Raw genomic sequence first — 64,776 nt, 5'->3', positions numbered from 1 at the left:
TAATACAAAATATATTTGAAAGTTACAGAATTTAATATTTAGGTAAAATTACAATAATTTTCAATGATTTTGTGACATTAATACAAGTTTAACTTTTATTCTTGTGTCCCAAATAATAAATTTATTAAAACTTTATCATCTTATTGTATTCATAGGTATTAAATCATAGAAAGTATGATATATAGATAAGTGCTACGGTATATATAACTAGGAAGATTTGTTGTTATTGTTTTCCAAACTTTTAAAGTTTTCAAGAATTGAAAAATAATTCAAATTTTATAATATGAAAAAATTTTATTACATATAGTAAAACCTCCATAAAATAATACTTGATAAATTAATAACTTCTATTAAATAATAATTTTTATAGTCTCGACTTAGGGTAACAAGCTAATAAATTGAATAAAATAATAAGCTAATAAAATTTTTTGAAAACCTTATATAAACCTTTGGTCCCATTCATATCATAAACTAAAAATTCACTAAAAGTACATATTATATTTTCCCAAAATATTGTTTTTTTCCTTAAAACTTAAATCTAACTGAATCTCATTCAAAATCAACCATGATTGATCAAATGCGTAAAGCATTATCTGAATGAATATACTAGAGAGCATCCCACATACAAGTGGACATCTATCTTTTTGACATCTATTATATAGTATTCCTAAATCCTTTTGACATCTTGATAATAGGAAAATGATATGAATTACTATGTAATCAAAGATATTAATAAAATTAAATTATAATTACAAATTAAGTAGATATGGATTGGTTTATATTCCTTAGATTGAGTTGTAAGTACACTCAATAAATTGATGAATTATAAATTTATTGATTAATTAATACCTCTTTTAATTAATAGAATTTGTAGGTCACAAGGATATTAATTTATAGAGGTTATACTGTAGTTTATAAGGTTATGTCAAAAGTAAAAATATTTTTCATAGTATATTTAAAATGTATAAAACACAGTAGATTTTTAATATTGATATTTTACGAGTACTTACTAACTATAATACTATGTTTCAATCATTAATAAAAAAAATCTTAGCATTATTTCAAATAATAGTTTGATATAAGTATTTTAAGTAAAATAGTAAATTTGTGCCACAAACTAGTAAGTTTTGATCATTAATCATCTTTACTATGTTATCAATAAAATTTACCATTTATTTATAAAAACTTACTATTATTTGAACTAAACTTACTCTCTAAAAAGTAAGTCTAGAATATAAAGCAGTAATTTATTTTCTAAAAAAAGTAAGCTTCATATATATTCCAATTTACTTTTTGAAACACAAACCTACTAATTTATTATGTTAACTTACTATTTTAAATGCAAAACTTATTATCAAACTTTTAAGTATTATTCTATTTAGATAGATAAGTCCAACAGGTCATCAAATGGTCATTAAAAGTGTGATAAGCCATTGTATCAGGTAAAAACCATTACCATAACTATTGCTATTGGAGCACTTTCCTACAAGTCAGTTAGAGAAGCAAGTAGTTGATATATAGTGCTATCTCCTTTATTATTTATTTCATTTTTTGAATCCTCTCAGCTCCATATAAATTAAACATATTAGGAAGCAAAAGTCAATAGTTTAAGTCCATAGACATAAATTTTAGTTACTTATTTAGGCTAATAAGAAGCTTACTACATGGATACACAAAAATTTTAGATGCGTTTTTCAGATAATTAGAAACTTGTTACGCTAGGGATTTCTCGAATGTCATATACATGGAGAATGCAGTCATCTATATGGAACACTAGTTTTATTTTTTTTTAGGGCAAGTTTTGTAATACTAGGAAAATAAGTGCTTGACACATTTATGAAACAGAGTATTCTTTCTTACACATAATTTGTTAAATTTATGAATTATTAAATAAAAAACTGATGTCATTGGAAGAAACAAAAAGAAAAAGTAAAGCAATCAATGGGTTCTTAGAGTTAAATTAGTCCCATTGTTTAATTGTACAAACAAATCAAAAGAAGAAGAAAATCCCTTGCCAACTATGGTCATGGCTTATGGAGAAAAGATACAAGTTAATAAGTGGTACTATATATATTGCACCATGAAACTTCTAGATCAAACAAAATTCTACGAAATTTTATTCCTGGTGGTAAATATAATAGAAAGTTATATGGTATACAAACTTAATATTTTTCTTTTTTCATCAAGGCATCTTCAGTTGTTCTCAATTCAATCTTTGTATTGTTTTCTCATTTTACAGATTCTTTATTTCATCATTTCTTATGTCTATTTTCAAGTTCGTTGTTTATTTTATCATGTTGATACATGAATTATTATTGTCCTCAAAAAGAACGAAAATCTCTTTCTCTTTTCTAAGAATATTTAATATACTATTATATAGAGAGCTTTGATAGTACCATTGTGAACTTTCACTTTATATCACAAAATGAAATACAAACTCAAATAGCTTACAAATTATTGAATCAATCAACTATATATAATAGTTATTGCACTAGGAACATAGTTGAATATAATTGGTGAAATATAGATAATAGTTAGTTCTAACAGGCCAATTTATGATTCTTATTATCTAACGGGAGTAGCTTACAAAGCCTCAATAAGATGGAATACAAAGATACTTAACTTAGATAAACTTATGAATAAGTCTTAAAACCATTGTTTCCATTTTAATCTTCATGTAGAGATAGTTGACATGAAACTATTTATAATTTAAGTACACATTGCTCCTTGATTTTTTGATCTAAATTGCTTACAGACAACTCTGCAAAGCCAAAAAGGATAAAAAAAAAAAATTTTGTAATTTTTATTTATCAATGGTTTAATGCAGCATTTTTTCACTTTTTTGGCTAGTTAATCCTAATAGTCTACTTTCAGATTTAAAAAAGGCTTATATTTGTTTTGAATTTCTCAAAATTAATATTTTAAAAATATACATTTTCTTTCATACTTTGGTAACCTTATGAATGTATTGACACAATTTTCCATTCTTCAGTTGTCATGACTTTCTATATGTAGTTTTTATTTTTTTTTGTTTGTGATGTTAACTAAATATTTATTTAGCCATCTTGAGATACTAAAGAACATTTTTGTCAATGACAGTTCCAATAGCTAGTTTTTTCTACATTAAATGCTTGACCATTGGAGAGCATTTTGGACTAAATTTTGGGATCTTATAAATACCTTAAAATCTGAACTTATTAAGGACTTTTGCTTACATTGATTACAAGTTTCTAAGAGTGATATTGGTTAGAAAATACTCCACTTTGTGCACTTCTATTCTTTGTAAGGTTGTAAAGCAAAGTATATTTCTTAATTGGTTGGGGCATTTAATTGTAGTGTAGTGAAAACTTGAGTGAAGTTGTATAATTTTTTGACTCAACTAAAGTGTGTTTATGATGAGCACAGAGTGAATCTTCATATATACAAGGTTGCTTGCTTCACTAACAATTGAAGAAGCTACTAGTGGATTCAACTCTAAGTCTGAAAAAAATTTGGGAAATTGTTTGGCTTGCAATTCCCTTTATTTTTATTATTCTCTCTTTTACTACTTGATTGTGTAGTTAAATTGCCCTATCTTCCTTTTTATTTTGGTTGCTTAAGTGTATGATCACTTAGATAAATTTGGTTAGTTAAAATTGGGTGAATTTTGCCATAACTTTTTTAGTCTTATACAACCTAACTCACCCCCTCCCTCTTAAGTTGCATTTGGACCTTACACTTGAGATAAAATATACATGTATATATGTGTTTATAGGACAATGCTACAGTGCCTATAGTTATGATAACGATATTAGAGAAACCTACTATTATAGGTTTCTATTACCTTTAGTGACAGATCAAGTTTTTTAGCGACTTTTTAAATATTATATTAAATTAATTAATATTAACTTTAGTAAGTTTTTAATTAAAACTAGTAAATATATGCCTAAAAGATAAGTTTTAGTCAGAAATACAAATTTACGCTTTGAGTAATTTAATTTACTTATTATTTGACAAAATTTACTTTTGTTTAAATTAAACTTACTAATACTAAAAGTAAAAAATTTTCATATTTAAGTAAAAAACCACCAATTTCTGAAACGGTTTTGCCTCTCCAAAGTTGGTTGCCTTCTTTTTATTTTCTCACCTCAGGACATGATGGAATAGAAATTTTTTCCTTGCAAAATTTTTCAGTCCACACTTTCCATCTCTACTTCCTGATCGATCGGGCATATGCAGACCCAACAGAAAGGTTGAGAATTTTATTAAGGCTGGGTGGTGGTATCAAGCAAGAGAGCGGATAAAAAATAACAGCCAAAAGGTTAGACTATCATGTTTCTTGAAAATCGCTTCATTATATTGCTTTAATTTGTTTATCTTTCATTTGATTTGATTGTCAACTTGAAAAATGTATGGGAAATGACTTAGACCCTGTATGTGAAACATAGTAGGGTGTAGGCATTTATGGGAAAAGCAGTTAATTCTGGAATGCATATAAGCTGTTTGCTGAAATGTCAAAAAGAAATTTGTATGATATGATTGATACCTGTACCGGGTTAAAAGCACAAAGCAACAAGCCTTTTAACTTCCAAATCCACCGAATCCATTCAACTGAATGCTTTATTGAATTCAAATCCACCGACCCAAATAGAGTAATTTATTTGTCAAATGCAAAAAGCCTTTTAACTTCTAACTATGTAGTGTTTCATTAGGCATACAAATGTTCGATCTTATGCATAATTTAAGAGGACAAGTTGACTGCACAAATTTGCTCGGTAAAATCTATTTCTTCAAGACTAAACGAAAAATCAGATGATAAAACTATTAAATAAATCATTTAAATCCGTGGTTTATTAATTTTAAACTTTTACATATGAAACAGGGATGCAATTTGAGATAACTTTCAGCAATCTTTGGGTATGGGTTGCGTACGATTGCAATCTTTAGGTATGATCAGCTTGAGTATGGATTGCGTAGGAGTACAAAGTTGCAATATTTCATATGTACTACTAAGAATTTAAGTTAAAATCTCAGAAAGCATACACCAACACAAATGTTGACATGATAGCTTTTTTGACATGATAGCTTCTAGCATCATACTGAAAATGGAAGAAATGACAGTTCATGTAGATGAGCTAGTACAGTTATCTAACAAATCGCCCAAGCATGGTGGTGGTATAAGTGGGAGAACCATTATTGATCGGCTTGACAAATTATCTTCTGATGAAATTCAACTATTATGCATACAAGAAGACACTTTCGGTCTGAATTCCATAAGACTTTCCCACACTTTCGGTCTGAATTCCATAGTAATAAGCTTTCGAGATGCTTCTTTGGTGAAGTTGTAGTTAAGAAAGCCTTAATGGGACGCTTTTAAGCATATATGTGTGTGTGTGTGTGTATATATATATATCCTGGTTTCAGAAAAAATCAGAGCATGTGGCTTTGTATTACTGGTGATCAATATACATTCAAAGGAGGCTTCCTAAGTCTTCAAAAGTCAGAGCGTACTCTTCCAAGCAGATGCCAAACAAACTGATCTACTTAATCGAGCTTGTTTTGGCTACCCGGTAGTCACAGCTGAGAAGGATAAGCAGTGGTTCCAATTAAGTCTGGAGGAAGCTTTTTACCTCTTCTATGTCCTAAAATGCATCAAAATTGTCAACGAAAATAATTGTGAAATTGATAGTGAAGAGTTGTGGATGTACATGATGTCCAAAAAGGAAAATTTTACGAATTTATTCAAATCTTATTCTCATCTTCGGATGAAGAATTGGGTGGTTAGATCAGGATCACAGTATCGTGTGGACTTTGTCGCCTACCGGCATCATCCATCTTTGGTGCAGTCAGAGTATGCTGTGGTTGTTTTGTCTGATAACAATGGTGAAACAAATGGGCGTTTGATGGTTTGATCTGATTATCATTGCACACTTGACCTTGTGGCAGTGTTGCAAAGACATTGTTGCTTGTTAATATTGATAAATATGGAGAGAATGTAACATTGCCTCCATGTTTAGAAAGTTACATTGTTGAAGAAAGGACAATCACTAGGTGGAGTCCACAACAATGCCGTGAGAACCAAACAATTGCAACTGGGGAATCTTGACACCAAGAATTTGCGGCAGCAGTTCTCAACAAGGATTAATGACAAATCAGACCATGGAATATTTTGATGATTTTTAATGCAGGCTTTGATGGTTTTAGAAGGGATTGTCCCTTGTGTACAATTTAGAAAGATTCGAGTCCCTGTGGATTGTTTAAGCTCAAAATGTAATTGATATCAACGTTGCATGTTCCTGTTAAAAAAAAAGTCTTCAGCCTTTCCAGTTTAAAATGGAAATGCAGAATCAAACTTCAATACCCTCTGGTTTTCGAGCTACTCATTTATTAATCCTAAAGGTTATCATTTACTTGGTCCTTGATTCTCCAAAAATAACTGAAAAAAAATGTATATTTTCAGTCTTTCAGTCTCATATGTAGCGTAGGTAATGGCTTATTACTGAACTGCAACTTGGGGACACACTTTCGGTCTGATACATTTTCTCAGGCCTGAATTCCATAGGCCTGAATTCAGCTAGAAATAGCAAAGATAAATTATAATTTTTCCCAACTATGAATACTTTTATTGTTCATCTTCTCTGCAACTGATCTTGTAGAAGAAATCCCCACAAATTCTTAGGGTGTAGGACCAATTCCATTGCAATGTTAAAACGTTCAGTCTCGGATTGAAATTGAAAATTCATGACACCATAATAGAATTAGTGAGTTAACCATGCCAGTGAAGACAACGGTTACAATGACATTTAAAATTAGTCACTACAAAAAACTCGTATTAAATTACAAAACTGTACCATGATTTAACTCATTTGTTCCACTTCAGATGACTTCATGAAATTAATAAGTAACAAAATAAATGATAACTAAACAAATGAAATATGAGCTCAATTGATCGTGTTCAAACTATATATTCTATTAATGGTTAGTATATATGAAATTGTATTTTTCATATGTAGAAAAATAATATGCATTTTATATCTACCAACAAATAAATTACTGATGATTTTGTTTTACTTTGATTAGAAAAACTTGTGGTAGTAATAACGAAATAGTGACAGGGGTGCAACTTTCAAATCAACAACCAACGTGCACTTAATTAAGGTAATTTTTTTAGTTGATCAGACTGATATATGTCATAAAGTAGTATGATTTACTCATTTATAATTTGACAATTTTAGCAGTTTATAGACCATTCACCTATAAAAATTATGATTATTATAAAATGACATTTTATAATAATTTACATACTATTTGCGAATTAAAAATAATTTTGATAAAAATGTGCATATAAGTCCATATTGTAAATGATACAAAATATATTTGAAACTCACGAAACTTAATATATGGGTAAATTTACTATAATTTTCAAAGATTATGCTACATTAGTACAACTTTAACTTTTATACTTGTCACCTAGAAAATAAATTTATTAAAACACATAACATTTATAAATGATACATACATTTATTAAAATGCTTAAAACACAAAACATTTATGAATGATACATACAATCATGTATTATACATTTACGTTACCAACAATTACTAACTATAATATTAAGTTTCAATCATTAAAAAAAATCTTAGCATTATTTTAAATAAACTTCTTAATACTTGTTTCATATAAGTTTCTTTAAGTAAAATAGTAAATTTATGCCACAAACTAGTAAGTTTTGATGATTAACCAAATTTACTATTCTATCAACAAGATTTACTATTAATCTATAAAAACTTACTATTACTTGAACTAAACTTACTCTCTAAAAAGTAAGTTTCGAATATAGAGTAGTAATTTATTTTTTTAAAAAAGTAACTTTTATTTTTATTTCGATTTACTTTTTGAGACATAAATAAGATAACACTTATATGACCATTTTCGATTTATTTTTGATTTACTTTTAGCGACTATTTGATTATTTGATAGACCTATCGCCTAAATAGGATAACATTTAAAAATAAGACAGTAAGTTTCCCATCTGAAATAGTAAGTTAACAGTAATAAATTGGTAACTTTTATACTACAAAAGGTAAATTGGAATAAATATTAAACTTACTTTTTAAATAAATAAATTACTATTTTATATCCCAAACTTACTTTTTAGAGAGTAAGTTTAATTCAAGTAATAGTAAGTTTTTATACATAAATAGTAATTCTTACTGATAACATGGTAAAATTGATTAATAATCAAAACTTATTGATTTATGGGGCACATGTACTATTTTACTTTAAAACATATTTCAAACTAGTATTAGGAAATTTATTTGAAATAACGATAAGATGTTTTATTAATGATTAATTCTTAGTGCCTTAGTTAGTAAGTACTCATAATATACCTGTATAATACATGATTATAGGTATAATTTTAAACAAATTTATTTATATATTTTAAAATACTATGAAAAATAGTTTGACTTTTCACATAATCTTGTAAAATATGTAATAAAATTTTGTTGTGTTATAAGTTTTTAATCATTTTTAATTTTTGAAAAGTTTGAAAATTTGGATAACAATAACAACAAATCTTCCTAGTTATATATAGAATATTACTTGTTTATATATCAAAATTTTTATAATTTAACACCTATGAATATAATAAGATGATAAAGTTTTAATAAATTTACATCTGAGACACAAGAAATAATAAGAGTAAGAGTCTAAACAAAATGAGAAATAATATAATAATAAAAATGACAAAATTAGTATAACAATTAATATAAGAAAATCAGTATGATCTGGATTTTTTTTTCCTTTGGAGATTGTTCATAAGAATAGGATCCAATAATTATAAATGAAAATCACATGCATATATAATCTATTGTATAATTTAAACTAAATTTAGTTCGCATATAAAATGGTCCTAAAATAATTAGTACACTATGACACAATATTATTTTAACAACAATATTTTTTTTTACTAAAAGTCTGAAATATCCATGACATACGTATGAGGGATATTTTACCATATTTGTATCTCACATCTAATCATGAAAGTTAATTTGAGAAAAAATATTTTTGACAATAGAATTATTTTGAATTTAGTCCACAAGTTAAGATTTTTTAAACAATAAAAGTGAAATATTTTGGGAACTTAGTTGTTTATTTTCCCATAATTAAAAATTGCTATATTTTAGCAATTGTTGCCATTGACTTTTCATTTTGTAGACTAATTTTTATCAATGCAAAATTAGTTTTATTAACAATAATTGAAGTTCTATTGATCCAAGGATTGGCATTTTATTGCTATTATTTTATATGTAAATATTTAATCTAAGTAATAAAATAAATAATAGCTACTTAAAAAAAAGGAAAATTGGTGCTCAATTGATTGTGGTGTAAAATATTAGTATACAATTAACTAGAGTTTGAAATGGAATTAAATTTATTTAGTATTTTACTGCTAACAACTTTGAATTTAATGGTTAAAGAAAAAAATAAAAGAAACGTAGAGACTGGGATTGGTTCCTTAGTGTGAAAAAGGAAAGTTCTTCTAAACTAATGCTGCGTAAAATTCTGGATGCACATGAAATTAGAAATGTGATAACTTTGTAATTCATTCTCGTTCATGATGAATATAGAATCGCAATTTTTTTTGTTCAGCATGAAAACATTCTTTTTTTTTTCATATTGATGGCTTTTGCTTTTAAGATTATCTACATGTCAGTGGTTACTATTATTGACAAGGTTAGAGGTCATGGAAAGTGTTACTAATTTTAGGAGAAATTATGTATTGTAAAAATGCTTTAATAATTTTCTATTAAACATAACTACTGCATACAATAGGAAAAGATATTTTATTTTATTTTGCTTTGATTAGAAGAACTTGTACTAGTAATAAAGGAAATTTCAATTCAACAATCAACGTGCACATGATTACAGTAATTTTTTAGTCTTTTAGACTAATATATGCCATAAAGTAGTCAGATTTAGTCATTTGTGAATTCATAATTTTAATAGTTTACATAAAACTCATCTATAGAAAATATGGTGATGTACATATAAGTGCAATTCTATATATAACTCGAAAGATTTGTTGTTACTGTCATCCAATCTTTCTAACCTTTCACAAATTCAAAAATAATTCAAAATTTATAATATGACAAATTATTCTTACATATTTTATAAGGTCATATGCAAAAAAAAAAAAAAAAAGTTTTCATAGTATATTTAAAATGTTTAAAACATATAACATTTATAAATGATACATACAATTGTGTATCATACATTTACATTACGAGTAATTACTAACTATAATACTAAGCTACAATTATTAATAAAAAAATCTTAGCATTATTTCAAATAAATTTCCTAATACTTGTTTCATATAAGTTTCTTTAAGTAAAATAATAAATTTATGCGACAAACTAGTAAGTTTTGATGATTAACCAAATTTACTATTCTATCAGCAATATTTACTATTAATCTATAAAAACTTACTATTACTTGAACTGAATTTACTCTCCAAAAGCTAAGTTTCAGATATAGAGTAGTAATTTACTTCAAAAAAAAAAAGTAAGTTCCATATTTATTCAAATTTACTTTTTGAGACATAAAAGTTACTAATTTATTGAGTTAACTTACTATTTTTTATGTAAAACTTACGAACCAAAATTTGAGGTACTATTTTATTTAGATGACCAGTACAACAGGTAATCAAATGGTCGCTAAAAGTATTTTTACCTGTTATATCAGGTAAAAACAGTTTCGTTACCATAACTATCGTTACTTCAGACTTTTCCGTGTTTATATGTGTGTGTATGTACAAACATGCACATCCATAAGCGCGTGTGTACTGAGGTTAATGATAGGCAATTTATATCTTTTTTGGAAAAATTATTCAAAATGTCCTTCACATTTTATTAAATGAATTTTTTCATCTTTCATTTTAAATGTTAACTTTACGTCCCTTACATATTTAAATTAGTAAAATTTGATTCCAACCTAATTTTTCGATCACTTTTTTTCTTGAAATCACCACGTGGTCAACATATAGTTATTTTTATGTGCAAAAAAGTCAAATTCCACTTTTTTAGTGGTAAAAATGAATATGGATTAGATTAGATCTCATTTTCTTGGAAAAAATAAATATAGTTCGAGTTAGATCCTATTTTTTTGTAACAAAGATGAATATGGATTGGGTCATCTTACTGTATAATAAAGTGTGAGTAGGAGTTTAGTGTTAACAAAAAATGTTAATATTTACCCTTCCAAAAATACCTTTCCAAAATTTACTGTCTATCCACATTTTATTTGAAAAACCTCCCACTCCCATGTAACTACCATTACATAACTATCACTACACTCTACGATTAACTGATTAACTAATCCACTAATGAACATTGCATCACCTCCCAAAAATCTCTCTAACCAATTTTTTATTCCATATCTTTTTTATTATTTGCTTTTTTCTAAAATATGCACACATGTAGTGTATGCCCCACACACTAGTTTATTTAACTATAAATGGGATCTAGCCTTTTTGTCTCTTAAAAATGATAATGGGCAAGTTATGTGATGTATTTAAAGTAAAATATGGTAAAAAATTTAGATTGGAACCAAATTTTACTAACTTAATTTTGAAAGAAATATAATGTTACTATTTTAAAAGTGACGGATGAAAAAATTCGTTTGGCGAAATGTGAAAGATGTTTTGAATGATTTCCCCAGTTTGTTGTCAAATGTTAATGATAGGCAATTGAGTTTGCATTTTACCAGTATTTCGATATTGTTGTGAACTTGGAAGCCGTATCGCATTTTATTTATAAAAATCTAATCATAAAGATATAGATGTTCCTTGTTTCTATTTTGTTGGGGACATTTTTTGACATTAAAGTAATAATTTAGCCTAGAAATATTCATTATATTGGTCAAGGATAAGAGAAGTGGAGTGCTTATAGTTTTTAGTGAAATGCCAAAATCATTGTCCTCAGACTAATTAATTGCATTATATGTCAATTTAACAATGATGATTAAAAATACATTCCAACAAGTTGAATGGAAGTCATGGATACAAAATTGTAAGCCATCCACTAATTGTATGCATCTTTTATAGTATATGAATGTAAAGCGCATTACAGGTTTGGCACCATTATTGATCTTTAATACCAGTGACTTCTTAGACTTATCAGCATCAAAACATACACCAAATTTGACACCTTGACTAAAATTATTACCAATAATTTTATTTTATTTTTGTCTGAGAAGATGAGACACACAAGTTATGTCTACTTTTGGTGTCAACATGCAATTAAAGTTACAATTAGAATCCCAGTAATCCTAAATAAAGAACAAGCCTTACCATTAACCTGATTTTCAGAGTTTACAAATGGGATAGAACCACATCAATCACTCATGACTCAACCTTCAAACCTGATTTTCCTTCCAATACTTTCAGCAATTTATGTCATGGCCAATATATATACATGAGTGATATTATCCCAGACTTACTAAATATACATGGATCATAAACCTGACTGCAGAATCTAAAATGATGATTATAAGCAACAATTCCCATCTTTCACCTACAATATATTGCAGATTATTATCCAAGTTTATGAAACAAATACATCCCGCCTCTTCTTTATGTTGGTTGGTGCATCTGGTTGGCCTTTCTTCATCATGGCCACAAATTCATCATAGTTTATTCGGCCATCCTGCAAATGTTACAAGCAGTTGTTTGAGTGGGAAAAAAATTTGGAAGAAGAAAAAAGAGAATGCTAATGAAATTCTTAGCATTAACAAGTTTTCTCCACAAAATGTTATTGATGAAAATGCATTGAAAATTATTATGAAATTATTCAAATTTTTCTTCAGCATAGAACATAATGAGAACCTGCCAAGTGTTAAAATTCTTTTCTTTCTTTTTTCCTAACTTATTATTTCTCTTTCTTTAAGAGCATCACTCTGGATTAAAATCGTACATGATTTTGGCATCAAGATTTTTTCTAGCAACAGAAATTCAACATAAATATTAGAAAAATGATTAAAATGTTTCCTTGTACTTACATTATCAGCATCAACTTCAGAAATGATTTCCTTTATATCCTTCCCATCACTCATTCCAAAATCCCGGAGAGCTTGCTCTAATTCTTCTATTGTAATGTACCTGATTAGATAGACAATATCACATTTCCACTCAAGGTGAAACAAAGCTCCTGAACAATTGTTATATAAAAGAAAGAATTGATAACAATTATCAATTTTTTTTGAAAAAAATAAATATACAACGAGCTATTATTTATACCAAACATAGAAATCTTGAAATAGATTTTTTTTTCTTAAAGATAATTAAATATCATATCATCATCATTACCCGCTATTGTCCTTATCAAAGTATTGGAAGGCAGTGTAAAGGTGCTCTTCTCTGTCCATTCTATTCAGGTGCATTGTCGCGGTAATGAACTCCTCGTAATCTATGGTCCCATTCCCATCTGCATCAGCCTGTATTTTCAAATAAAAAGCGTTGACAAAAGAATAGGGTATAATATGTACCTAAACAGGCAATTCAACGATAAGGTTACCCTATAATTTCAAAAGAACTATGTAAGTATTTATAAAAATAAGGATAGAAGAATCTAAACAGTTAGTTTAATCATATTAAAATATAACATATGATTAAAAGTGTTTGGAACTTCCAAAATGAATCAGAGTCCGTAATTTTTACTTGTTTCTTTACTTCAAAATGTCATGCATGGGAATTGGATACATAGCAACATATGATGCATTGGAACTTACTGCTTCCATCAATTGTTTAACTTCATATTCTGATAGCTTAGTCCCTTGCTCAGCCAATCCTTGCTTCAGTTCCTCGAGTGTAATTGTACCACTATTATCAGTATCCATGCCCTTGAACATTTGCTTTAGTCCCATGATCTCTTCCTCCGATAGGCAACCTGCAATAACCTATTCATTCCAAGAAAGTAAAGGATCAGGTTAGTTGTTACATTACTTGGCATATCCAATTGAAGCAATTATAAGGACTAAGTCAACTGTGCAGTTAAAGAGATTATGCATATGGTTTTAGATTTTTTTTTATTAAATTCTAAACTTTTATTTGTCAACATTTAAATCCTTGAACTTTGCGAGTTGCGTGTGAGATTAGTCCTGATTTGTGTCAAGAAAGTTGTAGATGCATGTGGAGGAAGAAGATGAATGATGGAAGTTCTAATTGACTTGTCTAATATGAAAACATTAGAACAATATGAATTTTTACACCATGACAATAGTATATTTTATGAAAATGCGTTTGGATAACTTCTTATTTGCAAAAAACTATTTGATTGTATAATAAACACATTTTTCAACAATTCTTTTATCTGCCCATCACTTTTTTTATCTCACATATATTATATCATAAAAAGTGCTATAATTTTCTTTTCAAAAAATTATTTCAAATAATCTCCTATCCAAACACACAGATCTTTACCCGAAGAGCAACTTTTTTGAATTTGTTCATGGCTCGGAACTGCTTGAGCCTGGCCAAAACAGCATTATCAAGAGGCGTATCAGGTGCTTCTCCATCTTCCTTGATCCATGGATGATCTGAAACAAATAGCAAAACATTAGTTTAACATAACTCCATAAAAGAAATACTCTTATCTTGTAGGATTTAAAATGGTACAAAATCCAGATACCATGCTACAGAAAAAAGAGCCTTGGTATAGATCAGAAGCTAATGTGATTAAATTTGTGCCAATAATATATTTTTCATACTTACTTAGGACCTGAACTGCTGTAAGTCTCTGCTTGGGATCAGAAGTCAACATTTTCTTTACAAGATCCTTTGCTCCGGATGAAATTGAAGGCCATGGATCACTTGTAAAATCCACGTGGCCACGTAAAATTGCATTGAATATGCCATTCTCAGACTCTGCAACACAATTTATTATGTCGTTTAGCGTTAGTGTGAAATGCATTAACCACTCCTAAAGTTAATTAATCCCTTCATCCGAAAATTCTAGTGGATTTCTGGAATCTAACATTTTAGTAATAGGTAATCAATATGTTCAAAGGAGGCGGCTTTTGGTGAATTTTTAGCATAATCTTCTACTTCAAATTGTTTTGAGTGCATTGGTATATTTAAGAGCAAATCTTATATATACTGATAGTGTATACATTATCACGGTTGAATGCACGACATATATGTAAAATTTGAATTTCAAATTTAAATTTGAATTATGTGTCATGTATTTAATGATAAAAGTATATATACTGTCAGTGTATGAAAGATTAATCCATATTTAAAAGTACTTTTTCAATAAGAAAGGGTGGTTAGTGTAGCAATAGTCTACGCTGACTTTAAAAATATAACTCTTTATCTAATGACATTCAAAAAGTAAATGTTTAAGATTAACAATGGAAATAAAGGAGGAACCGTAACACATTGGGAAGTTTTCTCTAACACATCTCCGGTTAAACCAAGTGGATGTTTTAAAACTTCGATTATTATCCATTGTTTCATGAAACATGTGTCAATTTCATAAGCAATGTAACAAGAGTTTAATAGGAAAAATCATAACAGAAGATCCTTTATCGGAAAGGAAAAAAAACAAATGAAAAGCCTTATTTTGCTTTTGTTATTAACAAAAGAATGACCATGAAGAGGACTTAAGCGTTCAAGAAATAAGAATTTATAAAGATAATACCAGCCCAGAAAGGAGGGACTCCACAAAGAAGAATGTATAACATAACCCCAACACTCCAGATATCCACTTCAGGTCCATATCTTCTCTTCAAGACTTCCGGTGCAATGTAGTAGGCACTTCCCACGATGTCTTTGAACATATCTCCTGCCGTGGATAATGCAAAAGGATTGATTATAGAATCCAAGAAAAAAAAGGAAACTAACCAAAACAAATATGCAAGAAAGGACCGTATTAGATTAATTAGCTAATGGCCCTATTGATTTCTAAGATTTGGGACTGCAATCGTAGCATCTTATGATTGAGATATGATACTTAATTTTATAGTCTAATAATTCCCTATTTCACAAGTCTAATTAACAAATTTGAAGATTAACTCTGTTTGACAATTTTGAAGAAATTACTTGATATTCTGAGTCTAAACTTCAAGAAATTTATCGTACTCTTAAGCTTATAACTATCTTGAGGTAAAAATGTTTCTCATGTAAGTGATACTTTGTATCTCTGCAACCTTCGTTGTCAGATTTATGATCTCTTGGTTTATTAACATTTTCGAGTCTGTAGACCTAATTCTTTAGGGGCACAAGTGTCTTGGTATAACATCCACTTGTTCTATCTTGCAAATGCACATTGATAAGTTGTTTATACTCAATTAAAACTACATGTATCAAGTCAAAGAATCATATAGAGACTCAATTAAAACTACATGTATCAAGTCAAAGAATCATATAGAGATATCAAATTTGGGGTTCAATTAAATAGTTTTCATCTAATCATCCGTATAATATAATATAGAAGTCCTTTGGATCAACAAGAATTATCACTTGAAAACAAACACAACAAAGAAAAATAGAACTCCACATTTATTCAACTAGGCAAGACACTAGTCCATAGTGTGAATTCTATTGATTTTCTTTTAGTTTGATGTTTTCTCTTATTTTCTGTACGAGACTAGAAAAAAAAAAGGTAACTTGAATCATCAAGATAAGCTGACTAAAAAAAATTAATAAATAAGCTGACTAATTGCCATTAGCAAGGTTGGAGTATGCCTATAACTCGTTACTTAGGTAGAACAAATTTTCTTATTTTCTCAACTATTTTGAATTAATTCCTTTACCCATGATCTTCTTAATGAGGTACAAATATTTGATTACTTAAACATTATTCATAGGCCTCATACATATCCATTTAATTAAACAAAATCTTAGATGATTTAGATTTCTTTCTGCATGGCTCAAGGACTTCTCTTCATCATGAAACAAAGAATTGAAAAAGTCTATCTTGAGCCTCCATCATTCTATACATACCCTATTCACAGTACACCTTTTCTCTTTTCTACATCATTGGAGGGAATTACTAGGGGCTGATTAAAAAAATTTTACATGATAAAAAAAAGTTTTCAACAAAATTCAGCAATTAAAAAAATAAATAAGATAAAAAAACACAATGACCTTCTAACCTTGCTTGTAAAAAACAGAGAGACCAAAATCTGTGGCCTTGAGAGGAGCATTCTCATCCTTGTTCAAGAGAAGGAAGTTCTCAGGCTTGAGATCCCTATGAATGACACCCATAGAATGGCATGTATGCACAATCTGAACAATAGTTCTGAGCAAAGATGCAGCAGCTCGCTCGGTATAATGTCCCTTGGCAATAATCCGATCAAACAGCTCTCCTCCAGCACACAACTCCATCACCAGATGAACTGAATGTTTATCCTCGTATGCTCCCTTAAGTTCCACAATATTAGGCTGGCCTGTCAAGTGATGCATGATCTGGACTTCCCTTCTAACATCCTCGATATCCTCCTTGTTTACAAGCTTCCTCTTGGCAATGGTTTTGCATGCAAATTGCTCACCTGTTTGTTTGTTGGTGCACAAATGTGTAACGCCAAATTGCCCTCTTCCAAGTTCTTTTCCAATGGTATACAATGACCTAACATCCTCCATTGGACGGCCTAAAACCGGCCCTACTGGAGCCTGCTTTGAGGGCTTGGTGGAATGATTAGGAGAGGCTGAAGGAGGGGTAGTCCTAGGGGGTGTGGTAGCACTCTCTCCAGTTTTAGGCTCAGATTCTCCATTTTCGGCATTATTTTCAGGAGCAGCAGCATCGTCTGTGCTGCTCTGGGAGCAACAGTTCCCCATTCAATGATCAGGGGAGCTGTAGATCACCAAATGAGGACGAGGACGAGAAGAAGGGGTAAGAGATAAAAATATCAGATCACGATTAAGTGGGAGGGAGAGTGGGGTGGCGGACACCAAGGCCCGGAGAGAGAGCAAAGGAAAAAAATGGGGTTTTGAGGAACCTTGAAAAGAAAAAAGAAATTAAAAATTTTGATCAAAGAGAGGGATCCATGCACAGCACGTACAAAAATGAAGTTAGAGGTGCATGAAGGAATATGGGAAACACTGCAATGAGCTGGTCATTGCAGATGGAATTGATGGTGAGGAATTGTAGGACAAATTAGAGAACTTTTGTTAATAATGTTTGCCTACATCCTTTGAATGAGTCTCTGGGGTGTAAAGACAGATCGTTGAGGAAAAATTACATTTCATACAAGAATGGTAGAGAGAATTTTAAGCCTAAAAAAGTGGTAGTGATTTTTGGTCCAGATTTAACGACCAGTTGTAGGCATATTGTACGGATGACAGAACTGCTGGTAGTTTCAATTTCAAGTCAAGCTTATTTTGACATGTCAATAGTTGTGAAAGTCGTATCAGTTTACAATAGTGCTACATCAGCTTATCTGAATGAGCCTTTGGGGTTGTAAAGACAGTTTGCTTTGCTACCTTGGATGTAGTGTTGTAGCATCTTTTGTTAGTTTGAAAATCTAAGCATCATTATTTCCCTTTTTTTTTTAACTTTGTTTGTGTTGAAGGTGGCAAATTTCCGTCATTTTCAATTTTCTGATTAAGTAATTTTTTTTTATTGGAGTTAACTGTAATAAAATGGACAAAAATTGTGGTTTTTACGGTTAATTATATTCCAAGAAGATTCTATCTGGGATTATTCAAAAAAAAAAAACCTAAACAATACGAGTTCTTTAAATAAGGGTAAAAACAAAAACAAATCCCTGTTCTAAACATAATATACAAAAAAACCCCTATGGTTTCAAAACATACAATACGACACTTTATACTTTGAATTAAATTGTAAAGGTGACGAAATTTATTAAAATTAACGGAGACAGACGAAATGACAAAAATGCCCGGATATAACTAAACTAAAGGCAACTCAACAAAATCATTTATTTCATTCTCTAGAGAGAGAGAGAGAGAGAGGAATTGGGAACTAAGGCGTAGAATAGGTATATTTGTTAAAAATTAGGTATAAAAAATTTGTTTTTAATTCCAGTAAGTCATTTCTGTTAATTTTAACGGATTTCGTCACCTTTACAATTTAGTTCAAAACATAAAGTGTCGTTTTGTATGTTTTGAAATCACATGGAGCTTTTCTGTATATTAGATTTATCACAAAAGAGTTTTTTTTTTTTTTTTACCTTTTAAATAATTTCTCCATTTAAAAGACAATAAGTGTGTTACTTAGGCCAGCCCAAAATTCTACTGATGAGAAAGAAGTAATAAAGAATATTCAGGGTTTCAGATTGGATAACTAATGCTATGGAGCACCTGAGCTGTCTGTCAAAGGCTTTTCATCCTCTTCTCACCCTTTCAAATTGAAGTGTTCATTTCTTGTTTTTCGATTCAATAAATTGCTTTGGTTTAGTGATTGGGTTTCACTTACGCCTTAGGACACTAATTGAAGAAGTGAACATGTTTCTGTCCTTTAAACTACCATTTTCTTTTTGGTGTCAAAGTCCATCAAACTTTCAATGCGCAAAAATGCCATAACGTTATGATGAAGATTCTAATAATTGTTTCCCATCCTCTCATTTTTATCTACTTTTACCAAACAATATTTTCCAATATCTCCCTTGTTTATATCTCCTCATTAACTCGAACAAGCTGCTCTTTAACAAGATACCATTTTGCTTCAGTCCCCTTGTATCCCTTTCCACAGGAAGGTTTCCTTTCCCTTCCTGTCCTTTCTTTGATCCCAAACAGTTTCTGTAAATAAAATAAAATAAAAGTGCACAACAAGAAACTCTCTCTCTTCTCCTTTGGTCCTAAGTGAGTGCAATGCAATTACTCCACACAACCAAATCCCACAAAAACCTGGCTAATAAGAGCATAGAAATCATCAAGGGAACACCATTTTAACCATTCAGTATCGAACTCATACAACATTAAACCTTGAACAACAGATGTAGGTGCTTGCAAAAATATGCTAAAAATTCAGCCAAAAGTTTGATTCAGAGCAAAAAGTTCAACAGGTTGTTCACTTTTGTTTCCCTATGAACCATTGAAGCCAATAACAAATGTGAAACTAACAAAAAAAAAATAAAAGCAAAATTTCATTCAAGAAAATAAAGAATTCTATTCAATAGGTAGGGACTGACTGATCAGCCTTCAGTGCATATTGATGAATTCCTCCAGACACGTTGAAAACTCTCCTAAACCCCTGAGCATTAAACGTAAAGCAAGTTAAAGCTTCAGGTGGTATGAAACAACAGTTCCTAAAATTGAGACATTGTAGGGAGAAAGGTAGTAAATTACACTTATTTAAGTCCTATAACATTCTTTCATCAAAAACCAAGTAATAATGCATGCCATTCCAAGTATATAGGACAGTGAAGCACACATTAGGATGGACAAGAAATCCCAACTAGGTTCTATTTCTCATGCAAAATGCAAAAGAGCCATCATGAATTAGTAACACAAGAAAATGGTGACCAGGCCAAATATCAACAATCAGTATAATGGAGTCAAATGGCTATTACCACTAATGCTCTTCTGTTGGAAGTATCGGAAATCAAACAAAAACCAACATAACTACCAACAATGAGAAACATTAGAGGATACATGGTAGCATTGTCTCCCTGTACTGCTCAGCCTGCTTAAACAGACATAATGCAGGGTAACATTTGATTGTTTGAACACTTAAATGATGTGACCACTTAGAGATGAAGTTTTCAACATTCCATTCATGAAGTCGAAAGAGCAGCAAAATTGCCAGGCTCTGTTTTGATAGACTTTTCTCAAAAGTTTTCTGAACCAGCCACCTTGTTCAACCATATACCCCCTTAATCTACAATATGCTAGAGTAGTACTTTTCTTAAAAAACTTCTGAGAAAACCATCCACATGGAGCCTTACAAGAAATCTAATGAATCAATTTGTGCATGGAGATGACCTTCAGCGATTTCAATCGCAATGAATGACATGCTATAAATGATCTTGGGAACAAACACAAGAATGCCTTAATTGGTATGATGATAGTATTATAAGGTTGAACGGCCATCTCTCAGGCTATTCAAAAAATTACAGACGAAACTAACGAATTCTTAGAACCATAAGATTTTTAGCAGGTACATAATTCACATCTGACATGCAGTTGAAGAAAATAGACACTCACAGTATCAGAAAGGAGAACAATTTGAAAGATCTTAAGATCCTCAGTAATTATTCAAGAAAAAGAAGCATTAAATTGATTGAGCTACCTTGCTTTTGAATTGACTTTAATATTTCTTTATGCGCATATATATTGCATCACTATATCTCATAATCTGAACATAGAGACATATACTAAAGAGAAGACACATAACAGATTCAGTTGCAGCCTATCAGTTCCTCGTTGAAACAACAGGAAAGAAATATTCCTCAAGTATGCTGACTTTATCACAGCAGAAGATACTCAAGATAAAGTGAAGTATAGATGAAGATGATCACCCCTTGGTGATGGAAATGTTGCTGAGTTTTTTTGAGGCAATTCAAGCCTCACCACTTCAGGACTCAAATTTACACAGTTCCAGTGCAGATCAGTACAGCAGAATTATGATTAGATGAAGGATATCCGCTGAACCTTCATGCAGACCTGTTTTAAGTGAATCAAGCACATCATAATGATAACGAGCTGAATTCAAGGTCTCTGTAACTAGTGACCAGACTAAACAGTTAATAGGGCATTGATGATCGGGAGATTAAAGAAGCCATCATTCCAGTCATTAGTGTCAAAGGTTCTAAGACCAGGTGAATACACAGTGGAATACAAGTTACTGACATTGGCGCATGTTGAAGATATGTGATCTGATATTATGGAAAGATTTGATAATATAAATATTAGGAAAGATTTGATTATAATATCATATATTAATTAGGTATCATATGATTATAGTATCATATATTAATTAGGTAATAGTATGATTATAGTATCATATGATTATAGTATCCACTTGTGTATATATATATTTGTATATTGTGTAGTCCAAAGAAAAATAGAAGAAAAGTATTTTTTCTCTCCATTTTTCTTAGTTTACATGGTATCAGAGCCCGTCTAGGGTTCTGGGAAAAATACCACCTTTGCTTCTTGTCAATTCCAGCCTTAATTGCTGGTTCCTTTCTTATTCTCTCCAGCCTTCATTGCTGTTCCTGTTACTATACATTTTTTTTTCCCCCCCTCCTATTCAATCATGGCGGATGCTACATCCTCAACGCGGCAATTGTCTTCAACTATGGAAGAAGAACAAAGTACACGGAACACAACAGAGCTTCAAAACATCCAGGCAGCATATAGACTAAATGGAAAAAATTATTTGAAGTGGTCTCAATTGGTTCGAACATTCCTGAAAGGAAAAGGAAAGTTGAGTCATCTATTGGAAATAGCACCGGATAGTGAAACGGCGGGGTTTGAAGCATGGGAACAAGAGGATTCAATGATCATGTCTTGGTTATGGAATTCCATGATTCCTGAAATCAGCGATACATGTATGTTTCTTCCTACAGCAAAGGCAATTTGGGATGCCCTTCATCAGACATATTCCAAGGTTAATGATGCAGCTCTTATCTATGACATCAAGACAAAGACAACTGGAGCAAAACAAGGGACAAAAACAGTGACGGAGTATGCCAATTTTCTGCAAAACCAGTGGCAGGAACTGGATTATTACAGGGCACTTGATTTGAACTGTAGCAAATGTGCAGTGTTTATCAAGAAGTTCATAGAAAGGGATCGAGTTTATGATTTTTTGGCTGGCCTAAACTCTGAATTCGATCTTGTACGAATTCAAATTCTGGGCAGGCCAGAGTTTCCTTCTTTAACAGAAGCAATATCCCAAGTACGTGGAGAAGAAAGTCGCAGGGGTATTATGTTAGAGCTACCTTCAATAGAAAATTCAGCCCTTTTAAGTTCCAAATCTCAGCGGTTGGTACTGAACAAGGTTGCTGCGGACAAGACCAATCAAACAAGTGGGCAAAAGAATCGCGAGGAGTTGTGGTGCACATACTGCAAGAAACCACGACACACCATAGATCAATGCTGGAAACTACATGGGAAACCACCCACTCGTGAATGGGGACAAAAAGGTGGCCAGCAAAGGCAGGCTCATATGTCGGTTCAAGATCCAACTCAAGTGATTGGAGGGTTTAGTATGGAGGAAATTGAGAAGCTTAAAAGTATGTTAGAGACAGTTGACAAACCAGCAACTAACAATTCTCAATCAAGGAATCCGGGTATGTGTTCATTGACACTTTCAGGTAAGGCTCTAGTCTCTTTTGCATTTAGTGTTTTAGGCAATGAGCTTAGGAATGTCTGGATTCTTGACTCTGGTGCTACGGACCATATGACTCATATTTCAAATAAATTCAAAACCTATAATCCCTGTCCTAGCAATAGAAAGATTGTTGTTGCAGATGGTACTACAACCACTGTGGCAGGTATCGGAGATGTCCAAGTTACTCCAAATTTGATTCTTAAAAATGTTCTTCATGTTCCTCGATTATCTACAAATTTGGTTTCTGTAAAAAAACTTGCCAAGGATCTAGCTGGCTCTGTTATATTTGATGAATCCTATTGTGACTTTCAGGACCGGGGCTCGGGGAAGAGGATTGGACTAGCTAAGGAGCATGATGGACTCTATTACTTGGATACATCAAGTCAACCAGAATTTAGTAAATCTGCCCTGTCCACATTGTCTTCACCCTCCAATAAAGATGTCATCTGGTTACATCATAGACGTCTAGGTCATGTGTCTTTTTCTGCATTAAAAATAATGTTTCCTTCCTTGTTCAAGGGATTTGATGTTCAGTCTTTTCATTGTGATATTTGCGAGTATGCTAAACACACTCTTGTCCCATTTCCTATCAGTAATAAACGATCGTCTTCTCCTTTCTTTTTAATCCATAGTGATATTTGGGGACCATCAACTATTCCAAACATCTCAGGGTCTAAGTGGTTTGTCACATTTATCGATGACTGCACAAGAGTCTCTTGGATCTATTTACTCAAAAATAAGTCTGATTTGAGTTATATTTTCCCTGTTTTTCATGCAATGATTCAAAATCAATTTGGCACCAAGATAAAACACTTTCGTTCAGATAATGCTCGTGATTATTTCAATCAAACCTTGAGTCAGTTTTTCCAAAAAGAAGGAATCATACATGAATCATCCTGTATTGCCACTCCACAACAAAATGGAGTGGCAGAACGGAAAAACCGACATCTTCTTGAGTGCACTAGAGCCTTACTGTTTGAACAAAGTGTGCCAAAAGCATATTGGGGAGAAGCTGTACTCACATCAGCTTATGTCATAAATAGAATTCCTTCCAAGGTCTTGGGGTTTCAAAGTCCACTAGAGAACCTATCCAAATTTTACCCCGATATTCGATCTTCCTTTAATCTCACTCCTCGAGTTTTTGGATGTACTTCCTTTGTTCATGTCCATAGTCATAACCGTGGGAAGTTAGATCCTCGTGCTCTTAAGTGTGTCTTCGTGGGGTACTCATCTACTCAAAAGGGTTACAAATGTTATCATCCACCTACTAGAAAACTCTATGTCTCGGCAGATGTTACATTTGTTGAAAATAAGCCCTATTTCATCACTCCTTATCTTCAGGGGGAGTTAGATACACTTGAAGATAAGGAGTTAAAATTTCCCTCCTTAGAGTTGACCACATCTGAGTCATCCAAATCTGAATTCCAAAAGTCAATTCTTCAATCTGATGTGGTAGAAGAAAAAAAGGAAGACCGTAAAATCTATGACTGGTTCCGGTTTGACCAAGTGTATACAAGGAAAGGAGATCCCATCGTGGTTACAAGGCAAGAACAATCCTCTAAACCAAGCTCCGGGAATGAGGTAACAATGAGTGAATCAAATCTGAATTCTACACCACCGACCGACCATTCTTCCAGCTCTAAATCACCTTGTCCTGAGCCTCTTAGCCCTGACCAGGACCTACATCTACCTATTGCTGTAAGGAAAAAACCCCGAGAATGCACCAAAAGACCCCTATATCCATTGTCTCACTTTGTGTCTTTTGAGAAGTTTTCCCCGAGCCATCAAAGCTTCCTTTCCACCTTAAATACAGTCTCTATTCCTAGCTCATTGTCTGAAGCATTATCAAAGAAAGAATGGAGACTTGCTATGGAAGTAGAAATGGATGCATTAGAGAAGAATGGGACCTGGGAATTAGTTGATTTACCAAAGAACAAGAAAGTAGTGGGCTGTAAATGGGTGTATGCAGTAAAGTTTAAAGCAGATGGGTCCCTAGAACGCTACAAGGCAAGGTTAGTCGCGAAAGGATACACACAGACATATGGAGTAGATTATCGGGAAACATTTGCTCCAGTAGCAAAGATGAATACAGTGAGAATTCTGCTATCCTTGGCTGTTAATTTTGATTGGGAATTACAGCAATACGATGTGAAGAATGCTTTTCTTCATGGAGAGTTGGAAGAGGAGATTTATATGAGCATTCCACCGGGATTCAGTGGGGTTGACAAGAACAAGGTTTGTCGGTTAAAAAAGGCATTATATGGGCTGAAACAATCCCCACGTGCTTGGTTTGGACGATTTGCCAAGGTAATGATAGCTAATGGTTACAAGCAAAGTCAAGGAGATCATACCCTGTTCATCAAGCATTCAGCCTTGGGGGGAGTTACTGTTTTGATTGTATACGTAGATGACATCATAGTGACAGGAAACGATGAAGTAGAGAAGAAAACTTTGAAGTGGAGCCTAGCCAAGGAATTTGAAATAAAGGATTTAGGAAAATTGAAGTATTTTCTGGGAATTGAAGTGGCTCGATCAAGGCAGGGAATTTTTATTTCTCAACAGAAGTATGTTATGGACCTGCTCAAGGAAACAGGCATGACAGCAAGCAAACCAGTTGGAACTCCCATTGAGCAGAATCACAAATTAAGTGAGGCTCATGGAGATACAGCTGTGGACAGAGAGATGTACCAAAGACTTGTTGGGAAACTCATTTATCTCGCACATACTAGGCCAGATATAGCTTACTCAGTCAGTGTTATTAGTCAGTTTATGCATGATCCTAGAGCAGTTCATCTACAAGCAGTTTATCGAGTGCTTCATTACTTAAAGGCACATCCAGGGAAGGGAATTTTATTCAAAAAGGGTCCTGAAATTGATCTGGCAGTTTACACAGATGCAGACTTTGCAGGGTCTCCAGTTGACAGGCGATCAACTTCAGGATATTGTACATTTCTTGGAGGAAACTTAATATCCTGGAGAAGCAAGAAACAAAGTGTGGTAGCAAGGTCAAGTGCTGAAGCAGAGTTCAGGGCTATGGCAGCAGGGGTATGTGAATTATTGTGGGTTAAAATTATCCTAGAAGACTTGAGGATTCAATGGAGCAAACCGATGAAGCTATATTGTGATAACAAATCTGCTATAAGTATAGCTCACAACCCAGTGCAACATGATCGGACGAAGCACATAGAGATAGACAGGCACTTTATTAAAGAGAAGCTAGAAAGTGGACTGATTTGTACTCCATATGTTCTGACAGGACTTCAACTTGCAGATGTGATGACAAAGGGACTGTGTAGCAACATGTTTCATGAAAGTGTTGCCAAGCTGGGAATGGAAGATCTATATTCACCAGCTTGAGGGGGAGTGTTGAAGATATGTGATCTGATATTATGGAAAGATTTGATAATATAAATATTAGGAAAGATTTGATTATAGTATCATATATTAATTAGGTATCATATGATTATAGTATCATATATTAATTAGGTAATAGTATGATTATAGTATCATATGATTATAGTATCCACTTGTGTATATATATATTTGTATATTGTGTAGTCCAAAGAAAAATAGAAGAAAAGTATTTTTTCTCTCCATTTTTCTTAGTTTACAGCGCAAGATGTCATACCAGCTACCTAGTTTTTTAACTCAAGTTAGGAAGACATCTCCAAACCAACCAATTTCTTTAGTTCCTCAAATTCTTCATCCTGGTTTTATGAAATATTTAAGACCAATAGCTTGTTGCAAACTGTGTGAGTAGACTTCTTTTGTTCAGATCAATCTACTAAATAGTGAATTTGACCCCGTGTCCCCTTAAGAATATGTTTTGTAAAAGGCAGATCCATCATCTGATAGCACAATCCCTTTGTCAGAGCTCAATCGGAGACATAGCTAAATAAGGAAAATCACAAAGTATTAATGTGCTTTGCACGAAGATATTAGGGAAGCTTCTAATGAAGCCTGTTGAACTTTTCCTTATATATGTCTAAACTTGCATTACCTCAAGAGAAATCCAGAGTTTTGTTATATGTGCTACTGCAGCTTTTATTTAATTTATAATGATAGTGTTTCAGAGGGTTTTACTGCTACGAAGCACATGGAGCATGCAAGCAATAATTTATGGAGGTTTAACTGCACCTTTAGGTACAGAAACAAACAAGTATACTACTTTAAAGTCTCTCCCATCAAAAGCTGAATGCTATTCACGTGTGTTTTGTTGATGACTTTGCCACTAACTACAGGGGCTACTACAGTGTATATCAGAAAGCTCTTTTGTGGATCAGACACACACGCTTTCAGGACGCAAAGTAAACTCTGGAATAGGCCTCATTAAAAATTAGTGATACGTTCCAAACACTTTATTGTAACTTTGCTGACAAGTTTTATAGCTTCAAATTCATTGCAAGCAGGAATCTATGAAGTCTTTCCCTACTTGATCAAATTCTGACAGAGAGCATGCAAAAAAATAAAAAAAAAATTCAATGTGCACAAGTATTCGCCCTTTCAGCACTGCAATGCCAAGAAAATAAGTTGCGCTGGAATCTTCTTCCTTTAAGATATGCTTGTCTAGCCTTCCTAGACCAACACAGATCATTTTTGTTACATTCTCTAGTGAGTGTTTGCTTTAAATCTTTTGTCAGTCTCTGGCAAAACAACTACACTTCAGCATACTCATCTCCCCTATAATCTATACAGTTTCTTCTACAGAGTGAGTCAAATTCTTTCGATTCCACTGCAATATAGCCAAGCGGCATTTCTTGATTGCCTTGAAATCTTGGAAGCCATGTCTTAAAAAATAACTATAAAATACACTCCCTCTGTTCCCTCAATTATATCCTGCACACCTTTTAGTCATCCCCAAATATTTGTCAAAATAGCTAAGGAAGTTTATTTAGTTTTTAAATCTACCGACTTGTCCAGCGAAGAGACAGCTGATTTGCTTATAGTGGCCCACTATGTACTATGGAAGATCAGATTAGCTTCACTTTGCTGAGTGTCTAAGATGCAGCCCAAACTTGAAGGTGCAAGGGGCATACCAAAATTAATTGGGTTACAGGTGAAATTTGCGCATTTAAGTCTACAGATCTACGCTGCTGATAAAATAAACTCTCCCAAACGTGACTATCTTAACAGGACAAAGGGAGTATCAGGTTCTTTTCTACACTGCACTTCTGTCTAGCATCAAGACATACTGATCCGAAGCCTGATTTTATTGACCATAGAACAATTTATCTTAACAGTCTCCTTCTGGATCCAAAAGTTTTATCAAGCTCTTTCTAAGAATAGATTTATTTAAAGACTTGAAAGGAGTCTTAGTCTTGTAGCAAGAGTTGGTGGTAACTCATGGGAGGACCAAGGCAACAAAATGAAGAAAAGTTCCAAAACACAAATAAGAAGTTATTGCAACCAAGAACTTTATTCTATCTCCCACCATTTTGCCTTGAAGGAACTCTTACACACAATTTTGTAGGGATTCTTGCCTTTCAAAACTATGGTTTTGAAAATAAGAAAAACAAGAAAGATAAAATGTTATATACTCAAAAAAGAAAAGTAAAAGTTTTCAAAATTCCACACACATGATCATTACCCAAGCAGTGCCTTCTAAGATTGAGAAGAGATGCCATACTGAAGTGACACTCATCGAGGAACTTATTCAGACTGCAAGCTTCTTATGTTTCTCTTTTTTAAATTTAATAGTCTATCAAAGAAAGCTGGGCAGGACTATTAACTGAAGAAAAATGAGGTTGAAGCCAATTCCAAGGAAAAACAAGAATTGGTCCAAACAAATGAACATTAAGCACTAAGATAATAAAAACTCAATCATTATGGGCCAAAATATGGAGATTGAAAGCCTTCTACTTCGCAAGACAAATCAATTCGATGATACATTGATAACACAGGAATATCACAAAGGATAATCCAACCAAAAATCTACACTGTAAGATTCAGAAAAACAGGCCATTTCAACATTTTCAAATTTCAATTATCAAGAAATGGGGTTTGTAACAAAAGGGAAAGCCTAAATATTTTGGAATCACATACAATAATACGATTCTAAAACTTCGAAAGAATTTTTGAAGAACCTAAACTGTCAAATAGGCCTTAGATTAATCCAAAAAATAAAATTTGCTAATCACATTGTCTCCAATATCTTCACATTCCCATTCCCAATTATCGATCTCTTGGAGTTGTTCGCTAATGATCCAAATTTGCTATCATATCTAATTCATCCAAAATGCAAAGTTTACATTACTTTGAATATGGGGGAAAACATATTATCATTTCAAACTCACGATTTCACCTCGAAATATTAGATTCACTAGGTTTAGGAGACCCCAGTTGTGAATATGTCCCTAAATGCTTCAAGCTAATTGACTTTTTTCTGATATCTGCCACACACTATGCAGGTTTAACAAGATGTCCATATAGACAGACTTGATCATAATATAAATCTGAAACATATAACTTAACTGGAAACTAGGAAATCACTTGAGTCAAGCACACGTTAGTTTTAGATGACATTAAAAACTCACTCCACTCATAAATTCACGCGAGTAATGGGAAGACTTTACCTGTGTTTGCAACCACTTGGCAACTTGTAAAGACCTCACGCCATGGTGACACTGCATCATGGACCAAAAGCAACCGTCAGAGCAGATATCACTAAGTGGAGAATCCAAGATGGTAAAAGTTAAAGGTAGAAAACATGAAAAAGAAGTCAAGCTCATTAAACATAATGCAGATAACACTAAGTATATATCAGCATATATGAGTACTGGCTTAAGATAAAGGTAAATCCCTTAAAAAAGAAAAAGAATAGAAATCAATGATTACATTTGACATCATAAAATAAATTCCTGCCAAATATGGTTCAACAAATAAGGTATGTATTAACATAACATATTCTAACCATGGTAGAACAGCAAACAGGCAATGAGAGGATGACAAATAATACCCAAACTGCTGAGAGGTTCTAACAATAAATATTGCACACTAGCAAGCCTTTGGCACCTGCGCAAGAAAATCTTATAATCTGACAAAATGCCCATCCAAGAACAGACTTTTTTATCAATCCGTTGCATGAAAAAGCATAAAAGTCATATGGCTAGACATGCACATGCAAGAAAAATTATGATTAACTGAAGTTGATTACATAAAAACATTTTGGCAGGCAAATGAATGGAACATCGTCAGAGTAGAATAGACTTGCAAAGTAAACACAAGAAGCAGCTTAAATAGGTAACCATTTAAGGATTTAAAAACTTAAATAAAATAGCAACAACTAACAAAGTTTAGGCTATAGCACCTTGCATGTGAAGACCAAAAGTAACAAGACATGGCTTGCTAGTTTCTGCATATCAGAATATACTACTTAAAGTAAAGAGGAGAAAATATGTACACACCATGACATATGTGTCTTTTTGAGGATCAAATCTCGTTGCAATTTCAGGACCCCAGTTTCCAAACTGGCGAAGTGGAAGAACCTGAAAACTGGGTAAAGAAGCTTTGGCCCTGTTTCAGAGAATAAACAGTATGAGGAATGTGTTCGATTCCAAATCCTAAAAAAGAAAGTTCTCTCTATTGGTGTTTTGCTTTGTCATTGTTATGAGTATGTAGGGGCCGGGTTGGTGGGTATTACTGCAGCTGCAGCTGCCACGGGTAACTTCAATCATTCCTCTTATTTATCATTAGTCTTCCAAAAAAAAATTATGATTACCTGCAACTTATTCATGAAAAGCTGGACATATTTGTCAGGAAATCAAGTTCTTATAAATTACTAGAACTTTCTTGCCAAAGTTCCATCAACAATTGAGACATTAGCAATAAGATGTATGAATAAAATGAAAAGGTTCCCCCAACTTCCTGATGCCATAAGTCCTCAAGTTGTCATTGAATATGACTATGTTTTAAACACATAGCATTAGCAATATGAAGCCCATAATGAAAAGCATCATATATAGAATGCATCCTATCTGACATGTGACAAACATTTTCTGTTTGCAAGAATTTACAGGGTTGGTTCTTCAGTTCCCGTAACAATCTTGAATACTCAACATTCTTGTTCAGAAAGCAATATACACAGACGAAAAACAAATATGGCACTCAACAACATATCAACAGTGTATGCCATCCTTTTATTCCACCTTAAGACTACAATACCTTTTAGGTAGAATACTTTGAAATATTCAAGAAGAACAAGATGGATAAAATGTTTCAAGTGCAAGTTAAAACATGCAGTCACATGGGATAAGATCATACACTTCTTCTGGTTCTCGAACATCAATCAGTTGAGCCTCTTCTAAGAAAGAGGGATCTTGCATCTTTTCATGAAGCTCTGTAGGTGCAATTTCTTCAAGTATTGATTCTTCCCTTCAAATGAAAGCATGGACACGGTAAAAGACCAGCATTGTTTGCATCATAATACCAAATTTTGTGAGCTTACCTTTCAGAAAGAACTTGCAATAGATGCCAACCGAATTTAGTTTTACACTTTACAACGTTGTTCAATGGAGCAGAAAATGCAGCCTCCTCAAATTCTGGCACCTAATAAGTTCCAAGATGCAGAAAAATAACTCAAATGGCAGAGATGATAACTGCATTATGAGGACGTGGACATAGGTCTTCAATTGAGTTAAATTTACTATCTTGATTCTGTTAGGAAAAAACTGAGCATAATAAACTGCAGCCACTCCCATTGATGTGTAACATGTACCACTGGCAATCAAAATTCTAATACCACCATATGCCCCTTAACAGGTAACTGTTCCTCAGTAGACATTCTAACACGGGGAACTACTGCATTAGTGAAACAGCCATTAGTACTGAAATAAATTATTAGCTTTATCCAGATAATATCAGATAAGATTCTACCCAGTTGATTCAACTAATTTGTTTATCTGGCAGCCAAAACACAGAAATAAGTACAGATATTCAATACTTCGGATTGTTTTTTCTTTCCTTGTGGAAAAGGAAATAATGCACCAGAATGTGAAATACCTGATAAAGCATTGACATGAGATTCAGATACTACATTCAAGAAGTGAAAGCAAAACAACCAACGGAAGCCAAGGAGCTTTATTTGATGCTAAATAGAAAACCAAATCATGTGCACAAAATCTGCTGTCTTTGCAGCTTGTTGCTGAATGAAAAATGTCTTATCATTACCACCACCACTGTGTACTTCAATGCACTCAAATAATTGTAAAATTTCTAGAAGATTGAAAAGGGAAAAAAAGGATGTAACCGAGTTTAAGTTATTAAAAAAAAATCGAACTAAGGTCCCGAAATTCTCTTTAACAGGCACAGAACAGCATTTTACCAATCCCACCTGAAATGAAAAGGATAGTTGACCAAAGAAAATTGAGCTTCCAGACTGAAAAGCGTACATGATATGTAATTGTTGGTTAATTGCTTCGAGTAACAATTATGCTTAGCAAATCTTTTCTTACACTCAAATTCTTTTTGTTGCTAACTGATGAACTTGAGAGAAATCTTTCAAACTCTAGTACCAGGATCCGCATTGAAACAAGTCAACAAATTAACAGGTCATCAAGAATTTTTTCAGCATCTAGAATTGTTTATCGATCTAGCAATATGAGCTATTGTTAGCATTCTGAACAGATGTCTATTTTGCTTTTTCTATTCTCTTTTCGTCCCCAGTCCATATCTGTAGGACATTTGAAACACTTAAAAAGCTCCTAAAAATTCTTTGCTTCATGGTAACCAGTCAAAACTCAAATCAAAAGTCTAAATCTAGGGACGGACAAGATCATCTTGCTATATTGACCAAAAGGCTGAACAAACAGCCATGTATTCACAACAAAATGCAAGAGCTTCAATGTAACTGTTCAATTTGTCTCTGGAGTAAAAGCATGCCTTATTAATAACCATGAAAATTAAGATCTTCAATGTCAGATTCTAATTTTGAAATCATAGGGCAAGTGTGCACGTGGGGCAGCAAATCTGTTCCTATTCTTCTTTTCTATACTAGTTTTCATTGCATCACAATGCCAAGTGAAATCGTTTGATGAATCTATTGCCCCCAGAAGAGCTTGTAACTAATACCAAATTGTAGTATATGTGCTTGGTCTATGATTAAGTACTAAGGTCCAATAGACAATATAATGTTGCCCGGCCATTCTGCATGATCACTCTAGCATGATATGCCGTGTTCTTTGAACAAACATTTCGAATTTCTGAAGTCTTCATATTGCTTTTCCTTGAAGTTTGACTAGTTATTTCACAGATTGTGAAGCACAAAGAAACTGCATGAGCACTAATTACTAACCAAAATAGCCATTCGATGTATATCTGTCCATTGTAATATGAACAAGTTTTCCATATTCAAAAGAGTTTTGAGTTCTGTTTAGAGTTCCTAAAACAATCCCTGGACAGAACTCATTCATGTAGCACATTGGTAACAAAATGTCACTGCAGGAAACACCTAAACCATAAACGTAGAATAAAGATAGGTATTCCAAGAACCTTTACATTAACTGCTCCAGCACGTGCAAATAAATGTTTATGAGCTGTTTACTATTAACTCTACACTTGGTACAAAAGCTTAAGCTTCCAAATGAAGCCCCCTGTGTATGTCTTTAATCATCACTTTAGCATACACACGGAGCCTCATAGGTTTATTATCTTGACCGCCTTGAGTTAGATCCTGACATTATTGCCTCCCCAAGCTCATGATATCTTATAAGTTATGCTCATTGAGCAAGTAATGCATTTATATCATTCACTGGAAGCAAAATAATGAAGCAAATGAAAATAATATAGACTAATATGGGCATTATATAGCACATATCTGTCTGGAACAGAAATAAGCACAAAGGAATACCATTTGTCCCTTCCTCACCCAACCAAGCATTCCCCCTTCCTCTTTTGATGGACAAATTGAATATTCGACAGCCAAGTCGCTTATATCCTCTCCTGAATACAACGTAGATTTCATTATCGGAACAACTTAATCAGACAAACATAAAAATCTTGCTTTTAGAAATAACTGATATTCAATGGAAGATATTGAATACAAAAGCCAAGATCAAAAGCAACTTGCTGTTGCTTTTCTTGAAAATGCCAGATAAAAGGGCTAATAGATGATGATCGTCAAACAAAAAGTACACAAGAACTAAAAAAAGACCTTGCGTGATTCTTTTCTGTAGCTCCAGCAGAAGCTTAAGATCATCTTCTCTCACAAGCAGATGCTGAACTAATATTTCCCTGCCAGCAGTGGAACCACTCGAGCTCTCAGAGCCACCACTCCCAGCACTAAACGAGGCTGAACACTCCAATTATTAAAATAATAACAACAAGAAGTAATCATGAAGCTGAATGAGAAAAGAAATATGTAATATTAGGGATGTAAAAATCATTGATGTCATGGGTGTCTGTATGAGAAAAAAATAATTAAAATAATGGATTACTATTTAGTTCTTTTCAATTTTAAACCACTAATAGTACATCAAGCATGTGCTTCAAGTGTCCAACATATACTGGTTAGTTCCTTTGTGCTTTCCAGCTAAAATTTGGGCTCAGCCTTCTATTCAGTAACTGAAGCTAAACAACAAACGTAAAGTCAAAATTGAACAGTAAAGTTTTCACTTGGCAGTTGGTTCTTAAGTTCCAATTGTTCAATTCATTATATTTCATGATCTAGTTGGCAGTACTGCATCTAGTTGCACCTGATTTTAGCTGAAAATGCCTCGATGCTTGATTTGTTTTCTTTCAAGGTAATTACAGTTTTAAGTAGAAAATGAAAATAAAAAGGGAAAAAAAAGAACGAACACAGTGATAAGTTGCAAGCTAAGTTTATGGAAGAAGCTACTTATAGTTGCTTTCTGCTGCAAATGAAGCAGTAAAACTTAAAAAGAATGTTATACTATGATCAACTCTAAGAACAAAGGATTCAGAGCTGCAATAATTGCCAGTGCCATTAGTCTTAGTCTGGTGAAATGTACGCAACAACACAAAACATGAGCACACAAATATGACAATGAACGAGTACATTGTAAATATACGACCAACCAACGTCTCTAACCATTGAACCGATTTTAATTTTTTTTCCCAATTTTGTCACATCTAGACGAGGGGTGTACTCAAACTGCTATATTCCAGTTCCAACTCCAGAAAAATGTAAAAAGCTCGAACTTGATTTCAAGCTAATCCCTCGAGACAAGCTCAAACTCAGCTCACATGGTATGATAAGATCAAGTTCAACTCATCTGAGTTGAGCTCAATTCTGTGAGCTTGAGGTCAAGCTCAATCAAGCTTCAGTGATATAAATTAATATCTTACATTCCCCAAATAAGGTACACAACAGACATTTCACATTAACAGACAAAAGAACATTTACCAATCAATTAAGCTCTCACAAGTAGCTTAAACTGTATATTGGACCCATTCACCTTATGGTAAACCACATTCACAAATATCAAGAAAATAACTAATTTATGAACTACTCCAAAAAAAAAATTGCCACTTTCCCCTAAAAAATTTGGAAAAAAGGGGAAACACAAAATAGTAGAGGGAAGATGGAGTTTGATAGAATGACAAACCTGTGAGGCCTCTAGGACAAAACTGATGAATGCCCGCCATAGGAGGTATCCCTTTGAAACTGGAAGAGTAAAAACGACGAGGCAAATCGGGTGTACCTAAAAGGGCTTTCTTGGAGAGCATTGTCTGATGATGCAGCAGAGAAAATTTAACAGGGGAAGAAGTAAAAAATGGTTCCGATAATGGTGATGATGAGAAATTGAGAGAAGGGATGAGAGTTAAGAGAGATGGAGCAGAGGAAACTGGTGGTAGTAGCGAAGAAGATGCTCTTAACATTTCTTGATCCTTGGCAAATTTCTTGCAGAGAATATGGCTTTGATGGTTCTGTTACTAAAATAAAATAAGGTTTTTGCTTTGATTTAGGTTTTATTTGGAGACAACTCAGGAGGTTCTCTGCTATGGGAATTCTTTGATTCTTTCCACTAGTTATGAAGGCACAAATGTGTAGGGATTTTAATTAGAATTTGTAGATGGATAATTATTACTTTTGTTTTAAGTATAAGTGGGATTGCTCAAATTTACAATCCCTTCGTCAAATCATCTGATCCATCCTCTTCCAAAGATGGATAATTATCTGGTAGTTACTAATGTAAAGTTATGTGATAGTTATTAATGCATGATTGGTCCAACACAGTTTGTTAAAATGTATTCAAGTGTTTGAGTTTTACAAAGGTAAATTAATTAAGAAAAGTGTATAAATGTAACGGTTGGTCTAATGGATTGTGCTTATTGGGGACTTTGTTAAGATGTATTCAAGTGTTAGAGTTTTACAAAGCTAAATTAATTAGAAAAAGTGTATAAATATAAGAGGGGGATAATAATTGTTAATGAATGTATACATATTAAGTTAGGTGGAATTTAAATGTATTAGTACACTTGTTAAGAAAATCCATTAACGTGAATCAAGAATTCTTTTAGATAAATAAATTAAAAAAAAGAAGATGGGAGGTACTATATCTTGTGTGATACATTTACAATGGTAGGGTGGCTGTATACATTCTTTTATTTATTTATTTTTATGGAGTGGGTAATTTAAGTATTATTGATTTAATGGGTAACCAATTAGTTTGTTAGTTGTAGTGGGTGACTAATTTAGTGGGCGTTTAACTTTTAATGGGTGGGTTACTAAATAACTAAATAAGATACATTCTAATGGGTATTTTGGAGTCAGTCATTAAGATATTTAAAATTTACCTAATTTAGCATGTGAATGCAGATACTGCCCTGCATTCGGATATCTTCACAAATGAGTTCCATTCTTGCCAAAAAAAATTGGGGAAAATTGTAGAAACCTCCCTTGAGGTTTCTGACACTTACACTCACCTCCCCTGCAGTTTGAGAAAGGGTTAATCACACTTTATCCCCTTTAAGTATTGGTCATTTCTCAAATTACCCCCCAATATTTGTTTTTCCACAGTTTACCCCTTCTGTCAATCCAGCTAAGCAATTGCATCGTTAAAAACTTCAAGATGCTGAAATTGCCATTGGAAGAGCGCCGTTTGTTTTGGCTGACTAAAATGTCCCTCAATGAGTTATAAAAAGGGGTGTCTGATACTTTTTAACCTATTTTTTCTCTTTCATGCTTTCATCCAGTTATAACCTATTTTTTCTCTTTCATTTCAACAGATCTAACAGTTCCTAAAATTTTTTTTGTCAACCAAAAGTATTATAAAAATGTCACAAAGTGCTTCAAATAACGTTGAAAGATCGCCCCAAAAAATGTGTGAATGTGGTAAAGAGGTACCATTGTGCACCTCTTGGACACTTGAAAATCCGGGAAGAAAATTTTACTGTTACTCAAATTACAATGTGAATTTGTCATTAATAATCTGTTATTACTGTCTTTAATTTTGCTCTATACATGAATAAGTTAAAAAGAGTTTTAGACAACTATATTTTCTTTTTATTCAGAAACAGCATGCATGTGGGCACTTTTCATGGGTAGATAGAGGAGAGAGAAAATGATACGTTCCTCGATCAACACGTTTCGAGACACGTAGCACGTTTGCCCAAGGATCTAGCGAGGATGTCCAACGCTTGGAATTGCGGGATCTAGAACCAAACGGACGACACGATTTGATTCAAGATGGTAGACGACACTCCGATGAAGGTGAATACTCCAGGGGAATAGGTCGGTAGAACAATCTAGGACAGGACGCAAGACTGCTCAAAACCCTTGCCAAAGCAAGTAAAGGGGTCGAATCTCTCTCTCAAGAAGAATCGAAAATATGCAAAACTTTATTGATAAAACGTCTACCTAAAACCTTACAAAGCAAGCCTATTTATAGGCTAAAGTGACTGAAACCCTAAAGGGACTAGGAAAGGGAAAAGTCGGCCCATGGTCTTGGGACAAGATGGGCCGGCCCATGCTCTTACTTAAACACTAATCAATTGCTAAATAACTACTAAGGCCTAAGGCCCTATTCGGCCAACTCATTTGGAGGCCCACTTGACTCTTCATGGGCTTGGGTCATGGTGTAGATAACCCGATTAAAATCCTTCAAGCCTTCGAGGTCTCTATGAGAGTCTTGAGTTAAAGCCGCTATCCATCTCGCCATCCGTGCACACATCAGTCCCCTCCTCTTAAGAAGGATTTGTCCTCAAATCTGGATGGAGATGAATGATACTAACAAGAGTTGCCAGTATGACGCCTCAAATCTCCACATATTGGCCCTCTTGGATTGAATAACACTTGTACATGTTATGATTAATATAATTCGGTGCACATGTCTCTTAGTCAGCATCAAGGGCCTCTCGAACAAGGACATTCGCCAAGGTAAGAAGGAACGTGTGTAAGGCTTGTGAACGTTCCAGGTTGCAACACAAAGCTCTCCAATTTGTCTTCGAGTATGGGCATTCATGTGCACTTGATAACGATGTTCGTTGGGACTAAAAAAGCCCTGAATCTGGTTGTGCAAGATGGTACAGTTCGACCCTAGGCATTGCTGAATCGACTCAACTTTCCAAGCTGGAGGTAGGACACTGAACCACCCGTGCTGTACACCCATATAAACATGACCCAGGGAGGTAGGGGTAGCATTCGGATGGTGATTGACACACTTGTGTGCATCACCCAACATAAGCGGTAGTAATGAAGTGACACGCACTCCATACGAATCACATGCGTTCGCGTCACATGCATCTGGAACAAATACGAAATTAGGTTGCAACTCCTTAGTCATAGTTGGGGAATTTTGGCCAACTTTACAACCTACAAACACAAAATAACCTTCAACTTGAAACAATTCAGAAATTGGATGAAGAAATAATGGAACATTATTAACTAAATAGTAAGAAGGTTTAGAGCAAGATTTAAATGTGAGAACTCCCTTTGACACTTCAATATTTCTTCCACCAATTGATTCAACTTGAGAGTCCAGTGCTAGTCCTTCCTCATCAAGATCTACGTAAGAGCAACAAGAGTTAGTGCTAGTAACATGCTCAAAATAAGGCAAATGTGATGAATGAACCATAGGTAAAGGACAAGAAGTAGAATCTGGAATTTCCCTTTTAAGATGAGCTTGAATGAATCCTCCAATGGCGCGGACAGATTTGATTGGACATTGTTCCATGAATTGATACCAAAGAGATTTAGTTCCTAAAAGACAAACTCCATGGAAACTCACAAAGTGTCCAAGTGACTTCGGGATGGAACATGCCATGACCAACTCTACTTGACTTTGTTTAACCTGCACAAACGAGGATATACTAAACAAAACACATGTTATCCGGTTAGCAAACAAAGTGTTCACACGTTCAATGTTTGCAGACATGGTCAACTCTTTTTCTTGACTCTTCACTAAGGCCAAATTGTTCTTGCTTATCCCCACTCCCTTCTTCTCGGACCATTGATCCTTCATTACACTTGAGTTTTGTTTTTCATTGGGGAGCTCTTGTTCACGGCTCGGCAGGTACTCATTCGTACGTGGCTCTTCAATCAACGAGGGACTAGACTGAATTTTTCCTTTGTTACCACCGATTGGCACATGGTTAAGTTGCTCCAAGTGTGAATCCAGCACTTGGCTAAGTCTTTCCATCATGTCATCAATCAATGCTTTAGTCCGACTTCGGAATTTATCCTTTGATTCACGAAGCTTTGACTCAATTCGTGAATTCTCAAACTCCTCGTCTTGATTGTCACGACACTTCTTAGATGAACCTCGTTTGCTTGAAGGTGACCTTGATTTAGATGCTCTACACAAACTGCGGTGCTCCTTCTCATACTCATCACAATCTTGTTTATACCTTTCATATACACACAAAGCACGGTGGCGTTGCATCTCCTCCCGGAGTGAATGATGCCCACGTTGTGAACTGGATGGCATGGAACTAGAGTACTTGAAAGTAGTCTGCTTGGAACCCCTCCTCTTGAGAGGCTCATTCTCCAAGAATTCTTGGTTGTATGAGTAAGAGGCAACTCCCCTAGGCATGATTATGTGACCTGCAAAAATGGTTAGCAAAGAAAAGGAATTTTCCTCCCACACACAAGCTCACGTTTGTAAACTCGACTCTCGTGTATCACTCAGGCTGATGACACTCTAATGGTCTTACCATTACACTTACGTTGCTGGATTGAGTACGTGAGCAATGCCGCACAAGGTCCAAGAATTGTTCACCAAGTTTCGCACAAGAGTAACCAACGAGCAAAGATACTTTGGACACACTTGAGATACTGTTTTATGACCTAAATAATGTAGGTGAGCAGCCCAAGATGATCGACACTAGATAAGGCACAAAACTCAAAAGCTGAAATTTTGGAATCCCTAGAAAGAACTCTACCCGATGACCCAATTTTTTTTTTTTTGGAATTTGTTGGGTTGCTGTTTGCGCCCTTTTTGGTCAGGTTTTTGTGGTGTTTTGGGTGCTGCTTTGGGTGAAGAGTCAGTCCTTAGATTTGGTCAGCTCGGGCCACAAGGTCTGCCCAACTATGTTCAAGTTCACGGGCTTCGTTGGAGAGTAGAAACGTGGTGGCGGTTGGCTGGGTTTGGGAATCTGATTTGCTGTGGCGGTTGGCTGGGTTTTTGGGAAACTGAATTGGTTAGTATATGGACGGTGGTGGTCGGTCAAGACATTTGGGAAATGATTTTGGTGTGGTGACCGAATGTGAGTCAGAATTTGGGAAACTGAATTGTTGACTGACTTGGTTATATGTGGGCGGTGGAGGTCGGTGGACGGAAGGTTTGGGGAATGAGTTGGTGTGGTGGTTGGCTGGGTTGGCAAACTGAATTGGTGATTTATGGCAGTGGAGGTCGGTTGGAGGGAAGCTTGGGTGGTATATTAAGTGGGCTGTGGGGTCTGTTAAGAGCTTTTGGGGGAATGGTTTGGGATGGCCGAATAAGTTTCTTGGTTCCTATTAATCCTACCAGAATTAGGAGTAGTTGGGTCACGGTGGGACTTGGGTTTTCCAAGTAGGAGACTAGAGCCAATATCCTTGCTTTCCTTCCCTTTTTTTTTTTTTTTTTCCTTCCCTCTTTCTTTTTTTCGTTCCTTTTGTTTCTATTCTGTCTTCCTCTTTTTTTTTTTTTTCTGGCTCAATCAGATTTTGCACGACTCAATTCCAGTCCCAAGAAAAGAATTCAGCACAATTCTGGTTTCAAGAACTTCCAAACCAGTCTTTGGTAGGCTAAGATTTTCAAGAAACTTGCTCAAGAAGCTCAAGAACTCACCCAAGGATGTTTTGGTATTCAAGTTTTGCAAGAAAAACAACACAAAAGTTCAAGAACAAGAGTAAACAGGCTCGGCAGCCCCAACAACTAAATTCCAGCAATGACTTCAAGGGCCACAACCAGGTATGCGACTTTCTCTCCTTTTCTCTTTTTTTTTTTGTTTTTTTTTGTTTTGTGACTTTTGCTGGGTTGTTTACACGGCCCCAACAACACAACAACCAACCAGAATGGACCCACTATCTGGACACATATGATTCAGCAATTAACGAAGGGGGAATCTAGACAGATTGCTACAACACAAGATGCGACAAGGAGGGAAAGGAACCCTAGCTGCCGCAAAGGTTTTTTTTTTTTTTTTTTTTTCCACGGACAGTTTGGGGCTGCTATGACACGCACCACTTGAACAGAAATTTGGTGCGACAAACGACACCAGACTTGGCCAGATTCGGTGATGGCAACAACGACCCAAGAACAAGACAAATTGTGGAGGTGCAACTATGGGATGCTACGGCACAAATTGATGCAACAAGACACAAAAAGGAATTGCGGACAGATTTTGGAACACAAGGAAGCACACGAACAGAAATTTTTTTTTTTTTTTTTTGACTAACAATGGCGCAACAAGACAACAACTACGACCAGAATTTTATGACAAAGGCAGCGGAATCTAAGAAAGGAAAACTAAAACAAAGCTACGGATATAACGGAAGATACCTCAACCACAGCTCTGAAGCCAACTGATACGTTCCCCGATCAACACGTTTCGAGACACGTAGCACGTTTGCCCAAGGATCTAGCGAGGATGTCCAACGCTTGGAATTGCGGGATCTAGAACCAAACGGACGACACGATTTGATTCAAGACGGTAGACGACACTCCGATGAAGGTGAATACTCCAGGGGAATAGGTCGGTAGAACAATCTAGGACAGGATGCAAGACTGCTCAAAACCCTTGCCAAAGCAAGTAAAGGGGTCGAATCTCTCTCTCAAGAAGAATCGAAAATATGCAAAACTTTATTGATAAAACGTCTACCTAAAACCTTACAAAGCAAGCCTATTTATAGGCTAAAGTGACTGAAACCCTAAAGGGACTAGGAAAGGGAAAAGTCGGCCCATGGTCTTGGGACAAGATGGGCCGGCCCATGCTCTTACTTAAACACTAATCAATTGCTAAATAACTACTAAGGCCTAAGGCCCTATTCGGCCAACTCATTTGGAGGCCCACTTGACTCTTCATGGGCTTGGGTCATGGTGTAGATAACCCGATTAAAATCCTTCAAGCCTTCGAGGTCTCTATGAGAGTCTTGAGTTAAAGCCGCTATCCATCTCGCCATCCGTGCACACATCAGAAAAGATGACTGACAATGACAAAAGGTTCCCTACCTTTTGTCTTCCGAATTTTTTTTTTTGTCCCATGTGCCAAATGGAGGGGAATTTCCCTCCTCCATTATTCTAGGATAATTTTGAAAACTTTTCTTTATCCCTTTCATAAATTTAGAGATATGGATATTTTGGATTGTTCATTATTTTCTTAAGGATATTACTGTCTTTTCATTATTCTATTTTATCTCCATTAGGGTTGACCGTTAGTCTTTGGGATAAATTGTGAAAAAACAAACATTAGGGGACAAATTGAGAAATGGCCCATACGTAAAGGGGATAAAGTGCAGTTAACCCTTTGAGAAATAGCACTGACCTTCCTTGAACTTACTGATTCTTTGCATATTCAGTCCAAACAATTAAAATATTATTTTAGGGAGTGAAATGAGAAATTTGTATTAGATTTGCCCTTTGTACTACATGCCAAGTAGTACTAGCAAAGGAATGACAAAGTACTACAAATCAATTAACAATTGATAAACTTTAAGGGGTGTAGTTTATGGATAAATAGGCATTACCTATTCAAAATACCAACTATTTATGGGTATTCTACTCTCAAACATTTAATTTATGAAAAATACATCAATGTTTGTAAGTAAAATTCAAAAAATGTTACAATAATATTATTATAAAAAGGAAACCGGTAGATTATATATTTAATATAAATTAAATATTTTTAAAAAAGAAATGGCCCATAAAGTATTAATTCTTTATGGCTTTCCTCCATTATATGAACAAAGTATCGGCTCTTTATGGGCATTTTATTTTGAATCATTTAATTTATGTTAAGTACATAAATGTTTGTAACTAAAATTGAAAAAATGTTACACTAGTATTTTTACGAAAGGGAAATTGGTAGGTTTTGTATTTAACAAAAATTAAAAATGTGAAAGTAAATACAAATTTAAATAGAGGTTTCAGATTTTGAGGCCTTATCACGTGAATAGAGGTAAAATACAAATCTTTTTTTAAAGTTAAATTGCTTGATAGAGATTTTGAGGCCATATCACGTGAATAGAGGTAAAATACAAATCTTTTTTTTTTAAATTTAAATTGTCTAATAGAGGTATCAAATTTAAATTTGTATTTACTTTCACATATTTAATTTTTGTTAAATACAAAACCTACTAGTTTCCATTTCGTAAAAATATTAGTGTAACACTTTTTTAATTTTAGTTACAAACATTTATGCATTTAACATAAGTTAAATGATTCAAAATAAAATGTTCATAAAGAGCCGATACTTTGTTCATATAATGGAGGAAAGCCATAAAGAATTAATACTTTATGGGCCATTTCTTTTTTTAAAATATTTAATTTATATTAAATAGATAACCTACTGGTTTCCTTTTTGTAAGAATATTATTGTAACACTTTTTGAATTTTACTTACAAATATTGATGTATTTATCATAAATTAAATATTTGAGAGTAAAATGCCAATAAAGAGCTAGTACTTTGAATAGGAAATGCCTATTTGCCTATAAATTACACCCCTTAAAGTTTATTAATTATTAATTAATTTGTAGTACTTTGTCATTCCTTTGCTAATACTACTTGGCATGTAGCACAAGGGACAAATCTAGCACAAATTTTTCATTTGACTCCCTAAAACAATATTTTAATCGCCTGAACTAAATATACCTAGAATCAGTAAGTTCAAGGGAGGTCAGTGCTATTTCTCAAACCACAGGGGAGGTGAGCGCAAGTGTCAGAAACCTCAGGGGAGGTTTCTGCAATTTTTCCAAAAAATTGAGACTAAATTAACAATTGAAGCCATTCTAAAGTGTGTTATATTGTCACATAATTCTTCTAACATTTCAAAATATCTACTTCACCACCTCCCATAGTTTCATGAAATGTGAAATTTAATGGTAAATAGGCTATGTAACATCATTTGTTGGAATACCAAGGTGCCCTTATTTAAATGTTAAATCAAATGAGAACTTAACTACCTTGCACATAATTGTAGGGATCATGTGCATAAATGCAAAAATTACAGGGGGATAAAGTGGATATTTATGCAAACTATAGGAGGTTTAATGGATATTATGATTTCATCACACGTATTTTTAGAGCACTTGTGGTTTGATCGCCGTAACTAATTATGCATTCTGTTCATTTTTTGATTTATATAAAATCACAGGAGGATTATATAGCTATTTTAAAACTTTAGAAGGATCATATGATATTATGCAAAGTCACAAGAGAATTATATGTAATTTTCCCTCCTGTTATTAATAATAGGATAAACTACATTTTGCTTCCCCTGAGCTTGAGAGTGAGTAACACTGTCCGCTTGAAGTTAAGACACAGACACTCTTCACGACCAGCTGTGATTGTTAGACAAAAGGTGTTGGTTCGAAAATTCAACAAAATGACATTAATGCACACGTACAATAACTATGTGAATAATCAGCTAGAATATTGGGTGCCTATCAGGTGAGAAAATGGCACAATCAACTCACGTTATATAAATTATAAAAATTAATAATAACTACATAAAAAGCAGAATCAAGTTATAATTGTAAGGCAACCCAAAAAGAAACTCCCACAACCACAACTCAATTCTTGCACAGCTCCTCTTGTTTTCAATTCGGCTCTAATATACAGTGAAACTTGTGGAATCTAGGGTGGATCCTGCAAGATTTGCTAATGAAAAAAGTTTTAGAGGAAGAAATTGAGTTTTTTTTTTTTGTACAAGATCCCAAATTCCAGCGTAAGAATTAGTGCCTTTGACCATATTTGAAATTTGTCGAATAATTTTCATTCTTCTTAATTGAGCACTGTAACAAGCAAGCGATGAGATGTTCACGAGCCTATGTGCATTTTTATTTGGTTGCTGAAGGTTCTTCTAGTTTTCAAGCTTTTGAAGTTTCTTTTTTACTAATAACAGTAGTGGAGTTGAGACTGATTGTCAATTGAACTAGTAATGTACCTTAAATTGATATTACTATTATGAATTTCTTAATTATTTTATTTTTCCCCTAAATTGGTATGATTAATATGCATTTCTTCTTCTTTTTTTTTGACAAGAGAACCCACAACCACTATCCGAGAATGCGCACTGGATAAATCCCGCCCCTTGCAATAGTTCACCAACCACACGGAAATGTAAGACACACTATGCAAGCCCTATGCGATGGACAGATGTCCCAGAGGAGATTCTAACTCGGATTGGTATGAAGACACGAAACCAAGTCTACCATTTCGGTCAGCTCAAGGGCTCAATATGCATTTCTTATTCAATATAGTATCAAATTTCGTAGCTTAACATGTATAGGAGAGGAATAAATTATTTAGGGGGGCAATGTGAGAAGAAGACGGGACTTTAAATTTGTAGAGTACAATGTCAAAGCAGAAGAATATTTTCCAAAATTCAGGGGGATGGGGGGATAATTTTGAGCACCAACTAGACATTATGTGAAAGTTTCAAGCCTATTCTTAACTTTTGTAAAGTTTGGGAGGGGAGGAGGTGCCCAGTCTCATTGCATTATGGCTTCACCCTTGCAGCTGGAGTTTCGTAATTTTGTGGTGACTAAAGTTTGTAACTTTTTTTTCCAAAAGCAAATGAATTTGAGTTGCTATTTATGGCCAAATTTTTGGTGCATTTACCATGATTCAAAAGCAGACCATTACTAAATTTCCAGGTCTCCACATTTAAAGCAACATTCAAGGGTAGTTGTGGGATGAAGATGTAATGTTAGTTTTGATAGTAAAATAATGGGTTAAAAACAAAAGAGCCTCATGTGGTATACTTAATATACAGAAAAATCCCTTATGGTTTCAAAACATACAAAACGACACCTCATATTTTGAACTAAATTGTAAACTAACAGAATTCGTTAAATTTAATGAAAATGACGATTTCGGCTGTTAAACTTACCAGATTCCATTAAATTTACCGTTAAATTTAACGGATTCCATTAAGTTTTCTGTTAAATTTACCGGATTCCGTTAAGTTTAACGAATTCTGTTAGTTTATAATTTAATTCAAAATATGAGGTGTCGTTTTGTATGTTTTGAAACCACAGGGAGCTTTTCTGTGTATTAGGTATACCATAGGGGGATTTTTTGTGTTTAACCCAAAATAATATTTCTCTTTAAAATGAATTATGTAATATGTTATTTTTGAAATCCATTTTATAACTTATAGAGTTTGGGGGTCATAAATTTGTTTTAGAGAAATAAAAATAAGGATAGAATTGGCAAAACATTTATATATTATATGAAAGCTATTCTTTCAACATATGGCGAAGTAGTTTGGTGGTGAGCGTGTTTTATCATTTGCCAAAGGTCCAAGGTTTGAATTCCAGCAAAGGCAACAAACTTTTTCCACAAAACCCGGTTCGTGGACAAAATCGGTCAGGTTTCCGGTTTCATCCGATCGAACCGTCGGGTCGTTGACTAGTCAACGATTTGCTTGGTCAATCGATCTGATTTACAACCCAGCCCGGAGCAACCGGTTTGACCGCCGAGCCGGGTCGGGTTTAATAACTATGCTCCACAGAATAATTGTAATGCATTTTAATAATGATCAATGAATGAATACCAATCCTGTCAATTGATCGTTAGAAAATTTATCTATAACAAACATTGCACAATAAAACAATTAAAATCCATCATTAAGAGCAAGCAAACAAACTCAGGAAAAAAAAACTCCCTAAACTGATAACCAATAATCAAATGACATAAAGTGAAAAACAAATGAATAAAAAAAAATGAAAAGGACGACTTAAACGACACCAAAAAGAACATTAGAATGCCCTTAATATAAAAGAGGCTCAGTTGCTTGTGTTTAATTTGGTTGGTGAGATTAGATCAAGTCCATCCTATAGGCAATATAGAAGCCATCTCCAATGGAGGAGGAAAAGAAAAAGGAATAAAAAATGGGTTAGAATAAAATATACTCCAACATTTAACTATCTAAACTCTCTTGTGTGTAAATTTTAGTGGTGTCAATTTGTGGTTAATTTAGCATCTAAGAATTATCCACAATGTGATTCTTGTTAAACTAAGAAATTTTTAAGAAGTCATTTAGATGTAGAATTGCTAGATCAAAATGCATTAAAAAATAATGGGCCAAAATCATAACTAGAAAGTTTGTTAAATTTAAGCATATGAAGAGTGGTGTAAACTATATGACAATAACCCCATATGCTTATGATACAAAATTTGCTGACTGTGGTTCTCTCGGAATTTATCATTGACTTTTCCTCACTTTAAAATATCCCGTATTACTATCTCTATTGTTCTAATGTAGCAGTAAACTATACACTTATCCATATGACTATTGTCCTGATATAATAGTGGTTTCATTGTCCCAATGTTATCTTTTTCTCTGGTTTCATCATCATGTATGCAATATTACTATCCCACATATGCCCTTATATAGCCAAATCAAGAATGAACCAACTGAGTACAATCATTAGTTGTGAATATTTACGATGTAAAGAGTGCAATTAACAAAAAAAAATGGCAAAAAAAGTGGCAGACCCTTTATTAGTGTATAAATTTGCTAAAGAGAAGTGCAAGATAACATCTCTAGCCAAAAGTTAATCATCTTGGTACCACTCCTGAAGGCTAGATTTATAAATTATAATTCAACAAATTGTGCTTTATATTTGGCACACAAGATATGCAATCTCTACCCAAGAGTTGCACCTTTGATTATTGTTCTTGAAAGCTAAATCGAGAAATTGTAACTTAACAAATTTTGCTTCGTATATGTTTTTTTTTTATTAAGTTTCAATTTTATTCATAAGGAAAAAAACCCAAGTACAAGAAAAAAAAAAGGAAACACAATCTTCTAAGCACCTGACAAATTTTGTCCTCTCATGTTTCTTTTCACCCTCCTAATAGCTGGTACTCCCCATTGATCAAGTCGAAGTTCCCTCTTGCCAACACAGGAATCGCCTGAAGACTGTCATAGATTCGAAGCGAGTCCTGGATGTGCGTGACCCCCACGTTGGCAAAGGCATCCGCCACTTTGTTCGCCTCTCGAACACAATGTGAGACCTCGTTCTCCCCCGCCACCCTTTGCCATATCTATTCGACCTCCATCCGCACATACCAAGGACAATGAAAACGGCGTTGAAAGATGCCCACTAGGATCCCAAAATCCGACTGAACAAAGGGTGTGGCCATTCTCCTTGCTTCGCACAGCCGGAGACCTACCAACAAAGCCAAAACCTTTGCCCGTAAGCTCGACTGTTTGCCTAGGAAAGCTGAAAATGCGACCACTAGTTCACCGTTGGAATTTCTAAGCACTCCGCCTCCACCACTCATCCCCAGATTCCCTTTGGAGCACCCATCCGTATTCAGCGTCAACTGGCCGGCTTCACTAGGCTTCCATCCCACAATGAGGATGCCATACCTCAGCGGAGCAGCTACGACAATGGCGTCATACAGCTCAGGAAACGTGCGCACATCCATCAGCTGGTGGAACTGAATCTCAAATGCTGCCTTTACATCCTTGAAGATCGCCTAGCAAACCTCGTAGCCCTGCAACCGAACTCCCTCGAACACTGCTTTATTTCTCACCTTCCAAATGTGCCAACATACCCAGCTGGGCAATGTGGCATACAGAAACCGCCACTGTGCTGATGTAGCTGCAAGCTGCCACCAACCCAACAAACATGCTCTTAAATTGTGGGGTTGGGGAGATATACCACAAGTGCCATTGAAAAAAACCTACACCTCCAACGCTAGACCTTCAGTGAAGAAGACATGCTCAATAGTCTCCACTGCAGCTGCTGCACAACAGAAACACTTGGATGGCAGATGAAACCCTATGTTACATAACACCTTGTCCAGAGGTAACCTTCCCCTCATCAAGCGCAACATCAGAAAAGAGACTTTAACAGGAAGATTCGGTCACCAAAGGTGAGAGAAAACAAAGGACCTATTCTGAGCTTGTTGGACCTCTTGATATGCTGAGGATAAGGTGAACTTCCCAGTTGTTGTCGGCATCCAGACCGCCTCTACCCGCCTTTCCCCACTTGGGACCACCAGTTTCGAGATGGAGGAGATGATTTCGGGGACAATACCTCCCCCAACCTTTGGGTATCCCAGTGTCCATGCACGGTGAAGTCCTCAAAGGACAAGGTCGGCCGTACAGTCGCCTTTAAATACAACGCCTATTTCCCAACCAATTATCATACTAAAAGTTGCATGGCCCCCTGTGAGTCAACCATAACATAGACAGCTCCACTTGTCCACAAACATTGACCATCCGTCGCCAAACCGCCGACGCAGAAGCCCTAATTTCCGCTTGACATGGATGAGTCCCATTGCAATATTTTGCATGCATAAACTTAGCCTATAGGGACGATCCCGTACGGAAAGCCCACCACAGCTTGCATGAAAATGCCATATATACGTCCCTAAGCCTTCGGAAGCCAACTCCTCATTCTTCGACCGGATAGCACAATTGAGACCAATGGGTCCAATGCCGTTTGGATTCCCCGCCATTTTGCTCCCCATAAAAAATCCGAACAGGCCTTCTCGATGACTTTGAATATTGATTTTGGCATCACAGCGGCAGACAAGAGATGGATTGGGATTGATGACAACACGTGCTTGATGAGGACTATCCTCCCCCCTGGGGGGGAGGAACTTTGACTTCCAGGATAGGACTCGTCCCAGTATGGCCTGACACACTTCCCCATAATGCGAGGCCTTGCCTCTGCCGAAATACAAAGGGAACCCTAGATATAGAATGGGGAAGTACTGTCTCGAAAAGCCAGTCAAACGCTTAACCACCCTTCGGCGAGCTGGTGACGTGGATGGATGCATGAGATATCCACACTTCTGGGCATTAATTAGCTACCCGGAAGCTTCTTGATATCCGGCTAAAATACGCATAATTAGCTTTAAAGCTTCCGAGGATCCATTGGCAAAGATTATCACATCATCTGCGAACGCTAGATGAGTAACCTGCGCACACCCCCTTGGAACTGTGAAACCCCCGAAATCTAGGCTGTGTAACTAGGCTATTAAGGCCTCGTGACAGCACCTCAGCCCCAATTACAAATAGCACAGGAGACAGGGGTTCTCCTTGACGCAAACCCCTACTGGATTTAAAGAAGCCATAGGACGAGCCATTGATAAGGACTGAAAACCAAACATTGGACACCAGGCGCCACACCATGTCAATAAACCGTTCCCCGAATCCAAACTTTCGCATGTGTTGACAAGAATACTATATCACAAGTTACCATACTTTCTTTGTATACAGAGATGACATATACTCTATGATTAGTAGAAAGAAAAATATTATAGTGTTAATAATCAACATTTAATAAATCAATTTAGTATAAAAATATAAAAAATTAGAAAATATGCTAACGTCGAAAGCACTTGTAGTATTACTAGTACTCTATAAAAAAATACCATGAGTCATGGTATTTTGGAATGTAAGCAAAAGGTTGTCTTAGTTTTCATTATATCCAAACTACCCTTCATCCATTAATCACATTCATAGTATTTAAATTGCGATAATATTTATAAAAGCATCACATTAAATTTGAGTGATGATAAATAATGATGGTTATTAAGATAAAATATCTAAATATAAAACTCTTTGACTACTATTGTAGTCCACCTCAAACTTTATTGTGTATATATGTTTTATTTAATACAAATATCATTATCTTTACTAATAAATATTTACTCTTAAGACATAGGAGTCCTAGCTCATACTTCATGTGTGCTTTTCTAATGGAGTCTACGAAAAATAAAATAAAATACAAGTGAAGTAAAATCAAGAAAAAAGAGAAAGAAAAGTATGCGCAACTATTTATCCCAATAAAATTTCAATTAACAAAAATGAACAGAGAAACAATTGGATGTGGTGGGTAAGTTATATTCCATTATTAACAATAACAACACTCAAAAAATATAAAGAGTCATATGCACAGAATTTACGTCTATTCAAATTAAGAAACATGCATCTAATTTCAAATTGAACCATTTCATTAAATCACTTACAAATTCAACTCATATTACTTGAAAATAACAATGGTAGAACATGGAAATATTTATGCAAGACCTAAGTTTTACTATGAGAATTGAGGCACCAAAGTCAAAAGAAAAAATAAATCTATTCATATATTTCACATATAAATTGATCAACCTATTCTAACTCTATAATCTCTCCTACAACAATCTGTTTGATTTAATCCCCAAAAAAATAGGTAAGTAAAGGTATTCACATTGTGCATATTGTTTCAAATATTGACACTATGTCAAAGTCTACAAATTAATCACTATATTCTAACTCTACTATTACAATATGTTTATCTTAACAAAAAAAGGTACATAAGCATGTCAAAGTCTACAAATTAATCACTATATTCTAAATCTACTATTACACTATGTTTATCTTAACAAAAAAAGATACATAAGCAAATTTATATATATTGTGTGACGCCCTACATCTCCCTAAAGCGGACCAAAGGGTATCCGCGGACGCCTGCCCAGCTCTCGCCAGGACTCAAGCAATTCCGTTCAAATTAAAACCGAACTAAACATTTCGAAGAGAGCAACATGAATACAAATAATGCGGAAGCGTTCAAGCTTAACAAGTCACTTAACATGTAACCATTACATCGATAATCATAATACGACTTAAATTCAAAATACACGTCAGGGCCCAAATTTTTACATTTCAATTCCCAAAAGTTCAACGCAAACCAGGGCCTAGCCAAAATATAGTAGGAACCTTAAACAAGAGTACAACGAAGGGTTTCTCCATACTTCTCCAAGATTCGGTCCTGTTAAGGAAAACAAATCTACAGGGTGAGCAAAACGCTCGTGAGGCCAAGAACACACATGCAAGCACATTGCTCAAATAACAATCTCAATTTACAAGTCAAGCAATCATATTTTAGTAATTAACAATTTACTGGAAATATAACCAGAAACAATTCAAGGATACTGGAGCTCTCAGGAGCTATATTCCACTTGCACATTCAATAACCTCCACGAATTGACACTCCGTCAATCGGGTAGGTTTAGTCCGTAGAACTCCACTTAACCTGTCCCCTTTCACCTTACATACCCCTGTATCGGGCCCGCCTGTCATTTGTTGGTGGCGATACTACTCGAGTATGCCAAGCAAGACCTCTCATTAGGTCAAGCTTATATATCTCATGGCTCGCCAAGGTTCCCGACCAAACCCATGCCGGCTCGAGTCCAAGGTCGGCCAATGAGATTTGGGCGTCCCCCATGTACACTTTTGTGTCGAGGAGATTCACTCCAACGACGTATGCAGCTAGCATACCAATACATTTCATTCATTCAATGCATTTCAATTATTAAAATTTCATTTCTAATGAGAACGAGTGTGGTAAAGTACACACTCGACTCCACTTTCAAGATTTCCAATTATCAATAACAATTAAACATGTATCAAGGTTACATACACCTGACACTCACCAAATATTAGGTGTGAGTAAGGTCAAGGGAAGTTCAAGCGTCCATCGGGGAATCCTCTTGAAGGTCCTCGTGTGTGCCTGAGCAAATAATAGTGAATTTATCATTCACATCCCAAATATTGAGGAATAATTCGTTCACTAGCATTAATCGAGGGAATTCCGTGAAAATGAACCTCAATTACTCGTAAATCGAGGTTCGAGTGGGGTTTGATAACGTTCAAAAGTATTTAAGTCTTTATCTAGGAAATCGGGGATAAAACGTTTAGATAAAATCAAAAGAATAAAGAGTTCTTGAAAAACTCTTTTCCTTGAAATTGGAAAATTTCAGTTTTATTATGAATCTTAGAAAAATCGTAACTCACTCGGCACAAGTCAAGAATTGGAAAACTTTATACCGTTGGAAACCTCGTAGAAAGTACTATAAGTTCCTAGAAGACATTTTTCCACGAATCGAAGTGGAAAGTGCTCAAAAATGAGCCTGAAGGTACAGACTTGGTTTTCAAGGCAGAATTAAGTTGGATTTCGGCCAACTTTAAAAATTCGGCACGATTCACACGTTGCAAACCGGCCTCTGAAATTTGTAACTCAATTAGAGTTGCAAGTGAGGTTTATAGCAAAACAAGCGGATCAAGAATCGGAGTTTCGAGTACCGAGATACGGTAGCTCAAAGTTGGAGAAATTCAAGACTGGAGAAGAATTTCCAGATTTGAACCTCCAACACTAGAAATTTAATTAGGTATCGAAACGAACTTGGATTGGTACCAAAATTGGCAGTATATTACTCCTATGTGGAAGGTATTTCTCTACCAAATTTCAGGGAAAAATACCCTCGGGAAGGTAGTTAACTAATCATCCAAAGTTCCGGAAAATTTCTAAGGCAATCTGCCTTTTGACTTTCATTTTCCCAATTCAAATCGTTTAACCAAGAAAGCTATCCAACCATGGTTCATTTGTGAAATAAAGGTCTAAGATACATCCATAATACCTTTGGTGATGGTTTAGCATCAAAAATTCAATTAATAAGATCACTCCCGGGTTTTGTCCCAAACCAGTCTAAATATTACGTTTTTCCAAAACAGGGCAGTCATATTGTTTTGGTCACAACTCTGTCAATTTAGCTCAGAATTGAGCATGGTTTATGGCGTTGAAAAATAAATTCATAGGACTAAAAGTTCACAGAAGGAAACGTTCTGAAATTTGGCAAACAACCAGCTCGAAATTGAGCCTCAAGTTGCTGCCTCTACAAACCATTCCAGCAGATCCGAGAGACAGGAAAGCTATCTTAAAACGAATGGTTCGGCTCCTACACATGGAATCAGAATAGACATTTTATACCGTTGGAAAGGTATGGATGTCTAGTTTCGAATGCCATAGACGGAACTCAATTTCGACGTCGGAGGACAAAGTTATGGTCAAAATGCTACCGCTGGACAGGGTTATCCGAAAATAATTTCCAGCTTGCCTAGTTCACGAATAAATTCATTTGTCCATCTAAACGTTAACGTTTTCCAATGAAAATTTTTACACATATAACATAACATATAAAAACCAGGTTCACACCAATAAATCACCAAAAATTGGCCTAATCATGGCCGAACAAAACAGGGGCAGTTTCGGAAGTTTCTTGTCATGACTTCAACTTTGAGTTTCCAACAATAATACTCCATAAATCCATCATTTTAACCACTAAACTATCATTAAATCCAACATTAATCCTCTAATCAGCAACAACCCAAGTGTGGGAATTCAAAGAGCCCACTTTTCAAATTTTCCAACGATATCAAGCCATCCATACACATGCAATAGCTTAAAGATGTATTTCTACCATCATAATCCAAGTTTAAGGTGTAGGATGAGGTTATACCTCCTTAGAGCTTTAAACCAGAAATTTTCGGTCCTCAAGAGGCTCCAAGAAACCGTGAAATGCAGCCCTTTAGTTAGCTTGATCCAACCTCCAAGTAGTTTGCTAGATGGTCTTCAAGTTTGGTGAAGATTGGTTGAAGTTTTGTGGTTAATTTGATGAAGAAATTTGTGAAGCAAGGGAGTGAGAGAGAGGGAAGGCTGGCCGGCTGTTGGTGAGAGAAGGAAGAGTGAAATTTTGATCAAAGTTAGCTTCCAAGAGAAGATTAAATGAGTGGTGTACAATCACTCCAAAGTCAACCCTTATTAGGGCTCGTTTGGTGCGTTTAGGGCTCGATTTCTCTCGTGTTTGGTTCACTAGTGCACTAAACCTCTAATGTACTTATGTTCATATAAATATTATTCACTCTTAATTGTCTCGAAATATGGGTCTAAAGTCCCTCAAATAAAGTCGCGCGTGTGAAAACGCGTACCGTCAATTTTAACGCTATAACGCGAAACTTCCGATAAATTCTTATAACGATTGCACTACTAACTATCACTTGAGTATTTATACATAAGATTACCTATTTTAGGACCATAGTACAAGTCTCCAATATTCCAAGCTTATTGTACTCCTACGCGGTAAAATCTCCGAGCACTATTCACTATTTTTACTAAACGCACTCCAGGAAATTAATTTTTGAGACGAGTCACTTTGAAAATATAACGAAGTTATATTATCATGTATTTAGGTCTAATAAGACTAGAAAATATTTCTCGTGGTAAAAATCCAATTAAATAATTTATTAAGCCATAAATTAGGCTTAAAAATAATAGTTTTTACGAGTCCTCACATATTGCCATAATGTTTGAAATATTAATGCTTATGTTAAATCATTTAGTATTTTAGTCAAATCTTACTTTTTTAAAGTGTTACGCTTTGATCGTTCCAATTCACACTTTGGCTAGAAAGTGAGTTCCCTACGAATAGGAGGAACAGAGGGATAGCATAAATGCAAATTATGACAGTTAAGTTAGAATTATATAATGAATATAAAGTAACTCATTTACTCTTATTCCTTTTTAAAATTGATGTTACATTTTAACCTTTATGATCTAAGTGTAATGATATTAAAAATGTACAGTAACTTTGATAAAACATGATTGAATTGATATTTGTTTGCTAGAGTTAAAAGATAAAAATTCGCTAAAACCTCAAAAAAAAAGTCAGTTTATGACTTAATGCATTCAAAAGAAATTATTAACGACAATGCAAATTATCATAATACTATAGTATGCATTGGACAATCAAATTATATAAAAAAAATTAGTATCTAATGAGACTATATTTTATGATGATAAAATCACATGTAAAACACATGAAGTATTACTAGTGTATGAATGTGAATGGTAATTAAACAGTTTTGTCCAGGCATCTAGTCTTTTTTTTTTCATGTATAGAAGTGTTATAATTTTGTGATAGTTTACCTAGAAATCTAAAAAATATAATGATCTATAGAAATGAAAAGAGTTTAGTCATTTTTTGCCTAAAAATATCTACAAAACATACAAATAATTATCTAGTCAAAGTTCTTTTGGTTTTCAATAATTCTCAAGTACATAGATCAAAAAATCCAAAAAAAAAAATGGAAAAAAATGATATGGAGGATTTTTCAATATCAAAACATATGTAAAGTATGATAGCACTTACATCCTCTTGCTTTTGGGTGTCCTGAAATGGTAATCCCAATCATAGTGTAAGATCAAGGTTATCAACTAGAACAACTGAGGTCAAAGTATTTCGATTCGCCATTCAACTTACTATGAATCATTAGAAGAGAAATTAGTTTGGTGACATTAAAAACATTAATCTTAGAGGGATTTTTAAAGTTTATTGACTAATCATTATCAATATAAACAGTCTAAAAGCCGAGGAGCTCTTTAGTTTTGAACCACTTTTTCATCGCCCCACGTGCTGCTCACGTGCCTTGAACAATTGATGCGATGTCATTTTGGCTTTTAGTTCATAAACAAAACTTAGTTCATAGTTCTTAAACAAAACCTATCATTTTTCTCTTTCTTTCTTTCTTTTTTCCTCTAGGGTAAGCCTCTCCACTACTTCTCTCTACACTTCCCCCTCCATTCTTTTGTTCTCTCAAAAATTGTGAAGCTTTTTCCGCTCTCCATGGCCTCCCATCTCATAGACTTGGAATCTTATCAAAATCATCAAGAAATTGTACCAAGTGTCCCAATCAGAGGAACTGTTATGACAGAGAAACCCTAATCAACATAAATAGTATAAGAGCTAAGGGCTCTTCAGCTTTGAATCACTTTTTCATCGGCCCTCGTGCTGCTCACGTGCCTTGAACAATTGGTGCGATGTTGTTTTGGCTTGTAGTTCCTAAACAAAATTCAATTTGTAGTTCTTAAACAAAACTAATAAGTGTGTATTTTTTGTGTTTTATTATTTAGTTTTGGTATGTTTTAGTCAATTTTGTATCTAATTAACTAGGTTTCTAGTGAAAGTTTGCATTTTATGGTTTAAGTGTGAAACATTGCATTTTTATGGATTTAAGGGGTGAAAACTTCATGTTTTTATCAGTTTTAATGATTCAATCATCAAATGGAGTGAATTGAGAAGATATTTGGATGATTGTTATTGATTTGAAGTGATTTAAAGAGAATATAAAGTGCAAAATGTTCAAAAGATAAAATGCAATCAAGTATAAAAGAAGAAATAGTATTGCAAAGTTGGCATTTTGACTACATCTTGAGCGAATAGTATTAGATTGAGGTGATTCTTGAGCCATTTTGAAGTTAAGACATAGCTCTATATTTCTTATGGAAACTTTGAAATCCAGTTCATGAGTTTTCCTGGTCAAAAAGTCAAAATATTGTCCATTATTTTTGCTATCAAAAGCTAAAATAGGGGATTGACCAGTGAGGAGTATTTTAGTCATTTCTCAGTCTACAGAATTGTACAATTCTTGATGCATTGAAAAACCAACTCATAGCTACAATTTTCATGTTTTGTACAAGAGATAGTTCAGCCTCCATCATCGAGAAAATATCAGTTGAATTTGATACAAAAACAGAGCAAAATTGAAGACTGATTAGAAATATGCAAACCTATAGGGGAGGCAATATGCAACCTTACACCTGCGTATTGACCCTATGCATTCTTAAGGAAGTTGTTCAACTTGCATAGTCACTTGCTCTATTGTTACAACTTTTTACATCTCACTTCCAGCAAGAATATCGGCTGCAGTTGTAAAGAAGAGCATGGAGACTTGTAGAAGAATATTTTGGAAATCTCATGAAGTATTTTACATCAACTTTAACAACTCATTTAGAATTTAAATTCATCTATAAATAGGGCCTTTGTTTGATAACTTGGGAAGGTTAAAAACACTATAAAAAATGTAGTTTTCACCAATTTTTCTTAGTTCATTAGTTTAGTGTAGAGTAGTATGGTTCGCATCCATTCTTGTACTAGCTAAACTTGGTTGAAATGGAGAATGAAGATGGAGATGCTTGGAATTTGAGTGACAAGGGTGACTTCTCTTTTACCACTTTGTTTCTTGTATTAATTCTTATGTTTGGCTATAATACAAGTTTGGTGTTTATTTTGATGTTTAGCTAAAGTTTATACCTAGAGTTATGGATGGACTTTCTATATTTTGTTTGTGATATTTACTTGATTATTTGATAATATTATTTTGAGCAAGTGATTTAGCACTTTTGCTTATCTAATCATGATTAACTGGCCATTAATTATGATAATTTTAAGGTGTTAAGTTTACAATGAGAACTGGAATTTGATACTAGTTCAAAAAAGTGTTAAATCTAGATAGTACACTCACGAGAGTAGATGAGCACCTTGACGGCTTTAGTGGCTTGTTCCATGTAATTTCATAGAGGAAATGAGATTGTAGTTAATTTCATAATCGCGAGAGTAGGTATGGTTTAACTACAAGTATAATTGATCTACTACGAAAATAGGTTTCACATATATTAGGAAATAACCAGCCAGGATAACAACATTCAATTAGTCGGTAATTTCACTTACAAGAGTAGTGAGGGATTCCATAAATCTTAGAGTTTTCTATTGTTATTGTTATTTCTTTTATCTCATATTTATAGTATAGATTTAATTTCTTACACTTTGATAATTTAAATAATAAAGGAGTTTCAAAATCATCGAGAAATGACAATCTTTCCTATGAGATTGACACCTAATATTCCTGTATTCGATAAACGATTTGTATAATTGCTGAAAATGGGGTGTTTAGGTTTTGTTAAAATTTAGTGCATGGTAAACCTCGTCAAAAACCTATCCTTTTTCTCTTTCTTGCTTTCTTTTTTCCTCTAGGGTAAGCCATCCACCACTTCTCTCTGCGCTTTGCCCTTCTTGCTTTCATTCTATCAAAATTATGAAGCTTTTCTACTCTCCATGGCCTCCCCTTTCACACACTTGGAATCTTAACAAAATCATCAAGAAATTGTACTAGGTGTGCCAATTGGAGAAACTATTATGATAGAGAAACCCTAAACCCATTATATTATCCCTCTTCGATTTTATCCCCTTTTTGTTTGTAGCCACTATTCACTGTATGTTTTCGCTGGTTTGTAACTATTGCCATTTGTTTGATAAATTCATTTTTGCTAGATTTTCATGACTTGTTCTTGATTATGACTGCTTTTTTTTGGATCAAAAATTTGTGCCCTAATGTTTGAGTTTGCAAGTTGTTTTTACTTTGCAAGATTGCACTATTTGTTTTGTAATTGTTCTTTATTGTTTTCTAGGTTTGTCCATTCCTTGGGCTTATGTTTTTTCCCCTATTCTTAGCTTGGTCGATTATTGATTTTTCCTATGTTTTTATGTGAGAGAACTTACTTTTCGCTTGCATGTTTTTTAGTTTGTATTCCTCGGAGTCTATTTCTTGAACGCCTATTTTCCTCTCTTGTCCCTCTATTTTAGTTTGGTTGATTTTGCCTTTTTGAAAAACTTTCGGTGCTTCTCCTACTGTGATGCTTATTCTGATGTTTTCTTCTTTTCTTTTGGCTTATGGTTCTGAGTTCATGTTAATTTTTTGTTTCACTTCTTGTGTTGCTTGTTCTTATTTTCTCCTAAATGTTTCTCAGCTTCTTTTCCTTTGAGTCTGCAGAAATTTGTTATTTTTAAGTATCAGCAAATGCTCAAATATCCTGTAAAGTTGGATCTAGAAAGAAATTATTGTCATCAAATTTGAGAATAAATTGGTTTACCTGTTTTTCTTAGAAATGATCTACATTCTTGTGATGTTCAATTGTTTTGTAAATGAGGTGGCTCAATTAAAATTTGGTGTATTTCTATTTTGTTGGTCTTTTGTTAATTTTTTGTTGATTGATGTGACAACGATTAGAGCAAGACTTTGGATTTTCCATTACTATGAGACATTTTGAAGAAATGGTGATTGGAATAAGGTGGATAATTATTTATTTGGTTTACTGAGGTTTATGATAACATATACTCCATAAAATCTCTTTTGAGAGGTGAAAGCAGAAGTGCTCTGAAGCATTGGATGAGTTTATTTTCTTCTTAATACATTTTTAATATTACATTCTTTTGCTTACGTTGCAATTTTTATCTTAAGTGACTATTGAGACTGTTGAAATTTTGGATTGATGAGCTCTTCATCTAGGATTCAAGAAGTACCGTGCTAAAGCTATTGATATTCTTGTAAAGAACTTAGAAGTTGTTTTGGCTTTTAATGAAGATATTTTTAAAGAAATAGTGCAACTTCTAAGGCTTGAGAAGAATTGGTTTATTGGTTAAGAAGAACATATTAATTGCTCAAATGCATATTTGTATCCTGCATATTTTATTTTTACCTTTGATGCTCATTGCAAAATGCTTCTTTCTTATGTGTGGTCCACGTAGAGACCCAAATAAATCTCGTAAGTTTTTATTTTAAATTTCTGATTAGGGCACCAAAACTAAATATTTCTTTAATTAGGAAAGAAAGTTACTTGTTGATGGAGGCAATCTGCATATTTTTTTCCCATCCCCTTTATGTATGTGTTCCAGACTTTTCCTTGAGTAAGAGTATAGTGACTTTTACTTTTTTATTTATTTTTGACAGTTTCTTCTTCTTGCAGTGTGAAGCAAAAACTATTTTTGTGCAATCAAAAGGTATAAAATAGAGAAAAATGAAGTCAATGTGGACCATAAACAGGAAGCTTGTCAAGATCATCTTTGAAGTGGGGATTTTTCTTGGCTCTACGGTTTGTTTTCCTCATAGGCATTCCAACTATTTCATGTTGTTTGTCTAATTATTTTTGGACTATTGTGTGAATTTCAAAGGGATCATAAGAGTATAACTGCCAGAATTTGTAGCAAAAGATTTCAGCTTACTCAAATTTATTGATTAAACTTATAGTATGTACCATCAGTTTTGTTAGGTTTATCTCTAGAACCTAGCAAATTTAGTCAAGCCATTGTCAATCTTTTATATCTTGCCTAAATTATTTTCATTTGTCCTTTTGTCCTTTTGATTGGATTTAAAATAAATGTTAATTTTATTAATATTTTCTCTTTCACGGGATTAGATATTTCAATAATTCATTATTTTTGCAGGAATTTTGATAATCGGCGGCTACCGTGGGGTTTAAAGACAAAAGAAGGTTTACAGGGATAATTTTTTAAGATTTTTACCTGTTAGACGTGAGCGCGCCTAATTCCAGCCTTCAAGTCCTGATTTTTAGGATTTAGTGCACGAGAGAAGCTTTCAAAAATGTACCAAGGCTGACTTCCTGAAATGTTGGGACTAACTCCTTCAATTGGTAATCAATTAGTTGGCTACAAATTAGGAATCTAGTGGGGACACTCTCAAGAAAAAGGAAAGTTGAAGAAATTGACTTGTAATAGGACTTTCTTTTAGGAAGTTGATAGGTATTAGGATACCAATCAATTAGAGGTGAAAGTAGTGAAAATTGGGCAGAGGGCATTCATCATCTTTTTGCTATGAAACGAAATAGGATAGTATTTTTGTCTTGACTTTTCTCTTTTGGCCGATTTTGGGAGAGAAACAATTTGAAAGTTTCGAACAAATTTTTGCATGGTTTGTTCTCCATTAATAGAGAACTAATTTCATACTTCTAGTCAAGGGGACAACTGAAGATTTGGTTCAACAATAACTGTGAGATCTAAATTATTTTAATTGTTTCTTTCATTCATCGGTATTTGTATGTTTTCTGCTTTTCGTGGCTATGATTATTGTGTGTGATTGGATAGGTACGCAATATTTAATTATTCACGTAATCTATTTCCTAATTGGAGTAGTTGGATTCATAATTGTTCGACTACCTAATCCCGATAGCAACTGACATAATTGAGTTTAAGTCAGGAAAACATACAATCTAATTTAAATAAACCCTCGTAGCGTGTTTATTGATCAGAGTAGGGTTTCTCTAGTTTCTAATGCAATTGGAGAATTAAATACCATGGTCGTACCTAGGGTTCTTCATAAATTAAGGAAATAGGCAATGGTCGTACCTTGACTATCGAAACAGTAAGGAGAGACTGATTGTCAGATCGTATCGGCAATTAAAAACCTACTTATTAATGAATGGTAGAATTATAATTGCATCAATGATCAGTTACTTAAACCATCTCTAAAGTGTATCATTGGTTAGAGTTTTCCCATTATTTCTCTCTCTTAATTATTTTTCGCAGTTGATTAATTTAGTTAACAATTCATCAGCGTTTAGTTCTCAAAACCCCCGTTTCGCCTTGATTTGAAAAGGAATAAATGTACCCCAATCCCTGAGGATACGATCCTACTTGCTCTATATACAAATTAAAGATTTTTCATGAATAAATTCTGGTATATCGGATTTAAGAAATTTTTCGGAATCAGGGTGAATCTAGTAATCCATTGCACGTCTAGAATCCCTACTCCAGTACTAGAATTGACACAAAACTGTTTCTGTTGGCAATTAGGATTATTAATATTATTGTACAGGCTCGATACCTGTCAATTTTTGGCGCCGTTGCCAAGGACTGGTGCCTTATTTTTTTCGTTCCTTTTTTAGTTTATTTTAGTTTATTTTTATTTTTTATGGTGTATGCCTCGTTCTTCCTGCACAGGTGAATTAATATACGACACTGAGGTTGAGAAGACAACACACAGGCGAAGACAAGAGACCAAGAAACATAAAGAAGGACAGTTATCTACTGCAAACGATTAAGAAGAAGAAGAAATTAGCATGGCCAACAACCGAACACTAAGGGAGTTGGCTGCTCCAGAGTTGACCCAGCAGCCTTTGTGCATTACATTCCCAACTCTAGTTGAGAATACTTCATTCTTATTAAAATCAGGGTTAATTCACCTCTTACCCTCGTTCCATGGTCTTTCCGGTGAGAAACCCCATAAATACACCCAAGAGTTTGATGTGGTATGTTCTACCATGAAACCTCCTGGTATTACTAAAGAGCAGATCAAACTTAGAGCATTCCCTTTCTCTCTCAAGGATGCAGCGAAAGATTGGCTATACTATCTACTCGCAGGTAGTATCACAACATGGGCACAGTTGAAAAAGAAATTTTTAGAAAAATTCTTCCCTGCATCCCGGGCTGCGAGTCTGAGGAAAGAGATATGTAGCATCAAACAGTACCCCGGGGAGTCTTTATATGACTATTGGGAAAGATTCAATAAGTTGTGCACTAGATACCTGCAACATCAATTTAGTGAATAACTATAGATCCAATACTTCTATGAGAGGCTGCAGCCATCTGACAGAAGTATTATTGACGCTGTGAGTGGAGAAGCACTGGCAAATAAGACACCGAGAGAAGCATGGGAGCTTATTGAAGCAATGGCAGAAAATTCTCAACAATTTGGCTTCCGTGAGAGTAATCTTACCCATAGGGTCAACGAGGTAGAATCGTCATCCATTCAGCAATAGCTGTTGGAGTTGACGACTTTTGTTCGACAACTAGCCGTGGGGAATGCGCATCGAGCGAAGGTCTGTGAAATTTGTACAAACGTGGACCACTCCACAGACGCATGTCCTATTTTGCAAGAAGATGGAGTTGAACAAGTAAACATGGATGGAGGCGTGCCCGCGCCTCGTAAGCAGTATGACCCGTACTCAAGCACGTATAATCCGGGTTGGAGAGACCATCCCAACTTCAACTAGGGGAACAGGCCGCAGAATTCATTTGTGAATTGTCCTCCAGGATTTCAGCAACCATGGCAACCAAAGCCTCAGCCTTCATCTACAGATTCAGGAGGCTCTTTGGAAGACATTGTTAAGAATCTGGCCACGAGTACTACTCAATTTCAACAGGAAACTAGATCGGGCATTGAAAAATCTGGAGACTCAAATAAGTCACATGACAACTGCAATTAATCGCCTGGAGTCTCAAGTTTTTGGTAAATTTTCATCACAACTCGAGACAAATCTCAAGAATGTAATTGCTATGACACTGAAAAGTGGCAAAGAAATGGAGGGGTCTAAGTTAACGAATGCAAAAAGTAGAAGCGAAGAGGATATAGAAAAGGAGATTGAAAAAAAGGGCATATTCGCGAAGGCCCTAAGGTAACATTTACTCCTTTAACTCCTATTA

General features: G+C 34.3%; 3 protein-coding genes, 1 non-coding gene and 1 pseudogene across 5 annotated transcripts; 2 read left to right on the top strand and 3 right to left on the bottom strand.

Annotated features, from left to right (window-relative positions):
• Positions 1 to 5,084: 5,084 nt before the first annotated feature.
• Positions 5,085 to 6,337, top strand: LOC113693289 (tRNA-splicing endonuclease subunit Sen2-1-like; annotated as a pseudogene).
• A 6,077-nt stretch (positions 6,338 to 12,414) lies between these two features.
• LOC113689084 (calcium-dependent protein kinase 17) lies at positions 12,415 to 18,238 on the bottom strand. Its single transcript, XM_027206918.2, has 8 exons — positions 17,134 to 18,238; positions 15,678 to 15,821; positions 14,750 to 14,902; positions 14,459 to 14,574; positions 13,768 to 13,935; positions 13,346 to 13,473; positions 13,039 to 13,138; positions 12,415 to 12,686 (listed from the first exon to the last, which is right to left on the bottom strand). The coding sequence occupies exons 1-8, from the start codon at positions 17,813 to 17,815 to the stop codon at positions 12,585 to 12,587; spliced, it is 1,593 nt and encodes a 530-aa protein (XP_027062719.1). The 5' UTR covers positions 17,816 to 18,238; the 3' UTR covers positions 12,415 to 12,584.
• Positions 18,239 to 19,868: 1,630 nt separating this feature from the next.
• On the bottom strand, positions 19,869 to 36,334 carry LOC113702092 (rhodanese-like/PpiC domain-containing protein 12, chloroplastic). The gene is made up of 8 exons (XM_027223081.2): positions 35,840 to 36,334; positions 34,426 to 34,563; positions 34,123 to 34,214; positions 31,723 to 31,823; positions 31,539 to 31,649; positions 30,683 to 30,791; positions 29,852 to 29,902; positions 19,869 to 20,192 (listed from the first exon to the last, which is right to left on the bottom strand). The coding sequence occupies exons 1-8, from the start codon at positions 36,111 to 36,113 to the stop codon at positions 20,112 to 20,114; spliced, it is 957 nt and encodes a 318-aa protein (XP_027078882.1). The 5' UTR covers positions 36,114 to 36,334; the 3' UTR covers positions 19,869 to 20,111.
• On the top strand, positions 21,910 to 23,904 carry LOC140009291 (uncharacterized). 2 transcript variants are annotated; one of them, XM_072054417.1, is made up of 2 exons: positions 21,910 to 23,262; positions 23,592 to 23,904. In XM_072054417.1, the coding sequence occupies exons 1-2, from the start codon at positions 22,200 to 22,202 to the stop codon at positions 23,624 to 23,626; spliced, it is 1,098 nt and encodes a 365-aa protein (XP_071910518.1). In that variant the 5' UTR covers positions 21,910 to 22,199; the 3' UTR covers positions 23,627 to 23,904. The 2 variants fall into 2 exon arrangements, with proteins under 2 accessions (XP_071910518.1, XP_071910525.1); XM_072054424.1 differs by having other exon boundaries at positions 21,911 to 23,238.
• Positions 36,335 to 63,785: 27,451 nt separating the features above from the next.
• On the bottom strand, positions 63,786 to 63,892 carry LOC113719363 (small nucleolar RNA R71). Its single transcript, XR_003454866.1, has one exon. It is a non-coding gene; the product is annotated as a small nucleolar RNA R71 (small nucleolar RNA).
• Between the last annotated feature and the right edge of the window lie 884 nt (positions 63,893 to 64,776).

The sequence above is a fragment of the Coffea arabica genome, chromosome 1e, assembly GCF_036785885.1.
Source record: "Coffea arabica cultivar ET-39 chromosome 1e, Coffea Arabica ET-39 HiFi, whole genome shotgun sequence".
Classification (NCBI taxonomy): Eukaryota; Viridiplantae; Streptophyta; class Magnoliopsida; order Gentianales; family Rubiaceae; genus Coffea; species Coffea arabica.
Note: the sequence above shows the minus strand (reverse complement) of the source record. Positions and strands in the feature narration are given on the sequence as shown.

What these genes read in the sequence shown, in the direction of transcription:
- LOC140009291 (XM_072054417.1), top strand. Translation starts at nt 22,200, where the DNA reads ATGGCGGATGCTACATCCTCAACGCGGCAATTGTCTTCAACTATGGAA. An exon ending in GTGTTCATTGACACTTTCAG is followed by an intron (nt 23,263 to 23,591) that starts GTAAGGCTCTAG and finishes TGTGACTTTCAG; the next exon opens with GACCGGGGCTCGGGGAAGAG.
- LOC113702092 (XM_027223081.2), bottom strand. Translation starts at nt 36,113, where the DNA reads ATGTTAAGAGCATCTTCTTCGCTACTACCACCAGTTTCCTCTGCTCCA. An exon ending in GGGTGAGGAAGGGACAAATG is followed by an intron (nt 31,824 to 34,122) that starts GTATTCCTTTGT and finishes GGAACTTATTAG; the next exon opens with GTGCCAGAATTTGAGGAGGC. An exon ending in GTTCGAGAACCAGAAGAAGT is followed by an intron (nt 30,792 to 31,538) that starts GTATGATCTTAT and finishes TCTCTGAAACAG; the next exon opens with GGCCAAAGCTTCTTTACCCA.
- LOC113689084 (XM_027206918.2), bottom strand. Translation starts at nt 17,815, where the DNA reads ATGGGGAACTGTTGCTCCCAGAGCAGCACAGACGATGCTGCTGCTCCT. An exon ending in AGTCCCTCCTTTCTGGGCTG is followed by an intron (nt 14,903 to 15,677) that starts GTATTATCTTTA and finishes ATTGTGTTGCAG; the next exon opens with AGTCTGAGAATGGCATATTC. An exon ending in TCAAAAAAGTTGCTCTTCGG is followed by an intron (nt 13,936 to 14,458) that starts GTAAAGATCTGT and finishes TGGAATGAATAG; the next exon opens with GTTATTGCAGGTTGCCTATC.